General features: G+C 50.2%; 1 protein-coding gene across 1 annotated transcript; it reads right to left on the reverse strand.

Annotated features, from left to right (window-relative positions):
* Nucleotides 1–25,846: 25,846 nt before the first annotated feature.
* On the reverse strand, nt 25,847–40,834 carry ST3GAL5 (ST3 beta-galactoside alpha-2,3-sialyltransferase 5). The gene is made up of 6 exons (XM_054391583.1): nt 40,725–40,834; nt 38,089–38,203; nt 35,929–36,272; nt 34,804–34,990; nt 27,351–27,509; nt 25,847–26,110 (listed from the first exon to the last, which is right to left on the reverse strand). Exons 1-6 carry the CDS (start codon nt 40,832–40,834, stop codon nt 25,847–25,849), a joined length of 1,179 nt encoding a protein of 392 aa, XP_054247558.1.
* Nucleotides 40,835–60,948: the final 20,114 nt, after the last annotated feature.

A 60,948-nucleotide genomic window follows, 5' to 3' on the forward strand; every position in this document is an offset into this window, starting at 1 on the left:
AGAGTAAACTTCTGGCAAATAAAATTCTTTCATTTGCCTCACCAAGATGAATATCTTTACTTATGGAGCTTTTCCCCATCCAGATATCAATCTTACTCAAGCAAAAAAACTCTCCAGATGCAGTTCCTCCTGCTCCTGACTGACCAGAACGTCCTCCTCACCTCCATCTTCTGCTCTGAACCATCATGTGTAAATCAGCAGTAACCACTGCTCACAAAGAAAACTCTAGAGGAGCCAGACTGGGCAGATGTTCTGCTTTCAGGAGAAAGCGGGTGAGATACATGCAATGGATGCTGTGACTGGAGGGAGACTGCTTTCTAGCATCCTTGGAGGAAAAGGTCAGGACCAGCTACTGTCAGCTTGTTACTACCAAGCAAAAGATGGAAGCATAGGGAAATCTGAACCCCTCCTTCCAAAACTCTCTCCTCTATCATCACTTAACCTGACTCTTGGTGAATCAAAACCAGTAATTTCTCCTCAGTAATGGAATAACAAAGCCCCAGCCATCACTGGGCATTGCAGGGTGGCAGGAGCATGTCCTGTGCATGTGTCTGTCCTCTTTGCCAAGCACCCACAGTATCTCAATGCACCTGACGGTGACCAGATGGGCCTTGGCTTTGGAGAGCTCTTGGGCACCAGAATGACAACACTGGAGAAGGAGATGATCTGCTGCTGCAATGGGAGTCTGCTCAGGAGAGGAAAACCTCACCTACCAAACCTTCAATACTTGTGTCTCAATGCAAAGCTCTTGGAGGTCTCCCACCTAAACGCTAACCAGGCCTGTTGCTGTATGGCTTTGAGACCTCACAAGAACAGGAGCATGCTGAGCTCTTTGTGGCAAACTGGAAGACAGTCAACTTACAGAGATCCCCTCCTGGACTTTTACTAACATTGAATGTTTTATGTGAATTCTCCTGCTCAGTTGGTGCATAAAACATGCAGGCTTTATTGTTGTGCACTGGTGTATGAGTGTAATACTTTGTGGGGGTCTGTGACCAACAGGGAAATGAGGAGGCAGAGGTGGCTAGAGAAAGGAAAAAGCTATTATCTTCAGACACACATTTTAGGGTAGTGGTTTTCTCCTGGTGTCACCTCCCAAGATCTCCATCCAGAATCTACTCTCAGTTTATTTGTTCAAGCAAAAAATCTATGGGATTTCATCTGTGTTTCCCCAACTCAGCCTGTAATACTCCAAATAAATTATGCTAGAGAGAAATCCTCCCTAAGAAACGTCCAAGAGTTAGCATCCTGCATCCTCTTTAACCCACCCCTGTTCTACCAAAGACCCACACCAAGCTCAGGTTTTATGGGCTGAAGCCACAAGCACCATCAGCAGCTGGGGAAATGGAGACCAAGCCTTGATCCTGCCAGCTTCTGAGCAGCCTGGCCTCGTCCAGCAAAGCATTCAAGCATGAAGCCTACACTGCAACTTAACTGGCTCGAGATCCCCGGATAGAGGGCCATGGAGATCAGCAAACCAGCACTTGGCTTCCCCTGCGTGTCCATCTGTCCGTCTGGCTGTCACTGGCCTCTGCTGGGTAGTGCAGCAGCTCCAGGACCATGCATGCCCAGGACAGTTGCACAGGCCTGGCAGACAAATGGCTTGAGAGTCAGGCAGCAATGCTGAGTATGGAGGGGGGAAGGATGCCAACCTGCCCTCCCTCCCAGGTGAACTCCAACTCCCTGCCACCCCATAGCCAAGGTGACATCCCAACAGCAGCAGTGCAGTGCCACGACACCAATCAGCCCCTGGACGGGAGGTCACGGTTCCAGTGTTCTGGATCTGTGTTGGAAACAGTGTTGGTAAGACAGGGATGTTCTGGTTCCTGCTGACAAACAGTCAAGGCCTCCTCACACCACTCCAGGGATGTTCTGGTTCCTGCTCACAAACAGTCAAGGCCTCCTCACACCACCCCACCAGTGAGTAGGCTGGAGGTGAACAAGAAGTTGGAAGGGGACACAGCTGGGACAGCTGACCCCAACTGACCAAAGGGATGCCCCACGATGTCATGCTCAGCAGATAAAGCTGGGGAAAGAAGGAGGTGGATGTTTGTAGGGATGGATTTGTCTTCCCAAGTAACCATTATGGCAATGGAGCCCTGCTCACCCAGAGATGGCTGAGTATCTGCCTACACTGGGAAGTGGTGAAGGAGTTCCTTGTTTTGCTTTGCTCGTGCCTGTGGCTTTTGCTTCCCCTATCAAACTGTCCTTGCCTCAGCCCACAAGTTTTCTCACTGGTACCCTTCCAGTTCTGTCCCCTGTCCTACCATAGAGGAGTGAGTGAGTGGCTGTGTTAGGGCTAAGCTGCTGTCTGGGGCTGAACCATGACACCAGTGTAAAATCAATATTAGCTTGCCTTGAACCACAGTAAAAACTGACTGAAACAGTGCAGCTAGCAAGGGCATGAAAGCACTTGTATGCATGGCAGCGCTGGCACCACCACAAAGGCAAAGAGATGGCACAGGTGCACTTAGGACACATCTCAGTAACAAGTGCCAGAGGACAGTCAAGATAAGCACGAGGCAGTTCCAAAACACAGAGCATCCCCTCAGCAGACAAGGAGGATGGGTGACAAAATACAGGAAACAAGGTAAGTGGAATCAGGAGCAAAGAAACACATCGCCGCCATCCCCCCCCCCCCCTTTCCCTTCTGGGGATGGGGCAGTAGCCTAGAAACATCATGCAAGAACAAGGGAACATGGAGAAAAAAGAAAACAAGAAGTTTGGTTCTGACTTCCGCGGCGAGGGCAGCTGCAGAAAAGCCTCGGTAACCGCCAGCTGAGCTTTCTTTAATTCGAATTGCTTTAGGGGTTTCCTGGGCTTGCTTTGGGCTTTCTGACGACGGAAGGACCCCAAAGGGACAAGCAGCACCGGTGGGGGCTGTCTTCCAGTGCGCCTGCTCGGGAAGTGACGTTACTGGGGGGTGTTGCCCGGCAACCGCATGGAACTTAAACACCAATTGGCACGAGACCGCCATTTCAGCACAAGGGCAGCCGCGGAAAAGCTCGTCTGCTCACGGGAACGCGGTGAGTAGTGCCTGAGGGAGGGAGAAAGAAAAAAAAAAAAAAAAAGGCCCGGTTTCCCGAAGGAATTGAGCCCTCGTTATGACTCGGTCTCAGGCTGTCTGTAAAACTGTGGGTACCCAAACAGCCCACATATATGCATGCAAGTGTTCAGGCAACCATCTGCAGTGAGTGTTGGAGCCTGGCGCGAGAGATCGAGGGTAGCAGAGCCAATGCCTGCATTAGGTGTGAGCAGATCAATGATCTGCTTAACCAAGTGGTTGAGCTATAGGAAGAAGTAGAAAGACTAAGGACCATAAAGGAATGTGAAAGGGAGTTAGATCTGTGGTACCAGGCTCTGCAGACCCCATTAGCAGAGGGAAGCAACACAAGAAGCAGTGGGTATTGGATACAGGTGCCTGTCAGAAGAGGTAAGGTAAACCCCTTCCAGCCCCCCTCACCTCCTCAGGTGCCCTTGCACAACAGATATGGGGCACTAGAGGTTGAGGGTGAGGTGATCCTGGAAACAAAAGCAACACCATCTGGGGGGTCGACTAAAGCAAATCAGTCCCCCCCTCGCATCAGAACTTGTACAGAAAAGAAAAAGAGGAGGGTAATTGTGATTGGTGATTCCCTTCTGAAAGGAACAGAGGGCCCCAGATGTCAGCCGGATCCTTTCCACAGGGTAGTCTGCTGCCTCCCTGGAGCCCGGATCAGGGATGTTACCAGAAAGCTGCCCAACGTAGTACAGACCTCTGATTACTATCCCCTGCTAGTTATGTAGGTGGGAAGTGATGAGGTCAATACCAGAAGACTTACATCAATAAAAAGAGACTTCAAGGCACTGGGAAAAGTAGTAGAGGGATCGGGGGCACAGGTAATTTTTTCATCTCTACCCTTAGTTGCAGGCATGAATGCTGACAGGAACAGGAAAACATTCCTGATTAGTAAGTGGCTAAGAGGCTGGTGTCACCAACAAAATTTTGGATTCTTTGATCTTGGGGAACTCTATATGGTCCCAGGTCTGCTAGCAACAGATGGGGTACACCTGTTGCAGAGGGGGAGAAAGATCTTGGCACACAAGCTGGCAGGGCTTGTACAAAGGCTTTAAACTAGGCTTGAAGGGGGAAGGGAGTGAGCACAACAGTACTAGAGATGAACCAAAGGAGGCTGAGGGTGGTAAGCCACAGACAGGGGCAAAACCAGCAGCCCAGCTGAAGCGTATGTACACTAATGCACGCAGCATGGGTAACAAACAAGAGGAGCTGGAAGTCTTGGTACAGGAGGAAAACTATGATGTTGCCATTACAGAAACGTGGTGGGATGACGCTCACAACTGGAGTGCTGTAATCAAGGGCTACAGACTCTTCAGGAGAGGGAGGAGGGGTGGAGGAGTGGCCCTGTATATTAGGGAGACTCTGGACATCATGGAGGTTGAGACTAAGGATGATCAGGATGAGTCCCTATGGGTAAGAATTAGGGGGAAGGCCAACAAGCCTGACATCCTGGTTGGAGTCTGTCATAGACCACCTAATCAGGAAGAGGAGGTTGATTTAATTTTTTTCAAGCAGCTAGAGGCTGCCTCAAGATTGCTTCCACTTGTTCTTGTGGGTGACTTTAACCTGCCAGACATCTGCTGGGAATTGACCACTGCAGAGAAGAGGCAGTCTAGAAGGTTCCTGGAGTGTATGGAGGATAGCTTCTTATCCCAGCTGTTACACGAGCCTACCAGGGGTACAGCCCTGCTCAATTTGCTGTTTACAAATAGAGAAGGGCTGGTGGGAGATGTGGTGGTGGGAGACTGCCTGGGCTGCAGTGACCACGAAATAATTGAGTTTTCAATATATGGTGAAACCAGGAGGGGCAGCACCAAAACCTCCACCCTGGACTGCCGAGGGGCAGGCTTTGGCTTATTCAAGGAACTAACTCGGAAAGTTCCTTGGGAAACAGCCCTTAAAAACAAAGGGGTCCAGGAAGGCTTGACTTACTTCAAGAAAGAACTCCTGAAGGCACAGAACAGGCTGTGCCCATGTGCCAGAAGAGGAGCCGATGAGGGAGACAACCGGACTGGATGAGCAAGGAGCTTCTAAAGGAATTAAGGGAAAAAAAGAGGGTGTATCACCTTTGGAAAAAAGGGGAGGTATCCCAGGATGAGTTTAAGGACATTGCTAAGTCTTGTAGGAAAAAAATTGGAGAGGCAAAAGCCCATTTAGAACTTAGACTGGCCATGGCCATAAAAGAGAATAAAAAATATTTCTACAAATATATTAATGGCAAAAGAAGAGGCAAGGACAACCTCCACTCCTTATTGGATGTGGAGGGGAATATATTAACAAAAGATGAGGATAAGGCAGAGGTACTTAACACCTTCTTTGCCTCAGTCTTCAATAGTGGGACAGGCTGTCTGCAGGACAACTGGCCTCCTGAACTGGCAGATGGAATCGGGGCCAGTATAGTCCCCCTGTAATCCAGGAGGAAGCAGTCAGGGACCTCTGAGCCACTTGGATCCTCACAAGTCCATGGGGCCTGATGGGATCCATCCTAGGGTGCTGAGAGAGCTGGCAGATGAGCTGGCCAAGCCACTCTCCATCATTCATCAGCAGTCCTGGCTCACAGGTGAGGTCCCTGATGACTGGAGGCTGGCCAAGGTGATGCCCATCTACAAAAAGGGCCTGAAAGAGGAACCAGGAAATTCCAGACCTGTCAGCCTGACCTTGGTGCCAGGCAAGGTTATGGAACAGGTCATCCTGAGTACAATCACACAGAACCTGCAAGATGATCAAGGGATCAGGCCCAGCCAGCATGGATTCAGGAGGGGCAGGTCCTGCCTGACCAACCTGATCTGCTTTTATGATCAGGTTACTGTCTGGTGAATGCAGAGCAGGCTGTGGATGTAGTCTGCCTGGACTTCAGCAAAGCCTTTGACACTGTCTGCCACAAGAAGCTCCTGGCAAAGCTGGCAGCTCGTGGTTTGGACAGATTCACTCTGAAATGGGTCAAGAACTGGCTGGAGGGCCAGGCCCGGAGAGTGGTGGTGAATGGCGCCACATCCAGCTGGCAGCCAGGCACTAGTGGTGTCCCCCAGGGATCAGTGCTGGGCCCCATCCTATTCAATATCTTTATTGATGATCTGGAGGAGGGAATCGAGTCCATCATCAGTAAGTTTGCAGATGACACCAAGTTAGGAACAGATGTTGATCTGTTGGAGGGTAGAAGGGACCTGGACAGGCTGGATGGGTGGGCAGAGGCCAATGGGATGAAATTTAACAAGACTAAGTGCAAGGTTCTACACTTTGGCCACAACAACCCCAAGCAGTGCTACAGGCTGGGGACAGAGTGGCTGGAGAGCAGCCAGACAGAGAGGGACCTGGGGGTGCTGGTTGACAGTAGGCTGAACATGAGCCAGCAGTGTGCCAGGTGGCCAGGAAGGCCAATGGCATCCTGGCCTGTATCAGGAATAGTGTAGCCAACAGGTCAAGGGAGGTTATTCTTCCCCTGTACTCAGCCCTGGTCAGGCCACACCTTGAGTATTGTGATCAGTTCTGGGCTCCTCAATTTAAGAGAGATGTTGAGGTATTAGAACGTGTCCAGAGAAGGGCAACGAAGTTGGTGAGGGGTCTGGAACATAAACCCTATGAGGAGAGGCTGAGGGAGCTGGGGCTGTTTAGCCTGGAGAAGAGGAGGCTCAGGGCAGACCTCATTGCTGTCTACAACTACCTGAGGGGAGGTTGTAGGCAGGTGGGGGTTGGTCTCTTCTCCCAGGCCACAGCAGCAGAACAAGAGGACACAGTCTCAAGTGTGTCAGGGGAGGTATAGGCTGGATGGTAGGAGGAAGTTCTTCACAGAGAGGGTGATTGCCCATTGGGATGTGCTGCCCAGGGAGGTGGTGGAGTCGCCATCACTGGAGACGTTCAAGAGGAGACTGGATGAGGCACTTAGTGCCATGGTCTGGTTGATTGCTTAGGGCTGGGTGATAGGTTGGACTGGATGATCTTGGATGTCTCTTCCAACCTGGTTGATTCTATGACTTGCTCTCTTCAGCGTGGTCACCTTGGCCTATGTGGCCAGGAGCCACTGAGACTCCAGGCAGCAGCAATCCTTGCCCAGGGTTCCAGGCCTGTGTTTGTACAGCTCAGGGACAGCTGGAGCCCAGGACCTGTGCCTGCAGCCAGGCTGGCACTATGGGTTTGACCCACAGCAAGGGGCCTGCTGGCAACTCAGTAGCTTTGCTCTACAAATCAGAACTGATGGGCCCATCTTCTCCATCACACCAGCTCTCATTCTGCCACAGAGGGATGGAGGGGATGGATTAACTCACATGCAACACAGGGCTCTGCTGGAGAAGGACCACAGGCTCAGTGGTGCTTCCCAACATGCCTGCTTCTTTGGGTACCAAACAGCCCCACTCCACTGTGCCCAGGGCAAAGCAATCATCCCAGGATTGCTGGGAGCTGCACACTAGTCTATTGCCTGTGCTACCTGCAGACCCTTTCTGTCCCTTTTGGTGGTTATTTGTATCAGAGACTGTGAGGAACACAATTAGTGACAAAGCACCAAAATTGCATGGTGGACATCAGAGGTAGCTGTCACCAACCTTGAGGGGTGGGGAACCATGAGCTCTGCACACATGCCTTATTCTGCTCCTTCTTCAAGAGAGGTTTCAACTTCACACACTCTGAGAGGAGACTTGATTGCTCTCTACAGTTCCCTGAAGGGAGGCTGGAGTGAGGAGGGGGCAGCCTCTCCTCCTTGGTGGCAAGGGACAGGAGCAGAGGAGATGGTTCCAAGCTGCAGCAGGGGAGGCTCAGGCTGGCTCTCAGGAAGTCTTTCTACACTGGAAGGGTTCTCAGACATTAGCAGAGGCTGCCCAGGGCAGTGGTGCAGTCACCGCTGTGTCTGTTCCAGCAGCCTGTGGAGCTGGTGCTTAGGGCCATGGTTTGGTATTGAACCTGTGTGGTGAAGACACCATATGCCCAAAATTATGCCCCAAATACTGGAAATCTTGTCCCAGTATGTTTGGGCAAGTTCCCTCCTTCAAACTCTCGTTTCCGGAGTGGAGGACAAAGGCCCAGGTGCTAACTTGCCTTCTAAGCAGTAAACAACTACAAACACCCATTGCATGAGATGCTCATGCTTCTTCCTTTTAAGGGCATAATTCTAGCTTCACACTTTCTATAGGCTAAAGCAGGTTGTTGATGAGAATGCCCATGGGTCAAAATCCAGCCTCAAGAAACTTATAAGTATTACCCCACTTGTAAACAAGTTGCTCTCTCCTTTTGTTCCTCAGAACTTTGAACGCTCTCACTTTGCCTGAGCTTGTAAGCTCACAGGGCTTAAGCCATTGCCTCTAAGTCTTCTCACTCCCACATGCACACATACTAGCAGCCTCTGCAGTACAGAGAAGAAGCCAGCATCCTGGGAAGGCCGCTGTGCCTCAGTTTGCCCGAGGAAACTGCAAAGGAGATCCCTTCGCTGAAGCTACGAAAACCAGCATCAAAAGCCCAGTCCCAGTGGATTGGAAGAAGAGCATGCCGTGTCTTAAAGAGGACTGGACTCCCCAGGGTAAGCTTTAGCCCAGAGTGGGAGGGACTAGCCTAAGTCCAGCAGTCCAACATCTGCTACCGATATAAGCAGCAGACCAAGCAGCCACAACCTCACGTGTACTGACTCGCATAAGTAGGAACTGTGATCAGCCACCCTGTGTGACCCTGCCATTCATGGGAGACAAACGGAGCTGCCCGCTTCACTGTTCATAGCCCTGTGCCGCCAGGGCAATATAGAGTCAGGACTTCCCAAGAGAGAGTCCTGTCCTCTCTTTGGAGTTCAAGCCAAAGACTGTCTTGTAACCTTAAACGGGAAGCAGTCGCCGAGAAGAATCGGCATTGCCAGCTCACTTCGAGCCAAGCAAGGGGAAGTCGCCACTCTGCATAGCCACACCCCTTCCCCGAAGCCCTTCACCGCCGGGATTGGAGACGTCCAACTCCACCTACCAGGAACCGTCACCCTGCCCCACCATGCGGACCGACTCTGTGAGGGCTGACCCCCAAAGGACCCAGACCCACCTTGCAGGACCACTCCCCCAGGACAGACCCTGCCGGGCCAACCCTGTTCAGGGAGTCACACCGGTCCTGCCAGGCCCCGGCCGCTGCAGTTGCACCATGGGACCACCCTGCCAAGGGAAGCTGCTGATCAGCAGAAAGTCTCACCCCTTCCGCAGAGGCAGGAGGAGAAAGAAAGTCACCGTCCAGAGGGAAGCCCCCCTCCCCCACGCCCCGGCAGCCTGCCAGTGACTCAGCCACAGCTTCAGCCCTGGGAGCCTCCCCCGCCCGGAATGGACCAGCCCCAGGCAGGCAGCGAGCAGCCAGTGTAACCCAGCAGTTTACTTCACTACAAAGACACAGTGTATCTTTTCCTGTGTGCAACACTCGCTAACTTTCAGTTCCGAGCACCCGCACCTAGCCTCATGACATTCCAGCTTGAACTGCATCAGATGGTATTGTAAATATCCCTCTGTAAATAGTTAAAGCCACCAAGTGTCTTGTTGAGTCGCCATCTGGTGGACAAGCAGCAGAACTGCACCCTTCATTCCCTTAATTAGAAATTAATTCTGTAAATATTCTAATTGGGCCAAATCGTATATACTAAACCAGTTATGGGATGTATTTTCACAACCATGCACTATAATCTATATATATATATAAAATAGTGATTAATTAGTTATTAACAACTTAATAAAAATATTTTTCATAATTCATATTTCATAATTCATAGATTAATAACCTTTTCATCACACCCTACAGTGCTGGGTGGAGGGTTGGACTGGACGAGCTTGGAGGTCTCTTCCAACTGGATGTTTTCTGTGAATCCGTGACTCCTCTTGTCCTGTAAGAGGTTAAGAAGAGAAGATACCCTACATAATGCCAGCATCCAGCTTCTGCTGGCTTCTCCTTTGCTCTGAGAGCTGGGACAAGCACAGCGTTAGTCAGGAGCTTGCCTACAATCCTGCAGCTACTCAGCACACACTGCAAACGGTCAGCAAAGGAAACAAGGACTAGATCCATGCTTTCTCCAGCACACAGCCATGGGATGATTCAAGAAGCTATCAAGGAAGCAAATACTTGGGAATCTCACACATCTTCCTAAGCTCTGAGCACAAGAGAACAGCTGAGGCCTGAAAGCACTGCTCAGACCTACTCCAAAACTTGTTAGCACACTCCCATATGGATCTGGACTGGTGTGAACCCACAATCCCCTCCTCTGGAACTGTTCTGAATGTCTGGATTCAGCAATACTCTGCAGCAACATGTTCCAGAAAGTGATTGCACTCTCCATGAGAAAAATCATGATCAGATGCCCCTTGAATGAGGTGTGTGATTGGAAAAAAATGCACATAAAGCAGTGGAAGATCCTTGCTGTGGAGAGTGCAGCAATAATTAGCTCATCTTAGAAGGGAAATCCTCGATGCTGAGGCCAGGTCCTCAGCCTGAATTTTTCCTGAGCTCTGCTCCTCTAACCACAGAGACTAGGAAGCACTGTAATTGATAAAGTGAAACCCACCACTTTTTACCTCCTTATCTCTCCATTTCATCTGGAAGGAGGCTATCTCAGCACTGAGCTCCAGGACCTGAAGGCCACAGAGCTGGGCAGTGATCAATGGAAAGTCTGAGGGTGCAAAAATGCATTCACACAGGGAAATCTGGCATCAGCAGAGCAGCAAATGAGACAGAGAAATAGGTTTGCCCTCTCTGTGGGAGGAAAGCACAAGAGTTATCCCAGCAGCTTTTATGGACTAGTGTTGCAGCCAAACCTGGAATCTGCTGGCAGCTTTGAAGGACTTTAATGAGATTCCCTCAAAACGTGTGCTGAAGGAGCTTGTTCCATACACTGCACTTGTCCCTTTTGATTTATATCCCTCAAGCTCTGTCTGCTGAAACAAAAACAGAGCCAGCAGCAAGAGATATTTCCAGCAGAGTGGGACTGTCAGCAGGACTGCCTTTGTGAAAGGACCATGGAGGAGCAGCAGCACAGCAGCAAGAACACAAGAGACAGCATCTGATCACAGAACAGCTCAGGCTGGAAGGGACCTCAGAGATCACCTACTCCAACCCCTGCACTATGGGCAGGGATACCTCTCAACTAGACTTGGTTGCTGAAGACCTCATCCCACGTGGCCTTAAACACTGCCCAGGGAGGGGGCATGGTTCAACACTCCCATGTGTGAATTGTTACCACAAAGATGAATACTGGGAAACTGTGATAATTCCACCAGCTCAGATAATTCCTGGGCTTGGAGTTTTATTTTTGTACAAAAACTTGCAGCACATAGGTGCTGGTGACAAAATAATGCAGTGTTGTGACACACAACTCATTTAAACCTGCTGTGGAGCAAGTGCAACACACAAGACAACAGGTGGTGAGTGTGGTACTTCCATTCCCTTCCAGCCCAACCTAGTGATGAGGCTATGTTTGTGTTTCCTGACCCTACTACAATTCCTTGCCAGTCTCTAGCAAGGAAGACGTCAAATCTATCAGTTCCTTCTTCTGAGTATGAAGCTCTTCCCTGCAAAGACTTCCTGTTGTGATTTCAAGCATCATCTTCCCAAGGAAGAGCCAGAGCTGGTTGGCGAAAACAAGGTGGGAGATGACCTTACCTACCCAGGCATAGATTTTTCCACTGTTCATGAACTTGTAACACCTTTATCAGCTTGCCCCACTTGTGAAGCTTGTTGAAAATTGGCCACGAGCTGCTCGGGGGACCAGTGAGCAGAGGTCACACTGCGATCTTTGTTTCTTTGGTAGGTCTAAAGAAAAAAAGGAAGCGTTTGTCCTTTGACACACCAGGGACTTGCTCAAGATCAAAGGGAAGGAGAGGATACAGGCTACAGCAGTGACAAGGCCCTGAATGGCAGGTGGCAGTCATGTCCCGTCTTAGTGCCATCTTAGGCGGGCAGCCTGCCTGAAGGGACCGCAGCACACAGCAAGCTGCTCTCATGTATAAATGGAGACCCAAGCTGAAGAGCTCACAGAGATCCTGCAAATGCAAAATTGGACCTGCTGATAGACTGCAGAATCATAAAATCATTTGGGTTGCACGAGACCTTTAAGACCATCAAATCCAACTGCACTCCAACCCAGCACTGCCAGGTCACCATTAAACCATGTCCCTCAGCATCACGTGTACATAGCTTTTAAACAGCTCCAGTGATGGGGACTCCACCACTGCCCTGGGCAGCCTGTTCCAGGGCTTGACAAACCTTTTTGGGACCAAATGGTTCCTTGTGTCCAACCTAATTGACCCTGGTGCAATTCCTCTCTTATCACCTCACTCCACCCTCCTTCCAGGGATTTGGAGAAGGTCCCCCCTCAGCCTCTTTTTCTCTAGGCTGAACAACTCCAGGTCCCTCAGCTGCTCCTCACAAGACTCATGCTGTAGACCCTTCATCAGCTTTGTTGCCCTTCTCTGGACCTGCTCCAGCCCCTCAATGTCTTTCTTGCAGTGAGGGGTCCAGACCTAACCCCAATGTTCAAGCAGAGGCAGACAATCACTTCCCTGGTTCTGCAGGAACTGCTCTTGCTGATCCATGCCAGGATTCTGTTCACCTTCTCCACCAGTTTAAAACTTGGTGCTCTCCAAAGGCAGCTGGAGGTATTCCATGGTTCTCCTACAGGAACCCGTTGTCAGGCTGGCAGATCCTTCTGTGGTGATGTCTGTACAGGTACTGGTACAGGGGCCTCAGCACCCAGCTGTGTCCTTGGTTCTGTACAAGAAAACATCTGCACATCCTGTCTGTCCCCAGGGTGCTGGTGACATGAGGGCTGACAGCAGTCTGGGTCACACCATGGCCTTGGAGCTGCAGCAGCCATCCGCAGAGGTAACCAGGTACATGTGGACAGCACCTCACGCCTCCTGTGATGTTCCTTTTCCTTCTTTATTGCAGCCCTTCAATGAGATGATAAATTGACAATCATTCAGTTCTTGCCCAACAGCTGCTGCAGATGGGAAGCCAGAGCCAGAACAAAACCAATCCAGGTGTGTTTGTTTAGTCCCTGTGATTTGGAGCAGTATTCCTAACACCACTGGTTAAGCAGGGATATGTTTTTGGCTTACATTTTTAATGGGAGCTTTGCCATGGGAAACATCTCTGTCAGATGCACAGAATGTGTTTGATTTGGAGCTCTGCAGGTTGATGATTGCCAGCTGCTGGACTGAACATCAGGGTCTCTTCACAGGTACATGCAGGAGCCGTTGGAGTAACAGGTGTGATCGTTTTATGGCAGCTCTGTCTTCTGTGCACTGCAGAGAGAAATGACAGCAAAGGCCTGACCTGGGAAGTTCTCTGTGGAAGAATGTCTGGCCCACATGTGCTCAGGAATCAGCTTGGGGTTAACAAGGGTGAGACCTCCAAGCAATGTCAGCTGGAGCAAGAGCCCAAAAGATGTCATTGCACTGCCACAACCCATGGCAATCATCACCAGCAGCAAGCAAATCAGCCCAGTCAGGGAGGAGACTTAACTGCCACATGTGCTGGATCAGGGGCAGGCTGCAGCCCCTCAGAAGTCATAGCAGGCTGACAAGACTCGCTGAGGACAAGTGGGCAAGCCAAGAACAGACAGCATGGGGCCACACTTGCAGGGTCCTGAGCTGAGAGCTGGAACAGTGCAGCCCCTTCGGAGCCAGGAACTGGGCTGAGGGTCAGAGATAAGCAGAGCTTGGGAAAAAAAATTCTGAGATTCCAGGACTGTGGGTTAACCAGTTGTTTTAATTCTCCTTCTCTCTTCACTGATAAGGTGATCAAAAATCTTGGAGGAGAAAAAAAGCAAGCTCTTTCAAACACAAGGAAGGATTCTGCAGTGCTATGGGATGTGGCAGAAGCAGCTGCAGGCATTAGTGATAGATGAGCTCACACTGCTCTTCCCAGCAGTGCAAGTCTGAGCCTGCACAGAACCCACCCTCAGCATTGCTTGGGCAGCCTCACATGCAGTGGTGTCTGTGCTGCATGCAGACCCAAAGAGATGTTCTCTGTGCCATCCCACCCCATCTGCAGGGCAGGTTTCATGCAGAGCTCTTACAGATGCCACCAGTGCTGCAGGTGTGCAGAGCAGCTGAAGCAAAATGCCAGCTAAGCGTGCAGTGAGCCAGGGACCAAACCCTCACTACACAGGCTGCAGGCAGGCTTAGCAGGGAAGTGTTCTACTGGGCCCATTGCAAGCCTCAGCTCTATCTGGCTTCTCCAAGGTTTTCACATTATTTACACAGGAGGAGAAAGAAACTAAAGGAAGGTTCACAGAGTCAGCTTCCTGTAGCTTTTGAGCTTCTCCTTCATTTCTGCACAATGTAGAAGCTCTTTTGTCTCAAGATCTCCTCTCCTAAGCTAACATTTCCAATCACCACTCAAGAAGAGAGGGAAGTTCAAGCCCCTAAAGACACATCTCCAACTAAGTAACAACCTCTGCAAGCTGATAAAGTGCTTTTTCCAGGACTGTAAATTTTAAATCACTCCAGGAGATGCTTTTATTTTGGCTCAACACTTCCTTTTGAATTAAGAACTTGCAGTTGCCCCCTCTCTGTCCCCACACTCAGCTGCAGCCAAGGGGGAGTCTGTCCACAGTTTTATGATGGACTTTGCTTTTTCAGATGTCCTGTAAGGGGAGCTAAAAATGCTTCAGGAGGAAGGGTGAGTAACCACAAGGCCAGCATCAGTGTCTAATATCATGCAGCAAGCCAAAAGGGCAGAAAGAGTGAGGGTGGAAAGAACACTCCCTTCCTCCCTCTGGGGCAGCTAAATACATCCCCTGCCCACAGAGGGATCAGCTGCAGCTGAAACAGTCCTGCCTGGAGCTCATCCAACACAGTTTTCAAACTTTCCAGTGCTGGAAGGCTTCCCAGCACAATCCATGCCAATTCTTCCCTAATCTTATGTTAGAAAAAGCCCTGCTGAGCCTGATGCTGTCCCTGCCCGCCCTCCCCTCCCCCAAGAGACCTCTTCTCCACCCCACCCCCCCATGCTCTTTGTGGCCCTTAGATTTTGTCCTTGCCCCAAGACAGTGCAGAGGGAAGAAGGGAATCAGTCTGCCACTGACCCTCTGCATTGTCTTCTCCAGACTAGGTGGTCTTTGTTTGCTTATGCATCCTGGCACATCCCATGTGTTGGGAACCTCAGGACTCATAGGATGGTTTGGGTTGGAAAGGCTGAAGAGTATAATACTATCAGTTGTGCTCTTTTCATAAGCTGCATGTTACGGTGTTTCCAGGTGAAGACAAGATGAGAAGACTCTTACTGTGAAAGGCAAAAGCATTTATTGCTTATGTAACTAAGCAAAGCACTAAGCACAAGAAAAGCAAAAGCTGAAGCATAAGCCAAAGCCTAAAGCCCTCTACTGTGTTACACAGTCAACTTCTATACTTTTCTAATACAGAGCTGCCACGTCCCAATTGACTATCCTTTCACTGACATGGGTCCAAGCAAAGCATACAGTAGGTTAATACTGACAAACAAGCTTCTCAACATATCCAGTCAACTTCTGCCTAGTCTTTCTCTTCAGTTACAAGGTGTTTACATTCTTTCCAAAGCAAAGACAAAACATAGCCTTCTCAGAAGTTGTTTAAAGGTTGCTATCTTCCTAGAAGAGCCTGGAGCCCCAGGGCCACAAGGAGGGGCTGAGGGGAGCTGGGGGCGTTCAGGCTGGAGAACAGGAGGCTGAGGGAGACCTCATTGCTCTCTGCAGCTCCCTGAAGGGAGGTTGGAGTAAGGAGGGGGCAGCCTCTGCTCCTTGGTGGCAAGGGACAGGAGCAGAGGAGATGGTTCCAAGCTGCAGCAGGGGAGGCTCAGCCTGGCTCTCAGGAAATCTTTCTGCACTGAAAGGGTTCTCAGACATTGGCAGAGGCTGCCCAGGGCAGTGCTGCAGTCCCCATCCCTGGGGGTGTTCCAGCAGCCTGTGGATCTAGTGCTTAGGGACGTGGTTTGGTGCTGAGCCTGCAGTGCTGGGTGGAGGGTTGGCCTGGATGAGCTTGGGGACCTCTTCCAACTGGATGTTTTCTGTGATTCTAATGAAGGTACACCCCCAAAGTCACAGCACTACATCTGTGGGGACCTACCACATTTACACCATCTTGAGTGTTCTACCACATTGTGAAGTCTCCTCAGAGACTTGGTCCAAAGTCTGTTGAAGTCAATGAGCCCCTGCATGTTAATGAGCTTTGAATGAGATCCTAAATGACCTCTGGGACAACTACACAGCATAGAAATAAGAAATACTATTGCTTGCAGGTCTTCTCTTGAACAGTATTCACTCTGAGTGCCCAATGCAGGAGATGCATCCATGTCTGCTCAGCAGTACAGACTGATGGGCTCAGTCCTGATCTCATCCCAGCATCAGTAATCTGCTAAAACCATCTCACACAGAGATGCATTAGCACCAAGATGAGCTGCATCAGTAGCCAGCATCAAATGAACTCTAGCTCATGAATTACAAGCTCTAAAATCAGGAATAAACTTGAGCATGATTCCTGGTGTCCTGGGTTAAAGCCTGGGCTGCAGAGGATTTTACATGCATCAGCACTGTCCTGGCCATTATGGTTGCCTCGACTTTCCTATGCAGATAAATCTCAGATTGTCTCAATCCAGCAGATTCTGGCCACCCGCAAATCTCTAGGAATCATGAGCAGCAATCTGTGTGCTCATGGAGGCAGGAGCAGGAGGCATCAGTAATCCTGCATCCAGAGGTGTGAATTTGCATCATAAAACATACGTCCATGTGCTTTTTTTCCCACTTTCTCATGCTGGAAAGGGGTAAAATACAGAAGAAATGTCCTCAGATTATACCAAAGCCCAGCACTCTATGAATCCTAGTAGGACATCTTCTGCATCCACCTGTAGCCAGGGCTTCAAGCTGGCAGTCAAAGGCTAAGATAATTTCTACAAGGCTCATGGATGCAACCACCAAGCCAAGAGGCAATTGCTCTGTGCACAAAGAAGAGCTCATTCCTGGGCCCACAGAAGGGGAAGGACCCCCATGCTGGGCTATGCCTGCGGCATCTGCTACCCAGAAAGGCTCAGCAAGGTGGCAAGGAGCTGCTCCGTGACTCTGAGCCTTCAGCCACAGCTCCACCAGAAGAAAGAGCTTACAGGAGGAAGGAACCAGTTCCAGGTGATCAAGACTATGAGGTGGTTCTTCAGAAGCTGCACAAAGCAGGCTCAGAGAGGGAGGTGGGAAAAGTCTCAGTTATCTCCAAAATACTCAGCTGAATCCCAGAGATTTGAGGTGCTGGTATTTAGGAGACTGTTCTAAAGAGGCCTGATGAACTTCTGTGTTGGCAGGCAAGCTCCATGCTTCTGCCTTCACCAGCCCCAAACACAAAGCAAATTTTTCCTTCTGTGGTGCTGGTGCATGGAGCAGCAGTGTCACAGGTGAGCAGCAAAGTTCTCCAACCATACAACCTGCAAGCACACCGCAGCCCGCCCCTTGCAGGCCCTGGACTGGGTTGAGGATGCTGGACTGGGCTGAGAGCATGGGATAAATTCCCTTTGCCCAAATGCTCTGAAACACTAGAGCAGGAGGGCAGGGAGGAGATGAAAAACACAAACATCCTAAGTGACTAAGTGGCCTCTCCACCCATTTTCCATGCAACTGCCAGAGGAAGAAAAATAAAGAAGGGACAATCCTAAAAAACTCTGTGCAGGGTATGAAGACTCACATCTTTTTTTCCAGGTGCAGGTAGTTGATCCAGGCCTGGTAAGTTATCCTAGGGACCCAAGTGCCACCAGCATGAAAGGTGAATGCGGTGCTCTGCTCAGAGGACACACACTTGTGGCTGCGGGGGCACAGAGTGGGAACACAGTGAGGAGAATGGAGGCAGTAGAATGTGCTCCCTCCACCACACGTAGCATGTCCCACCTCTTCAGATGCCTTGGCCACAGATGTACCCTTGCTCCACACCTCGCTCTCAGAACATGCTGCACACCAACAGCCACCACCCACAGAATGATTTCTGTAGAGAAAGGAGATCATCATTGGATGAGTGACTGAACATCACACACAAACCCACTCCACAGCAGGGAGAAAGCCCCCTGATCCCATCCCCTGGTTGGCACTTCACACCCCTCCTTAGCTAATTGTTCTACGACACAAACTAGTGCTTCTGGCTCTTGTTTAGATGGCCCAGTTGAGGCTGATTTGTCCCAGGTGAGAGACACAGGTACAGAATCAGCAGCTCTCAGATACCCACACCTTGGTCCAGCTGTCACACCAGCAATAGAGACTTTGAGGCAAGGGGATTGAGAAATGTTATTAGACACTGACACCCACCTGGATGGAAGACAATGAATTTACAGACCAAGAGAACATTATCTGATTAAAAATCTGTTTAGCTCCAGGCCTGGGTGTAGGCTGACATTTGACATTCTTTTCTGCTCAGCCACGGGATAAAAACCCTTATCCTGAGCTACACTTGTGTCTTGGGCAAGAAAAATAATTCATTCCCATGCCTTTCACTGCAGGTTTGCCTTCCAGCACCCAGCCCGTAGCGTTTGCATTAGCAGTCCATCTTTCCTGATGGGACCCTTGGGAACACCGCATCGCAGCCACAGGCAGAGAAGGGGGTCCGGCTGCGCCGCTGGCCGCACAGCACAACGCTAGGTGGCGCTGCGCGCACGCAGCCGTCCCCGGGCCTGCCAGCGGGAAACTGCCGGGGCTAAGCTGCAGGAGAGCCCCGAGCTGCATTTCCTGATCACAGGGAACCTTCCCAGCGCTGAAGCATCCTTTTAGCCTCCACGGGATTCTCCCCAGCAGGTCTCTGTCTCTCTTGAACTGAAGAGCCCCAAACTCACAGCATTGCAGGTGTGGTCTCAACAGGGCAGAGCAGAGGGGCAGCAGAACCTCCCCAGCTCTGCTGGCCACACTTTTCTTGCTGCACCGCAGGATCCCACTGGCCCTCTTGGCCCCAGGGGCACATTGCTGTCCCATGAAGAACTTGCTGCCCACCAGCACTCCCAGGTCTTTCTCCATGGAGCTGCTTTCCAGCACGTCACCCCTAGTCTGCGCTGGTGCCTGGCGTTGTTCTTCCCCAGCTGCAGGACTCTGCCCTTGTCCTTATTGAACTTCATGAGGTTTCCCCCTGCCCAGCTCTCAGCCTGTCCAGATCTCGTTGGATAGCAGCACAACCCTCAGGTGGTCAGACACCCCTCCCAGTTTGGTATCATCAGCAAACCTGCTGAGCATCCTCTCTGTCCCCTCATCTAGGTCATTAAGATACTGAACAAAACTGGACCCAGCATTGATCCCTGAGGAACACCACTGGCCACAGGCCTCCAACTGGACTGTGCTGGCTGTTAACAGAGGGACAGCCACCTGGAGGAAAAAATAGGCTTAAAGATGAAGCCTGATAAAACCAGACAGGACAAATGGTGACAGGCTTCAGCCCCTCATGACCACACAGAGGAAAACCCCTTGGGTTTGAGCTAAGCCATGCTTTGCCTCCATAAACAGGAAAGGACTTGCTGAAATCCAACCCCACAGCTGCGACACTGACTGTGATCATGGTGATCTCCACACTCAGCTGCTGGAGCACACCAACCCTTCATTCAGAAGGCACAATCCCACCAATCACAGCAGCCTGCAAAGCTCATTCCCTAACAGAGCAGCACAGAGGGGTCAGAAAACTGCCCCAAAGCCACATCCTGATCTTTTCCTGCAGGTACAACAGTGCAAAGCCCTGAGAAATCACATGAGCTGCTCCTCATGAGCATCTGCTCTCCCCAGTAGAAAGAAGCTGGCCACAGATGTTTGCTGAGATAGTTCATGGTCATCTCTCCTACAGTTACATGGAAGGCACAGGCACACACTGCTGCAGGTCAGGCCTGGCTGCTGCTGGCCTGAGGCAGAGGCATTGCTAAGGCTGCCCTTGGACATCCTAATGAGAGCCATGAGGATTCCTGCATTCTCTAGCCCACTGCCAGGGTCCTGCTTTCATTCCTCCATGTCTGCTTTCCTCAGACCCCCTCCCCACCACATCCCTTATTTTCTTAAGTCCTTCTCTCAAGTTTCGCTGCCCCACAGTAAATGCCTTTGCATCCCTCAGGCACAAACAAGTGCCAACTGAGGTCAGCTTCAAGAAGAGGCCAGAGAGATTCTGCAGACCAATGCAGCACACTGGAGTTCATGAGGCGGCTGAGAAAACTCCTCATGCCTTAACCTCAGCCTCAGGTGGTGGCTGACATAGCTCAGACTTCTGCAAAGTGTGCCATGGGGTTGGGGTTGTTGGGGTTTTTTTATTTGTTTGTTCTTGTTGTTTTGGTTGGTTTGGGTTTTTTTAAGCTGAGATCTAGAAACAGGCTGAAGAAAGGGAGAAATTTGCAAGGAACCTTGTTCCTACTTCCAGACTTTGTGTATAACACATTCCTCATCCAGTGTGACTACAGCAGCAAGCAGAGCAAGTCCTTTGGTCTGCTTCATGGCTTTTAAGCCAACATTTTTGTCTTCAATGTGTCATTAATTCACCAAAGACCCTGAGGTAAGCCTCTGCTCAAAGCTGATTGTGCCACCTCTGTTTTGCCACCATCCCGAGATGCTTAGCAGGTGCATGACGGAACTGCTTGAGAGCGTCCATCCCAGAGCCACAGAGCTGCTGCAGGCAGTGGAACATCTCCCTGTGACACCAGAAGGAGGGAGCTGGGGCTTGGAGCAGAGGAGCCTGAGGGCTGCCCTCACTGCTGGGGTTAAAGATGTGCAGGGCTGGAGCCAGGCTCTGCTCAGGGATGGCCAAAGACAGCACAGGGGGCACTGGGGACAAGCTGGAGCAGAGGAGGTGCCCTGGGAACAGGAAGGAAAACTTTGTCCCTGTGAGGGTGCTGGAGGCCTGGAGCAGTCTGCCCAGAGAGGTTGTGGAGTCTCCTTCTCTGGAGACTTTCCAGCCTCACCTGGATGTGTTCTGTGTGCCCTGCCCTGGGTGACCCTGCTCTGGCATGGGGTTGGACTGGATGAGCTCTGGAGGTCCCTTCCAACTCCTCACGTTCTGTGATTCCTCTCAGGGCTGTCTTACATAATAAAGGCCCAAACTGGGGCTCAAAATTTCCTTGAGCTACAGAATAATTATTTTAGCTATATCAGGAAAGCAAAGACTGCTGAGAAGGAAGCTTGCAATGCTTACCACTGCACTACCTGCTTGCATTTCTGCTTTTACTTGTTCAGGAAGATGGAGGTGGGGGGGAAAGGGTTGCTTTGTGCACCTTGCCTGTTGTGTTCCTGGTGGCCCTTGGCAGCCCTTCCAAGGAGGAGCAGAAGCACACGAGGGCTGCTGAAGAATCCGTGCAAACTGTGAGTGCCGCCCTCCAAAGGCCAGGGCTCCTTGCTGCCCACAAGGAGGGAGCAGAAGTGGCTGCACTGAACAAGACAGCTTTGTTCCCCTCAAAGGCAGAAGTGGGAGCTTGGAAGGAAGTTGGTTTTGGCCTGCTCACAGGAGAGGCAGGCTGCAAAAATGAATGACCAGGCAGCTGCACCCAAAGGGAAGTAAGCTCTGGGGTAAAACCTCAGCCTCCAAGCGCGAGCAGCTGTAATTGCAGTTCAGGGGTTGGGAAATGCAAGCATTAACAGGTATGACAAGATCAGCCACAGACCACACAGAGCTGATGCACAAGTGCTTGGGCAAGAAGAAAAGGGTCAGTCAGCTGGAACAGGCAGGTAGCCAAAGAGATTAACAAACTCTAGGCCCTGCCTCTCCCCTGCCCTGCCTGAACACCCACTTGTGGTAATCCCTGGCCTTGCCCATCCATGCAAGCACAGCTGATTTAATGCCTGCCTCCTACCTTGACCAGCAGAGCAGCCGCTGATGGTGTCACAACCTTGCAACAGTCAAAAGTGATAAAGCTCCGAGCGCAGCTTGTGAGGAGCACACAGCAGGGCCCCACCAAACAATTCCTTGCCCTGCTGCAGGGAAGGCAGCTTGCTCTGGTCTTCTTGAAGGCAGCTTATATCTACAGGAGCAAGGACTAAAGGGAGAGCTTGAACAGAAGGATTCTCTCACAGCAGTATACAGGTCCCTCACCAGGCAGACACAGACCAGCCCACCGCTCTGAGTCCCTCGTACAACTGGTGGATGGGCACAGAATCACAGAACGCTAGGGGTTGGAAAGGACCTCCAGATATCAAGTCCAGCCCTCCTGCAAAGCAGAACCACCTGGAGCAGATCACACAGGAATGCATCCAGATGGGTCTGGAATCCCTCCAGAGAAGGAGCCTGCTCCAGGGCTCCAGCACCCTTACACCAAAGAATTTTCTCCTCATGCTGAGATGGAATTTCCTATCACTGGTATCACTGCAAAGAGCCTGGCCCCATCCTCCTGACAGACACCCCTCAGATATTTATAGACATTGATCAGATCCCCTCTCAGCCTTCTCCTCTCCAGGCCAAACAACCCCAGGGCTCTCAGCCTTTCCTTGTAAGAGAGATGCTCCAGTCCCTTCAGCATCCTCACAGCTCTCCTTTGGGACTCCCTGCAGCAGTTCCCTGTCCCTCTTGAACTGGGGAGCCCAGAACTGGACACAATGCTCCAGATGTGGTCTAACTAGGGCTGAGCAGAGGGGGAGGAGAACCTCCCTGGGTCTGCAGTAAGAGGTCAGTTTTAAGCCTCAACTTGACAGGGTGCTGGGCCAGCTCATTTCAACTCCACTACCACCCAGACAGATTGGTCCAGATGATCCTTGGGGTCCCTTCCGTGTGCTCATCTCATGACATACAGCCCTTTTGGCTGGGGACACACTGAAATGCAGGCTCAGCACTCAGGTTTCTGATCCATACCACTGGTGGGTACATGGGTGGGTGTGGGAGGCTGCTTCAGCTCCTCCTCACAGGTTTGATTCAGGGAAAACACAGAAAAGAGCCAGAGGCAGAGAACACAGGAGTCTGATTGCAGCAAGAAAAGCACCTCTGGTGTGCCTCTCAAAGGCAGTGAGCCATACAGGAAGGTGTCCTCAGGCACAAAATGAGAGGTCACCTACCTTCCAACGCCTCATGAGACAAGGGGCAAGGCAGATGCTGAACTGCTGGAGCATGTTGTGACCTGGACATACCTGCAGTTGTTTACAAACCTAACAACTCCTGGAGTTTTGGGAACTCTCAGGTCAGAGCTGTGCTGCTGCAGGAAGGTAAATGAGTTAGATGGCTGCAGAACAAAGGGGCTGCATCCCACAGCTCACTGTTGAACTCTCTCCAGCAGTTCCCTGTCCCTCTTGAACTGGAAAGCCCAGAACTGGACACAATACTCGAGATGTGGTCTCACCAGGGCTGAGCAGAGGGGAAGGAGAACCTCCCTGGGCCTGCTGGCCACACTCTTCTTAATGCACCCAAGTGCACCACTGGCCTTCTCTGCCCCCAGGGCACACTGCTTTTGTCCTTACCTACAGCAAGACTGAAGCACAGATCAGAAGCTGCAGCCTGCCTCTGCTGAAGGACACACAGCCTTGAGTTTGGGGCCAGTGCTATAACCCAGTCTGAAATATTCCCATCCACATCAACTTCTACAGCCTGGAAGCACATGCCATGGTCAGTACTGAGGTGCATCCTCAGAACTTTCAATTCAACCAGTCCCACACAGAAGCCTTGACAAAGGAGGCACGCAGAGACAGCATCAGTAGAAAGCAGTTTCAGCAGTTTATTGCTTTTTGCAGCCTGCACTTGGCTGCCACTTCAGGGACAGCTGAGTCTCTGCAGGCACCTCCAATGAGCACACTGCCAGAGGACAGACAGCCTTTTGTCACAGGCCAGAGAAGTGGTAAGAAAATCTAAAGCCACACCAGCTGGAGAATGAGACAACAGCAGATGCCTCATCTCCAAACAGCTCTTGGCATTTACATTAATCAACAGTTTTAAATCACTGAATGAAGCAGACTGGTGGGGGAGGGAGTGCTCTGAACCACATCTTGTGTGTCTTCAGGATGTCCTCCCAACACACCTCCTGAAGTCTTCCAACACATCACCAATATCCAATGAAATGAAGGGATTTTGCTTCCAGTTTAAATACCAGGAGGAAATAATTAGACATCTTCATATAAAGACTATCTGCACAGAACTCTTCACACAGTTCTAAATTAAACCACTACTACACTTACAGGCTAGAAATGTATTGCTAGTACAAAAATGTCTGGTTTCCATGACCAAAGAGTTGATGTTATTGCTACACACACAAAGTACCACAGACAAGAAGCTGATTTTCCACTTTTTCTCACTGCCCACAGCTGGTTCTCAAGGACAAGTGGGTTCATAAAACTCAAGAAAGACAAGGTCCACAATTGTCTTCAGTTTTGCTCCATGACCTGATGTTATTTTATTGCCTTTGAGAATCAGTCTGCTGCTCTCTAACACTTACCACTCACTGCAGCTTCTCTCCAGGGGAAAAAAAACAACATACCAAACCTCAATCACCCTCATCCTGCTTTCCCACATGGGTGTTTTGAGAAAACCACAACTCCATGCCTGTCTTCACCCATAACAAAGTAAGTGGGAACGTTCACCGTGTGGAGGGGTCATGGCAGGAACCTCTCTAGGCCAATCCTGGATTTACTGGCAAGCCTTCCTTCCCAAAGAAAGCATTTGTCACATGCAGTGAATTGAGTGCCACTGTTCAGTTAGACCTACTACCCTACCTGAGCAAAATAAACAATCAGAGCTGCTGACAGGTCTGCACAGCCCACTCCCTGTACAATCCACTGATTTCCAGTCACCGAACAATAAAGAGAAGCAGCCCTGTCTCAGTGTGCTGCTTGCAGCACTTCTCTGCCTTGCTACTACCTTCTCAAAGGGATTTTCTGCTTAATGTGCATACTCACCCTGGCTGGAAAGGTGAGCCAGGAAAGCCAACAACCCTGCCTCTGCCTTCAGTTACAGAGACAGCACTGGAGCTCATCTGGGTTCCCACCACTGTAAACTATTATGCTTACATTATCTGTAATTAACTACTAGAGGATCATAAAGTAACCCATGGGGATTTTGACCTGGTCACAGAGCCTGTTATTGCTAAGTGGAAGACTCAGCCCAGACAGCATTTGACAGAGGCAGTAATTCTCAAGTCCCTCCAGGAAAGCAAACCGGGCAGGCTTTGTACTTGTGCCACTTCTTGGGCTCTGCTGCCAATTAGCTAGTGAGAAACATTTAGGTGGGTCTTAAAAAGGTGGAAATGACAAATTATCTGGTTCAGGTGAAAGCTAAACCCTCTCACTGTGTCCTCGGGATACAGCAGGATTTTAACCCAATGCAATAATTGCTCCATGATTTTTCTATCAATCACAAAGTACTCACCCTTCAGGTGTTGCCCCAAAACTTGATTTGCCTTCACCTCCACTCCCACGTTCCTCCTCCACCCACAAAATATTCCTACAAACCCAAAAGAATATAAATATCTGAAGGGGGAAACAGTGCTCAGGTTACAAGGAGCACTTGAGCAGCCTCCACATTTCTTCTCATGGCATGCCTGGAGAGAAGTCACATAGCCAGAACTGGCTCAGCAGAGCCATGGTGCAGGGAACACCTCCTGTATGCTGCTGGACCAGTCAGGCTAGACCTGTGTGCCACAACAAAACTGCTGCTGCTCTCAGACAGCTTCAAACATCAGACTTTCAAGGGATCTCTTTCAACACCAAGTGGCATTCCCCCAGTTATCCACAAAGAGGTGCACAGTAAATTTGACAGCAAAATCAATGTACAAGTCCAACAAATGGAACTTGATGTGAAAGAAGGTGGCAGAGATTCCAGGTCCATTTCACAAAGGCCTTGAAGAACTGCTGAAGAGTGCAGAGGTTGTTCCAACAGGGCCTCTGGAGACTGACCCAGCCCAAGCCCTGGCACTTGCCTGTGGCTAGCTGGCAGTGCCGCAGAACTCGCAGTGGATGCCACCCGTCAGGTCCCTGACAACCCTCTCCTGGATGAGCCTCTGTAGCAGCTTGGTCTCTCTGGTCACGTTGTGCATGGTCTGTCCCTTCATGGCAGCCATGCAGAGGCTGTCGTAGTAGTGCAGGGGTGTGCTGGGCTGCTCCAGGGCATAGCCAAAGCCTGCCAAGCTCACTTCATCACAGAGGTGCGTGGCCAGCACAACAGCCGTGACTCCGATCGTAGGCACATTCTAGAGAGGGGGAGAAGGAAACTGCTGAGCTCAAACCTTCAGCTGTAGCACATTCTAGAAGGGGCAGAAGGAAGCTGCTGAACTCAAACATCCTCTTGGGGTAGCTTTTGGAAAAGCTTTACAAAGTTTAACAGTTTTGCCTCTTTCCTCTTCTCACTCAAAACTGCAATCAATTAAAACTAAAATCAGCTGCGACTAAAACTCAATTAAATGAGCAAGAAAAAGGCAAAGTTTCAGAGCCAAGCACTTACACAACTTGAATGTTTGCCTTTGACAAGGCTTCTGCCTGTCAGCACCACCTTCTGGTTCTGCCTGTCTGGGCTGCCCTATTACCATCAAATCTACAAGTGAACCACCACTCCAAGCACTCCAACAGCTGCTGACACAGCTCAGTTTGACCCTTGTTGATGTGTACCCTGATCCTGAGCAACAGGCTCTCCAGCAGTGCCCTTCGGAACGAGCCTTTTCACTCAGCCTGCAAAGAAGGCAGTTCTGCTGTGCTACAACTAAAAGACACAGAGCTTGACAGGTGACATCATGCAAATACATCCTTCCAACAGCTGTGCAGTGATGCCTCCATTGAATGCTATCAGACAAAGCATAAGGATGAAGACTGCTCAGTACTTTTCACCATTCAGGAGGGCTCTGGTGACATCCAGTTTCTCCAACCAACAATTTGGATAACAATAATGCAGTGCCTGACTCCAGTAGCAAGCCATCATTCCTTACTGCAGTAAAGCACAGAGGGAGCACACATCCACCAGCGGAGCACACTGGCACACAGTGATTCCAGTAGCTGGAAGGGTGCTCTGCACTAGCCTGCTCTCCATGCTCTCTGTTTTCCCTGCAGCTGAAGACTTACAGCTGACTGCTGGTTTGGCTTAGTGGGGCTGCTCTTCACACACTTAAGACACCAAATGTGTGTTTTAACGGCAGCCACAGGGATGTGTGAGTGTTCTGGAATGAGTTTGAGCCTCACTGCATGTGGATGCTGTGTGAAAAGGGCTGTTTCATGTCAGCGTGCACAAGCACCATACCTCTGAACAGAAGTGAAAAGCTGAGCTGAAACCCTGCTCTGATTCTGCAAGTCTCTGGAGAGCACAGTGGCTGCTCTATTACCTGAGACAACTCTGAAACTGCACAGAGAAACCATACTCAAGGAAAAACCCCCCAACTTTCCTCAGTTTCTTATTTTGCTCAACATTCTATAGTCTCCTTATCCTAAAAGGAAACTTCTTACCTTATCCCAACCCCATAACTTTGGTCGAGGCTCAGGGAACTGTAAAATGTCCAAAGCTGTCTCTCTGATAATGACTGGGTTCAGAATCCGAAACTGCTGTGAGGGAACAGGAATCTTCTCAGCAACCTCCTTCCAAAAGAAGAGTCGCACCCACAGAGGCTGAGAGGGAGAAAAAGGAGTTTAGAAAGGGAACTCTGAAACAGAAGTTACAGAATTCATCATTTAAAGCTGAGGTGATTCAGGAACACTAGTGTGCACCTCAAGTGACTGACCCAAAAGAGGAAAAACCTATTTCATAGAATCACAGAATGGTCTGGGTTGGAAGGGACCTCCAAAGCTCATCCAGTCCAACCCCCTGCAGTCATCAGGGACATCCTCCACTAGATCAGATTGCCCACAGCCCTGTCCAGCCTCACCTTGAATATCTCCAGGGATGTGGCCTCAACCACCTCCCTGGGCAACCTGTTCCAGTGTTCCACCACCCTCCTGGTGCAGAACTTGTTCCTCACATCCAATCTAAATCTGCTCTGCTCTGGTTTGAATCCATTGCCCCTGGTTCTGTCCCTGCAGCCCTTTGCAAACTCTGCAGCTTTCTTGTAGCCCATTCAGGTACTGGTAGGTTGCTATTAGTCTCCCTGGAGCCTTCTCTTCTCCAGGCTTAACAGCCCCGGCTCCCTCAGCCTGTCCTCACAGCAGAGCTGCTCCAATCCCCTGAGCATTTTCATGGCCGCCTCTGGACCTTCTCCATCAGGTCCATGTCCTTCCTGTACTGAGGAGTTACAAACAGATCAGCAGAGGGTAAAGTTGGGTTTGATTGCATTCTGTATTCAATCAGCCAACACATCCACCAGCACCTCCAGAATTCTTCCTCAGCACTACATCTGCAATACTTGAACAACAACAACAAAAAAAAAAGGCTGAGGGAGCTGGGGCTTAGAGCTGGGAGCAGAGGAGCCTGAGGGCTGTCCTCATTGCTGGGGATAAAGATGTGCTGGGCTGGAGCCAGGCTCTGCTCAGGGATGGCCAAAGACAGCACAAGGGGCACTGGGGACAAGCTGGAGCAGAGGAAGTGCCCTGGGAACAGGAGGGAAAACTTTGTCCCTGTGAGGGTGCTGGAGGCCTGGAGCAGGCTGCCTAGAGAGGTTGTGGAGTCTCCTTCTCTGGAGACTTCCAACCCCTCCTGGATGTGTTCCTGTGTGCCCTGCCCAGGGTGACCCTGCTCTGGCAGGGGGGTTGGACTGGATGAGCTCTGGAGGTCCCTTCCAACCCCTCATATTCTGTGATTCTGAAGCGAGCACTGGATTTAAAAACATTTTGATGAGGCTGTGAAGTCAGCAGCTGTTGTCTGACAGCAGCCACCCAGTGATACAAGTCCCACTTCAGAGGAGGATTTTCACAGGATTCAGCAAGCTAGATGCTGATCTCATGCTACTTGTGGGCATACAGATGCATGCTAACGGCAAACCCCACACTGAATCAGGCTCCTTTTACACTAAGCAATGATAAAACTGATACAGCTGCAACACACCTGGAGGTTTTGAACAGGTACAACTCTACAGCAGCTTCAGCTGACCACATTTCCAGGGTGCTGTGTTCCACTTACCCCCCTCACACACCCCGTGCTCTGGATCGCTTGACTGAAGTCCCGATGCGGGCACAGAGCTGACCAGCTGACAGGTCAGTGTTGAGAGAAGAGGTCATGTTTTCAGTTCCCACAATCACAGTGCTTGAGTTTGGAAAGGACATCTGGAGGTCAGGTGGCCCAGCCCCTTTCACTCAAGCAGGTCCATCCATGCCAGCTAGCTGCAGCTGTGTCCAAATGGCTTTTGAGTATCTCCATGGATGGAGACTCCACAACCTCCCTGGGCAACCTGTGCCAGGGCTGGGGCACCCTCACAGTAAGGAAGCATTTCCTGATGTCCAGAGGCTTATGCCCATTGCCTCTGGTCCTGTGGCTGGGCACCACTGAAGAGAGCCTGGCTCTGGCCTTTCCCCAACCCTCCCCTCAGCTGTTCATGCACATCACTACGCTTTCCCCCTGGGCCTTGACTTCTCCAGGCTTGGGAGTCCCATCTCACTCATAGGAGAGACTCCTACAGTCCCTTAAGCATCTTCGTAGCCTTTCACCATGCTGTGTCCATACCAAAATCAGTTCCCAAAACCAGCTGCCTGCACCAGAAGGAGAAAGAGGGTGGAATGAACCTGCAAAACCAGTAGCAGTGGTGTACACTGAGAGGAACAGGAAAACCCACACCATCAACAGTTGGCTTAAGAGATGGTGCCAGCAGCGGAATTTTGGCTTCTTTGGTCACGGGGCAACTCTTACTGCACCTGACCTGCTGTACCAAGTTGGGTTGAATTTATCTAGAAAGGGTAAGAGGGTGCTGGCACTGGGGTTGCAGGACTCATTGGGAGGGTTTTAAACTAGGTCTGAAGGGGGTGGGTGAGGAAACCAGTCTCCTTGGAGAGGAGGGAAGACCACACAAACTGGTGAAATCAGCAGCCCAGCTGAAGTGCATGTACACCAATGCACGCAGTATGGGCAACAAACAAGATGAACTGGAACTCTTGGTTCACCAGGAGAACTATGATGTAGTTGCCATTACAGAAACATGGTGGGATGATTCTCACAATTGGAGTACCGCACTGGGGGGTTATAAGCTCTTTAGGAGAGACAGGCAAGGGAGAAGAGGAGGAGGGGTGGCCCTGTATATTAGGGAATCTTTTGATGCCTCAGAACTTGAGGTTGCAGATGAAAGGGTTGAATGCTTGTGGGTTAAAATCAGAGGGAGGCCGCACAAAACTGACATCCTGGTTGGAGTCTGTTATAGACCACCCAACCAGGACGAGGAGGCCGATGAGATATTCTATAAGCAGCTGGAAGCTGTCTCAAGATCATCAGACCTTGTCCTTGTGGGGGACTTTAACCTACCAGACATCTGCTGGGAACTTAATTCAGCAGAGAGGAGACAGTCCAGAAGGTTCCTAGAGTGCATGGATGACAACTTCCTGATGCAGCTCTTAGGTGAACCTACCAGGGGTAAGGCTCTGCTTGATCTGCTGTTCTCAAATAGAGAAGGGCTGGTGGGAGATGTGATGGTTGGAGGCTGTCTAGGGTGCAGCGACCATGAGATAGTGGAGTTTTCAATATGCAGGGAGATAGGGAGGAGCAGTAACAGAACCCTCACTTTGGACTTTCGGAGGGCAAACTTCAGGTTGTTCAGGCAACTTATTCGGAAAGTTCCCTGGGTAACAGCCCTTAAGAAGAAAAGGGTCCAGGATGGTTGGACCTACTTCAAACAGGAGCTCTTAAAGGCACAGGAACTGGCAGTTCCCACATGCCGTAAGACGAGCCGGCAGGGAAGACGACCAGCCTGGATGAGCAAGCAGCTCCTGAAGGATTTAAGGGAAAAAAAGAGGGTTTATCGCCTTTGGAAAGGGGGGGAGGCAACTAGTGATATGTTTAAGGATGTTGTTAGATCATGTAGGAGAAAAATTAGAGAGGCAAAAGCACAGTTAGAAATTAAACTGGCCGCTTCTGTGAAGGACAACAAAAAGCATTTTTATAAATATATTAATGCTAAAAAGAGGGGCAAGAGGAGCCTCCACTCTTTATTGGATGTGGAGGGTAACATTGTAACTAAGGACGAGGAGAAGGCTGAGATTCTAAATACCTTCTTTGCCTCCATTTTCAACAGTAAGGCAGGAGGACTTCAGGATAACTGGCCTCCTGAGCTGGTTGATGGGGTCAAGGAGCAGTGTTGTACTCCTGAAATCCATGTGGAATTAGTTCGAGACTTGTTGAGTCACTTGGATATTCACAAGTCCATGGGACCTGATGGGATTCATCCTAGGGTGCTGAAAGAGCTGGCAGATGAGCTGGCCAAGCCTCTCTCCATCATTTTCCACCAGTCCTGGCTCACTGGAGAGGTCCCAGAAGACTGGAAACTGGCCAATGTGACACCCATCCACAAGAAGGGATGGACAGAAGAACCTGGGAACTACAGGCCAGGGAAAATCATGGAGCAGATTGTCTTGGGGGCAATCACTGCGCACCTGAAGGATGGCCAAGGAATCAGGCCCAGCCAACATGGATTTAGGAAGGGCAGGTCCTGCTTCACCAACCTGATCTCCTTCTATGATCAGGTGACCAGCCTGGTGGACGTGGGGCAGGCTGTGGATGTAGTCTACCTGGACTTCAGCAAGGCCTTTGACACCGTCCCCCACAGCAAACTCCTGGCCAAACTGGCAGCCTGTGGCTTGGACAGCAGCACTGGAACTGGCTGGAGGGCTGAGCCTAGAGAGTGGTGGTGAATGGTGCCCACATCCAGCTGGCAGCCTGTCACTAGTGGTGGCCCCCAGGGATCAGTGCTGGGCCCCATCCTGTTCAATATCTTTTTTGATGATCTGGATGAGGAGATTGAGTCCATCATCAGTAAATTTGCAGATGACACCAAGCTGGGAACAGGTGTCAATCTGTTAGAAGGTAGAAGGGCTCTGCAGAGGGACCTTGACAGGCTGGACAGATGGGCAGAGTCCAACAGGATGGCATTCAACAAATCCAAGTGCCGGGTGCTGCACTTTGGCCACAACAACCCCATGCAGAGCTACAGGCTGGGGTCAGAGTGGCTGGAGAGCAGCCAGGTGGAAAGGGACCTGAGGGTACTGATTGACAGTAGGCTGAACATAAGCCAGCAGTGTGCCCAGGTGGCCAAGAGAGCCAAAGGCATCCTGGCCTGCATCAGGCATAGTGTGTCCAGCAGGAGCAGGGAGGTCATTGTACCCCTGTACACAGCACTGGTTAGGCCACACCTTGAGTACTGTGTCCAGTTCTGGGCCCCTCAGTTTAGGAAAGATGTTGAATTGCTGGAGCATGTGCAGAGAAGGGCAACGAGGCTGGGGAGAGGCCTTGAGCACAAGCCCTATGAGGAGAGGCTGAGGGAGCTGGGACTGTTTAGCCTGGAGAAGAGGAGGCTCAGGGGAGACCTCATTGCTGTCTACAACTACCTGAAGGGAGGTTGTAGCCAGGAGGGGTTTGGTCTCTTCTCCCAGGCAACCAGCACCAGAACAAGAGGACACAGTCTCAAGCTGCACCAGGGGAGGTTTAGGCTGGAGGTGAGGAGAAAGTTCTTCACAGAGAGAGTGGTTGGCCATTGGAATGGGCTGCCCAGGGAGGTGGTGGAGTCACCATCCCTGGAGGTGTTCAAGAGGGGATTGGACGTCGCACTTGGTGCCATGGTTTAGATAGTCATGAGGTGCTGGGTGACAGGTTGGACTCGATGATCTTTGAGATCTCTTCCAACCTTCTTGATTCTATGATTCTATGAATCAGCAAGGGTGCTCCTGGTGCAAAGCACAAACCTGAGGCTGTGACTGCCAGAGGATGATGCAGGTACCAAAAAGCAATCATTTGTTTTATAGAATGGGTTGGTTTGGAAGGGACTTCCTAGATCATCCAGTTCCAACCCTCTGCCATGGGCAGGGACACCTCCCACCAGCCCAGCTTGCTCAAGGCCTCATCCAGCCTTGCCTTGAACACCTCCAGGGAGGAGGCAGCCACAACCTTCCTGGGCAACCTGTGCCAGTGTCTCACCACCCTCATTGCCAAGAATTTCTTCTTCATCTCCAGTCTCAATCTCTCCTCTCCCAGCTCAAAGCCATTGTCCCTTGTCCTGTCACTCCAAGCCCTTGTCCAAAGTCCCTCCCCAGCTCTCCTGGAGCTCCTTCAGGTATTGGAAGGCTGCTCTAAGGTCTCCCTGCAGCCTTCTCTTCTCCAGCCTGAACAGCCCCAGCTCTCCCAGCCTGTCCCCACAGGGGAGGTTCTCCAGACCCCTGATCATCTTGGTGGCCTCCTCTCGACCCTCTCCAGGTCCTTCTTGTGCTGGGGTCCCCAGAACTGGAGGCAGTGCTGCAGGTGGGGTCTGAGCAGAGCAGAGCAGAGGGCCAGAATCCCCTCCCTGTGCTGCTGCTCTCCCTGCTCTGGATGCAGCTCAGCACACAGCTGCCTGCTGGGCTGCCAGGGACCATTGCTGGCTCCTGGGGAGTTTGTCACCACCTGACACCCCCAAGACCTTCTCCTGCAGGCTGCTCTGGGGCCACTCCTCACCCAGCCTGGATTTGTGCTTGGGATTGCCCTGACCCAGGTGCAGGACCTTGCACTTGGTCTTATTGAACCTCATGATGTTGGCCTAGGGCCAGCTCTGTAGCCTGTCTAGGTCCCTCTGGATGGATCCCTTCCCTCCAGCCTGTCAGCCACACCACACAGCTTGGTGTCATCCACAGACTTGCTGAGGGTGTCTGACAGCTGTCACTGCCAAAAGGTGTTAAACAGCACTGGTCCCAGTACCACCCCCTGAAGGACACCACTGGTCTCCATTTGGACACTGAGCCACTGACTGTAGCTCTCCTAGTGCAGCTCTCCAGCCAGCTCATTCCATCCCCTCCAAACAGAATGAATACAGAAACCCATCCTTGACCTAGGCATTCTGCAAAACCAAACCCTGAAACACGAACAGCCAGACAGCTTGGAAAGTAAGTCAGGGATTCAACTCAAGTTAGAAAGCTGCAGGTCATCAAAACAACCACCGTGCTGCAGGGAAGGTCATGGACTGACCTTGTTTTCACCAGGGACAACACAACCAGGGAGCAGAAGTTCTTCAGTTTGCACAAATCCATGGAAAACCATACTCAGATAATTCAAAATAAAGCAATATCCCTGCAGACACTCTCTGGACTGAAGCAGTAGCTGGCAGCCATGGTCAGTATTAACCAGACTTCTCTAACAGCCCTAAAGCAGCAGGGACCAAACTGCACCAAAGCTGGGCAGGTTTTCTTCTGAACCTCTGTCCAGAAATCAGAGCGCTGTTTTCAGCCTGTGGTCAGAGAAACCTAACTACTGCTCTTCAACTTGTAGGGATAACCTGCCTGCCCACTGACAGAGCTGAAAAGCACCAACTTAAAGGCTTTGGAAAGACACAGGCCTTCAACCAGTTCCTTAGGAACATCTACACTTCTTTAAATGCTCAGTGAGAACTGAACAAGCTCTGAAGTTTGGAAGCACAGCTGGGATACTTTCAGTACCACTGACTGTAGCAGCACAGACCTGGGCTGGCAACATGGACTGACACCCAGAAACCTTGTTTCTACTTCAAGCCTTGTAGACTTGAACAAGTCACTTAAACCTGATGTGAAATTAATTCCACTCTAGTAAACCCCTACTATGGCATTTAGCTTGGTGAAACCACAAATATCTGTGGCACACAAAGTGCCACTGCCAGCATGGGGCTGCAGCACAAACGCTGGTACCAACTGTGACTAGGAGATGGAGCTAAAAAGCCATCAAAGATACAGAAAAGATCTTCAGGATATGAAAGCACAAAGGAGCAGCCCAGTCAGTTTCTGACACAGGAAAGCAAACAAAATCACAGGAACAGAGGGTTGGCTGGGTACATACCAGGGTTTCATTTTTCACCATTGCTTGCAGCCAGCTGAAATCAGCACTCTTGAAGAGCACGGCCACAAACAAGCTGGCAGGGGGGTACTCGAGTTCAGACAGGGGTGCTCCCTCGGGGTAGGTCAGCCGGATGGTGGTCTTGTTACCAACGTGGGCTGTGTAGCCTTGAACTGGGGCATCATTTAACCTGGCAACAAAGCACAATGCAGACAAACTGTATTCGGTCTTGGAAGCATCAGGCACTAGGCAAAGCACTTGTGCTGAGTTCACAGCAGGACACAGTGCAGTCTCAGCACCCCAGCAGCCCTCCTCCATGAGAGGAAGCCGATTCCACTTCTGCATTAACTGACACAAGCGCAAAACTGCAACTTCAAACAGCATGGCAGAGTTTCAGCATCATTGCTTGGTGCCACCTCGGAGAGGCTTGAAAGAGGAAGGGAAAACAAACCCCTGACAGCCAAGAAGCTGCTAGTTATTTCTCTCCATAAAAACACAGATGGGCACAGAGTGTGCCAGAGAGAGGCACCCAGATTATCCCTACAGTACACCCTGGGGGTTTGCATCCTTCCAGCTCACCCCAAGTTTCAGATGCTAGGACAAGAGCACCATCATCCAGCTCCATCAGTTCTGTAGGACAGCAGAGGTCCTGCAGACTTGGGGAGACCTCTCTGCAGCTCCCTGAAGGGAGGTTGGAGTGAGGAGGGGGCAGCCTCTGCTCCTTGGTGGCAAGGGACAGGAGCAGAGGAGATGGTTCCAAGCTGCAGCAGGGGAGGCTCAGGCTGGCTCTCAGGAAATCTTTCTGGACTGGAAGGGTTCTCAGATATTGGCAGAGGCTGCCCAGGGCAGTGCTGCAGTCCCCATTCCTGGGTCTGATCCAGCAGCCTGTGGAGCTGGTGCTTAGAGACAAGGTTTGGTGCTAACCCTAGGGATGGACTGGATGAGCTTGGAGGTCTCTTCCAACCAGCACTCCAAGTAAATTTCTCAAAACCACTTTCAGAAAGAGTCTTTTAATCTGCACACACATTGGAGATAATTTCCCCCTTAAAAATAAGGTCACCTCACTATAATAAAGTTGAAGTAACTGGAACTCACTAAAACCAAGTTGAAGCAATGGCAGATACCAACCTGATAACAACATCAAACTGATTCAGCAGGTGACCCAGCTCTGTCTGATGAAGAATTCCACCACTGCCAACAACAACACACCGCTTGCAGTGTTTGGCCTTCAACTCTTCCGGCAAACCATGCTCAGGTAAGAGCTCAAGGAGGTTTGTCAGTTTATCAGAATACTTGTGAAATCCAAAAGGAGGCCCATACTTAAACAAAGCTTCATCTTCACTGAGAGCTTTCCTCACAAAGGGAGCCAGGTCCACGCTGTATTTCTCTGCAAACAGCCTTCTCATCTCCCTCTTCACGTGAGCAGGCCGGCACTGCTCCTGCAGCATGGCACTGGTGAACTGCTGCGCTCTCTGCAACAGAACACAGGTGGTGGCACTCAGGAAAGCCAGCCCCAGGAACATGCAGAGCCCTCTCAGTGCTACCCTCCAGCTGAGCAGTGGCAGTTCAGCAAACACAGAGGTTTACAAGGCATCTGAAAGCTCTCACTCCAACACAGGCACTACCCAGTGCAGGCTGAAAACCTGCAATGGAATGTTCTCTCCACCCCATCTCCGCAGTCTGCAGAGGAGGCTTGCTAAAGAGTGCATTAGGCTGGTGAAAGTGACAAGAAAGCAAGGAGCTGTGACAGAGCACATATACTGTTACTTGCAAACAAACTACCCCCCCCCCAACATCCCTCTACCCATCTAACCCTGTAGCAAAGCAGAGCTCTGCTCCCTGCTCAGCTGCATGACCGAGTCCTGCCCACAGAAGGATATGATCAGAGATGCATCCCCTGGGTAGAGGTCTGGACCTGCTTACTGAGCAGCACCTCTCCCAGAGGGCTGCCAGTGGCTAAAACACAGCTTCAGAAACAACACAGGTGGGGGTGCTTCAAGGCCTTCTTGCAAAGACTGTGCCCCAAAATAAAAACCTAGAGATCCATACTGGAGAAAACAATCAGACTGCGTTAAAACTACACTGATTCGTCTAACTGGAAACAAAGCAACAAAGCCCAAACCTACTGAGGTATATTTGTGAGAGATCTGTAGTGGCAAGCTGGTGAATGGTGTAAGGAAAAGGCAAACAGCAAAGGCATTGCTTTTATCAATTCAAATAAACTCTTTTTGCGTGTTCTCTTCCCCAGCACAACTTGCTGATCTTTCCTGCCCCGAAATCAAAAAACCATGAGCAAACACAGGTCCAGAGAGTCAATATCTAAATCTAGTGCTAACTTGATTCTCCTTCTGTACTCTTCAGGAAAGGGAAGTTGTGCTGTTTTGTATCTTTTTCATTTTAAACAAGATTGTTCCACACCACTGCCTCTGCCACCATTACAAACATCACATGAAGTTCAACAAGCCCAAGTGCCAGGTCCTGCACTTGGGTGGTCACAACCACCCCATGCAGTTGTTAGGCTTCCTTGGCTTAAGGTGTTGTTGGCTTTTGCTGTTAGGAAGCAAGAGTTTGTTACTGAGAAAATAAATGTCAGATGAAAGGGAAAGCAAAGGGCTTCAGAGGGGGAATAGCATGCACTCAAGATGCACTTGCAGCTGTACCTTAGCACTGAGAGAACGACAGCCGTGGGACACCCAAGACAAGGACTGAGAGCAAGAGCAAAGTTAAGTAGTAAAGGCAGAGAACTGCCATCAAGAAAAGGCTTTATTGGTACCTGTTAGACCACCTTAAAAGCCACATGAAAAACTGCAGCTGAAGCAGTTGCTACTTTGAATAAATGAATGAAGGAAGAGCTGCCCCTTCCTGCACATCTGCCCTGTAATTCCAAACCCATCTGAGGAACTGAAGCAGGATGAGGAACTGGCTTAGAACCTTTGGTTTAATCTGCTTGGTTTGGGGCTTTTTAAGGTTTTTAAGCTACACTACTTTCCAGTTGCATCACTCTTCTGATCACCAGTGACACCTGCATTGCCACACCAGGATGGTCTCCGTTTCTAATGTTATTCTTAACAGTAACAGGTAGCTCTAATGATCCACTTTCTCTATGCCTTTCTGCTGCCACTCCACAAGAACAAAGCAACATAAGTTCCATAGCATGAAATGAAGCAAAACCACATTTTACCTCCTGTTAATTTCAGCATTCTAGCTCTGGGATATAGATCCTTACAACTCTTACGGTGTAAATTAATAACTTCTTTAAGCCAAGTGAAAAAAGCCAAGAGTACCAACCCTTACACGATCGAGGTCCACGTAGGGCAGCTTTGTTCTGTCACATTCTTCAGGGCCAAAATGTAACTTGAGGAAGTACAGGAAGCACCCTCCCACCACAGACAGTGCAACAAGGCTGAGGACAAACAGAAGGCTTTAGGGGTGGCACACAGGGGCAGGGGGGGGGCAGAAATCAGCTTTTTTCCCAGCAATCCATCAACTCTTTCTGTTGCTATTCTCAAACTAATCTAAGATGGTTGAAGAACTTCACGTGAACAACTGCACTGGCTTCAAAGCAAGGCAAACTCCTGCTTTGTGCACTGCAAACCCTTCCCAACCCTTCAGAGCTACCTGCAGAGGGCTGCAAACAGACAAGGAAATGGGCAGATGGGCATGTAGGCTCTCTGCCTGCATCACAGACTAAATGCATCTCTGATGGGCCACAGATTCCTCACAAAGAAACAAAAAGTGGCTTTTTTCCCTACTTTAAAAGGTAACTCAAGTTTGAAATCTGTATTTTCATGCAAGGGAAAAAAAGGATAGGACCTCAACTGCAAGATTTTGGGCCAACGGCCACTGCTTATAAACATAACATTCAATTCAGTGATAGGATGAGGGGCAATGGATGTGAACACAGTCACAGCAAATTCCACCTTAATAATGAGATAAACTTTGTCCCCGTGAGGGTGCTAGAGGCCTGGAGCAGGCTGACCAGAGAGGTTGTGGAGTCTCTTTCTCTGGAGACTTTCCAACCCCACCTGGATGTGTTCCCTGTGTGCCGTGCCCTGCCCTGGGTGACCCTGCTCTAGCAGGGGGTTGGACTGGATAAGCTCTGGAGGACGCTTCCAACCCCTCATGTTCTGTGATTCTGTGCACTCACTGGCAGGCCAGAAAGCAGAGTTTAGATGCTCAGGTTTATACTGAAATGTCCAATTATTGCCATCCCCAAAACATGCATAAGAGAGAAAATAACCAACTGGAAACTGAGTCAACACAGACTACCTGCAGACATACAACCTGCTCAGTGTTCAGTGCTCCTGGAAACTCTGCAGATGAAGTTAAGGCAGGTTTCAAATAGTTTTTAAAAAAACCCTGTACTAGGGTTGCAACACTGAGAGTTGCAATCCTGGCACTGAGCTTGCTGCACACAAGGTGACCACTGGAGAAGCAGCACTGTTCATGGAATGGTTTGGTTTGGAAGGGACTTCCAAGATCATCCAGTTCCAACCCCCTGCCATGGACAGGGACACCTCCCACCAGCCCAGCTTGCTCAAGGCCTCATCCAGCCTGGCCCTGAACACCTCCAGGGAGGAGGCAGCCACAACCTTCCTGGGCAACCTGTGCCAGTGTCTCACCACCCTCATTGCCAAGAATTTCTTCCTCATCTCCAGTCTCAATCTCTCCTCTCCCAGCTCAAAGCCATTGTCCCTTGTCCTGTCACTCCAAGCCCTTGTCCAAAGTCCCTCCCCAGCTCTCCTGGAGCTCCTTCAGGTACTGGAAGGCTGCTCTAAGGTCTCCCTGCAGCCTTCTCTTCTCCAGCCTGAACAGCCCCAGCTCTCCCAGCCTATCCCCACAGGGGAGGTTCTCCAGACCCCTGATCATCTTGGTGGCCTCCTCTCGACCCTCTCCAGGTCCTTCTTGTGCTGGGGTCCCCAGAGCTGGAGGCAGTGCTGCAGGTGGGTTCTGAGCAGAGCAGAGCAGAGGGGCAGAATCCCCTCCCTGTGCTGCTGCTCTCCCTGCTCTGGATGCAGCTCAGCACACAGCTGCCTGCTGGGCTGCCAGGGACCATTGCTGGCTCCTGGGGAGTTTGTCACCACCTGACACCTCCAAGGCCTTCTCCTGCAGGCTGCTCTGGAGCACTCCTCACCCAGCCTGCACTTGGTCTTGTACTTCATGAGGCTGGCTTGGGCTCACCTCTGCAGCCTGTCCTGGTCCCTCTGAATGGATCCCTTCCCTCCAGCCTGTCAGACACACCACACAGCAATTTTTATTGCATCTGACTGAACTAAATTCAATTTTACACTATCAGAGGGTATAAAACTTTCATCAGCAATATCAGCTGCAACCTCTGGAATCAGCTGCCTGGCAGAAGCCAGGGGATTCACAGCAGATGAATGAGGTCAGGTTTCTTCCACAAAGGTTCATCAGGCATTTCTAGATTCAGATGAGGCTGCACCATTCAGGTGCTCAAAACACCAGTGGATAGAATGGTTTGGCTTTTGAGTTTTCTAAGCTTTAAGACCTAAAATTTGCTGTGGCAGGGATGTATCACAGTATGGAGGGGTTTTGGTTTAAGCCATGGCTCTGGATGTACACCAGCACACATTCATTCCAGTTTGACCTCCAACTGAAAACAACCTGGCAAGGTTTTGTGAAGGAGCATTCCAGAGTCTTCATAAATATATTAACTTCATAAATATAACCTCCCCAGAACACCCACTGACCCCCACTGCCCTTCAGACTGTACAAACGCCTCAGCACCTAAGCTCCTTGAAGGGTTTGGGTGCCCCAGGGAAAGCTGTGTGCCAAGCACTCCATTCACTTCCTGTGGCAATCTCATGCCCTGGGGTTTTGCCTCCTTCCTGTTAAGTTTCTAGGATGGGGAAGTAGCAGCTAACCTCTGTGTTGCTGTGACAATGACACTTACTTGCGAGTACCTTTTAAAAACCAGCTTGGTCTTCTCATCTTCACATGCAGCCACCTCACACCATTGCACAGGAGGTGAAGGATCACTTTTCAGCTTCACAGTGTTATTGTCACTCAGCATTGCTGTGAATAAGAAAGAGAAAAAAAAAAAAAAACAACAAACATAACCTTTGCTGAACTAGAAGATGTTCCCAGAACATCCAGTGGCTGCTAGCTTCATTTGCTTCCCAGATGCTTGGTTATCCTGGCAGGAATACTGAATTACTCCTGACCTCCTCATGATCAAGGACAGACCTCAGATGCACAAGTCAGGACATGACTCTAAAAATATTACATGTTGCCAGGTTTAGGTCTATGCCTTCTAATGACTGCAATCACACCCACTGACTGTCAAACACCATTGCTTAGGAAATCTACACATTGTGCTCAGAGTGCTTCAGATCCCCGACCCAAAATGTCCAAGCACCATGCAGGTTCCAAGGATGATCCCAGCACACAGAACCTGTACTCTCAAAACTGGAGCCTACATTTCAAATCAACTCCCTGATCCCCCCAAGGTTAAGCAAACCTGTCTCATCATCAGTCTGAAGCTACTGCTGCCCTCCCCAGAAGCACCAACAGCACAGTCAGCAACTTCAACAGCAAGCAGCAAAGAGAGCATGCAGGAAATTCTGCCTGGCATGGAGCAGGACCAGGAGACACCTTCCACCAGCTGCAGCGGTGCAGGAGCGCTCAGAGGAGCAAAGGCAGCAGTGCCAAGCACCTCAGAGCATGCCACTCCCATAGCATTCCTCAGTTAAAAAACAAAAGAACAACCAAATCCCAACTCCGAATTTAGAGAGAACCATGGCAGCTCGGAAACCAAGCACCAAAGGCAAGCTCTGCCTACAACCCAGACAGCACTGCTTACATACAAACCCCACTGCCAAGCACAGAATCACAGAAACATTCAGGTTGGAAAAGACCCTCGGGATCACTGGTTCCAACCATTAAACCTACTCTACAAGTTCACCCCTAAACCATATCTCCAAGCACTACATCCAATCCATCTTTAAACATGTCCTGGGTGGTGACTCCATCACCTCCCTGGGCAGCCTGTGCCAGTGCCTGACCATTCTTTCTGGGAAAACATTTTTCCTACTGTCCAGTCTAAACGTGCCCTGCTGCAGCTTGAGGCCATCCCCTCTTGTTCTACCACTAATGACCTGTGAGAAGAGACCAGCACCAACCCCACCACAACCACATTTCAGGCACTTGCAGAGAGCCATGAGGCCTCCCCTCAGTCTCCTCTTCTCCACACTCCCCAGCTCCTTCAGTCGCTCCTCATCAGATTTATTCTCCAGGCCCTTCACAGCTTCCTTGCCCTCCTCTGCACTGGCTCCAGCACCTCCACATCTCTCTTGCACTGAGCAAGCATCGCTGCACCCTTTCAGAAGGCAGCAGCAGCCCTACACTTGTTTTGAGAGCCATAAATGCTGATGTCTCCATTTGCCTACAGAAGATGTCTGGTGGTTATGCTGTGTTGTTACAATCACATTCTGCACTGACATTCCCAGAGGTACTCACTGTGGTGCAGCGAGTGAGGGCTCAAGGGACTTCAATTTGCTGTTCATCTCTGTGTAAAGCTGCTGTGGAAGCCAACCTGTCCATCACAGGAACACACTCCACAGCCTGGGGGGTTACTGCCTTTTTTTCCTCATTGCTATTCTTAACTACACAAAATGCCCACACATGAAATGTTTCAGAAACAGTGACATCTTCAGGATGTCCGTCTGTGTGGGAATGCTAAAATCTAAAAGGCAGCATGTGTGAAGTTGAGCATGGCCACTGCCACCCCCTGACAGACTGTGTCTGGTCATGCAGAGCACCCAGGTTACCCCAGGACAAGGACGTGCAGCCCCCATTGTTTGAGTGCATTAACAGAGATGGGGACAGGTGCAGGCCAGCCTGGATACCAAAGGCCTCCTGGCTTGGATCAGCAGCAGGGTGGGCAGCAGGGACAGGAGGTGACCATCCCCCTGTGCTCAGCACTGGGGAGGCCACACCTCGAGTGCTGTGTTCAGCTCCGGGCCCTCACTGCAGGAAGGACATCAAGGAGCTGAAGCCTGTCCAGAGAAGGGCAACGAGGCTGGAGAAGGGCCTGGAGCCCCTGGGCTAGAGGAGGAGGCTGAGGGAGACCTCACTGCTCTCTGCAGCTCCCTGAAGGGAGGTTGGGGTGAGGAGGGGACAGCCTCTGCTCCTTGGTGGTAAGGGACAGGAGCAGAGGAGATGGTTCCAAGCTGCAGCAGGGGAGGCTCAGGCTGGCTCTCAGGCAATCTTTGTGCACTGGAAGGGTTCTCAGACATCGGCAGAAGCTGCCCAGGGTAGTGCTACAGTCCCCATCCCTGGGGGTGTTCCAGCAGCCTGTGGAGCTGGTGCTGAGGAACATGGTTTTGGTGCTGACCCTTCAGGAATGGACTGGATGAGCTTGGAGGCCTCTTCCAACCAGATGATTTCCATGATTCTCTCCATGATACCATGAGGCAGGCATGTACACCCTTTACCACCCCCCCATCAAGCACCTGGAACCATAACCCCACACAGGGGGTACTTCCACTTACCTCCTTCACCCCATCACCACAGGCACATTCCCTCCTTCCCAGTCACCAAGGAGCCAGGTAACAGCCTCCATGGCTGAGTTCAGCATTCTATGCCAGCAGCAGCTGTACCCAAATAACTGTTTGTGAAAGGGGGACAGAGCCACAGAGGAGCCACTCGCTTGGACAGCTGTTGTCAGACAGCAACTCTTCATGCAGAAGGTCCCCCAGATCTAGGAGAGCACCTGCACACAGGCTGTTATTCACCACTTGCCCTTACCCAAGCAGGGAAGCTACCCAAGGCAAGTCACTGCTGAAAGTCCAGCAGAACAAAAGGCATCATCTGGTCAGCAACTGAATCACAGAATCTTGTTGGTTGGTAGAGGCCTTCAAGATCATTCAGGCCAGCCTTCAACCTAGCACTGCAGGCTCAGCACCAAACCATGGCCCTCAGCACCAGCTCCACAGGCTGCTGGAACACCCCCAGGGATGGGGACTGCAGCACTACCCTGGGCAGCCTCTGCCAATGTCTGAGAACCCTTCCAGTGCAGAAAGATTTCCTGAGAGCCAGCCTGAACCTCCCCTGCTGCAGCTTGGAACCATCTCCTCTGCTCCTGTCCCTTACCACCAAGGAGCAGAGGCTGTCCCCTCCTCACTCCAACCTCCCCTCAGGGAGCTGCAGAAAGCAATGAGGTCTCCCTCAGCCTCCTCTTCTCCAGCCTGAACACCCCCAGCTCCCTCAGCCCCTCCTCTAGCCCAGGGGCTCCAGGCCCTTCTCCAACCTTCTTGCCCTTCTCTGGACAGGCTCCAGCCCCTCAATGTCCTTCCTGCAGTGAGGGCCCAGAGCTGAACACAGCACTCGAGGTGTGGCCTCCCCAGTACCAAGTGCTGTGTAGTATCTGTATAACATGATGTTGGGCAACACTGGAAGCTCCTAGAGGTTGAAAACTCCAAGCTAACTCTTCCTCTCACAGTACCAGCAGAAGCACCTTTTGAGTCATGCCTGATGAAGTCCACCTCAAGGTCTTGCTGCACAATGCAGCCTTTGAAGCTTGTGTAAGGAGATCAGGAAGATTGCAGTGCAAAGCCCACAGCAATTGAAACCAGCAAGTCCCACCCACACAAAGGGCTTGAGCAGGCAGTGAAAGAGAAGATAAAACTACTGCAAAGCCACCCAAACCCAGCTGCTCATTTCATGTCCCCTTCTCAAAATCAGATACACAAATTGCTGCAGAAACATACCTCCAACCCCAGGAAATTAAACCAAAATTTCCTCAGTTCTGAAGACTGGTTTCAGAAAACAAAGCCAAGAAGAGGCAGAGGTGGCATTTCCAGATGGAATACTCCCGAGCAAGGTGCTCCTTCCTAAGATGTTTGTACAGCAGTAGTAATGACTTCTGCAACCACTCCCTGATCCAAGGCTTTTCAAAACAACAACAAACTCCAGGCACATCCTGCAACTGTGCAAGGAGCTGATGTTGAGGTTGAGAGCAGCCCTGCAGAGAAGAATCTGGGGGTGCTGGTAGGTGAGAAGCTGGACAGGAGCCAGCAATGGGCACTGGCAGCACAGAAGGCCAATGGCAGCCTGGGCTGCATCCAAAGCAGGCCAGAGGTGGAGAGGTGATGCTGCCCTGCCGCTCTGCTCTGGGGAGACCTCACCTGCAGGGCTGTGCCCAGCTGTGGGACCCCAAACACAAAAGATATGGACCTGCTGGAGAGAGTCCAGAGGAGACCATGAAAATGATCAGAGGCCTGGAGAACCTCTGCTAGGGGGACAGAATGAGTTGGGGCTGTTCAGCCTGGAAAAGAGAAGGCTCCAGGGAGACCTCAGAGCTGCAGTTTCAATATCTGCAGGGGACCTGCAGGAAGGCTGGCAGGGGACTGTTCAGAAGGGCCTGCGGGGATAAGGCAAGGGGCAATGGTTTGAAAGTGGAGCAGGGCAGAGTTAGGTTGGACATCAGGAGGAAGTTGTGCACAGTGAGGCTGGGGAGACACTGGAACAGGCTGCCCAGGGAAGTGGTTGAGGCTCTGGTCCTGGAGATATTCAAGACACATTCAGCCTGAATGTGTCCCTGGGCAGCCTGCTCTAGCTGGAGGTGTCCCTGCTGCCTGCAGGGCTTGAACAAGATGCCCTTGGAGGGTCCCTTCCAGCCCAATGCAGTCTGTGACTCTGAATTAGAAGAGTCCATTCAAGAAAACTGCAACTAATTAGAGATTTCTTCCTGGGACACAGTTGGGGCAAAAAGATGACAAAAACGAAGTGACAACTACTACACCTAGTGCCTGGGATTACATGGGAGAGTTGTGCCCATGAAACAATTCCACATTTCAATCAATCCTCATCACTGACCACATAGGTGAGAGATTCAGTTTATGAAGGCTTTCAAGGCTGACATAATATTTGAGCAGTGTTAGTAATTTGTGTCATCTGATGGTGAACCTTACAGTCAAGATCAGTGTTGTTTGCTTCTGCAGTACTAGATACCCAGATCAAACATAAGGGCTGAGACTGAGAAAAGCAAGGGTCCTGAGGTGCAGGGTTTGGTGTTTGGTTGTGGTTTTTAACACAGAAAGAGCCATCAGTTAAGCAGAGCCTCTTGGAAGAAGAAACTTCAGAATGACAAATTTCTCTTCAAGGAAGTCATTAAAATAACCTCAGGGATCAGGATAAAACTCTCCCACTCCCACATTTTCAAAACCTGTTCAAGACTCCATAGAGTGTAACACAGTCTTCATTTGGGGAACTTTTAAGTAACAATTTATTGCCAATTAATGTAACTTCCAATCACAATTCTAAGGAAAACAATGTTAGCCATGAGCAAACATTTCTCCTTCAGTTCAAGCCAAACACTGCTCCTCCATCCCTCCTTGCCTCAACTGCTTTTATTTTTGCCACAGGCTACACAGAGCCCGTCCCAGCTCTTCTAGGGAGGTGACAGGCAGTGCAGGAGCTTGAGGACATCCACACAAGGCTTTCTCTCTGCAGCACCTCAGTGATTCTCACTGGGTTTCTTCTGCTCCTCTGTGCTTCTTACCAGCTGACCTGGCCTGGCATAGATGGCCCACAAGTCTGCCATGGGTGTCCCTCCTTTGGGACTCTCTCTCCCATGTCTCCTGATCAACCCTGGTATCTTCAGATCTTTTCTGCATTTTCAAACCGCATCACCTCTTTGTTGGAAGCAATAAACCATAGTGGAATACATTTTGAAACCAACCTCTATCCATATAAACCAAAACACCACCCATTTACTCTGTTAAAAAACAACAGTGACTCATCCCAACAATAAGCAGGAAGAAAAATGGTAACAGAAAACCAAAAGAACTGAAGCTTAGAGTTGTTAGTTGTGCAACCTGCTCTCCATGGAAGCCTCCACAGCTGCTAGTGCTGCACAGCCCAACTGCCACCTCAAACTGCAAGGGAATAGAGGCAATTTTATCCATTTGGAACACAGAGTATGTCTTAAATACAAAACCAATTTGGAACATATTTTCTTGTGACTTAAGGAATCTGATATTAAAAAAACCAAACCTGGAACTACCTGGGATCATCCACTAGCAAGAGACACTGCACAAACTGCACCACAGCACAGGGACTACCTCACTTTCCTAGAATCACAGAATGGTCTGGGTTGGAAGGGACCTCCACAGCTCACCTCATCCAACCCCCTCTGCAGTCAGCAGGGACATTCTTCACTAGATCAGATTACCTAGAGCCCTGTCCAGCCTCACCTTGAGTATCTGCAGGGATGAGGCCTCAACCACCTCCCTGGGCAACCTGCTCCAGTGTTCCACTACCTTCCTAGTGCAGAACTTGTTACTCACCAGACCATTCTGTGATTTTAATGAAGTCTGTGAATGAACAAAAGCATCTGACAGATGTGCCTGCTCTGCATGGTGCACGGTGGGGGCTTGGTTAATTTAATGAAGTCGTTAAAAAGAACTCATCCTTGCCAGCAGAAAGAAGGGGAGCCCATAACATGGTGACAAGCACCTACAGCAGGACCTTGATTACATCAGTGCACAATGCACTTCCAAAGGGAGCTGCGACTGGTCAGGCTTTTTCATCAGACAATGAAAGCAAAACCCACTCCTGTCTGTACAATCTGCAATTCATTTGCTCAAGATCTAGCTCTTCAGCAGATGAGACCCTAACACTGAATCCTGCGCAGGCGTGACTGGCACATAGCTAAATGAGGAGCAGGTGAGAATCTCTGTGCAGCTGGATGTTAGGAACAGGTTCTGCACCATGAGAGCAGTGGAACACTGGAACAGGTTGCCCAGGGAAGTGGCTGGGACCCCATCCATAGAGCTATTCAAGGTGAGGCTGGACAGAGCTCTAGGCAACCTGATCTAGTAGAAGATGTCCCTGCTGAGTGCAGAGGGGTTGGACTGGATGACCTTTGGAGGTCACTTCCAACTAGACCATTCTGTCTGTGACCTGCAAAGGCACCAGAAGGTTCTCAGGTGAAAACCTTGCCTGGAGCCATGACTGGCCAGCCAGAAGCAACAGCACCTTAGGAGCATCACCATTTTTCTCTCTGTATTCTCTTCTAATTGTTTAATGTCTTATTCCTAAAATCTCTTTTCAACATCCACCACCAATTACCATGGAATCACTAATAACCTTATGGAATTGTGTCTGTTTGCCCAGTCTTTTCCTTTGGGAAAGGATACACACAGCTATGCTGCAACTTGCTCTTAACCCTGGGTCATCTAGGCTAAAAGAAGTAAAAAACAAAGCTCCAGCTGAAATCCAGTCCAATTATCCCAGTGTGACACCATCACTTACTTTCAGCAGCACTCACAGGAAGCAGCTGAGATGTTAGCAGTGCCTTCTAAAAAAACCTTACAGGCAAAGAGCTCCTAGTGAGGTGCAAAGTGACAATTCCACTTTCAAACAAGAATCACCTTCTTGATTTCACCTCTGCCTTGGCTCCCTCTTCTATACTCAAGCTTTCCAAGCTTGTCTAAGTTTTGCTGGGAAATCTCTTTCAGGTGGCCTGAAGTGGGAAACAGCAAAAATCCATAATGCACAAACCCAGGAAATATCAGCAGGGAGTGCTTCAGTGCTTCAGATGGCAGTTGATGCTTCCTGACAGACAAACCACCTGAATTTTGAGTTTTTTTGAGCCACAGAAAGTCAGTGCTTGAGCCAAGCAGGAGGAAACAGGTGAGTGAAAGCACTGCTGTTGGTAGCAGTGTGGTACTAAAAACCGAAGTTTGTCTCTTGCAGAGGAAGCTTTTGAGCCCACTCAGCTTTATTTTTTTTTCTTTTTTTTTTTTATAGCAAATTCCTTTTCCCTTTCATGCTGTGTAAGAAACAGCAGCCTGTCTGCTGCTGAGAACAAGAGGTGCAGCTCAGCATCTGCTGAAGCCAGCAGACACACAGCAAGTACATAGGCAGCTGCTACTCAGAAACCCCTCCTAGGCACACCTTGCATGCTCCTTCTACAGCACATCCTCCTCCCCAGCCCCACTGACCTTGTGCTGAGGGAGAACTGGTCCAAGGAAGAACCACGCCAGCCAGGAGGAGGGAAGAGAGCACAGAGCATCAGCCCATCTCTAGCACAAGTGGAAAACATTTCTGAGCCCCCACAAGGAAGCCAAAACAAATTGGGTTTTTCCCCTTACACAGGATGGTTGAGGAATAAATCTTTCCTAAAAGAAATGGATGCAAAAGACTGGGCATGGCACTCATCTTTCCTGGGCCAACGAAACATGCCAGCAGAGTTACACAGTCAAGACGTTTCATATTACATCTGAATTATGCAGAACAGCACCAAACAACTGGTAATTATGGAGCAATGTTAATAGCACAGCAGCATTTTCACCACAGTATCATCTAACAGGACAAAAGATTATGGCAAAAATCACAAGTGAGCCTGCAGAAGCAGAAAAGGAGATGTTAGAAGCCTCCTATGAAGAACAGCCTTAAAGAGAAATTGCAATATAGCAGGGAGCATCACTGGAACCAGTTTCAGTGCTTAACTTCTGAATTCCAGACTACAGGACCTAACAGGCTGCAGAGAGAGCTGGTGGGACAGCTGAAGGAAGAACTGCTGCAGGGGAGAACAGAGAGCTCAGCCTGTCTAGCTCTGCAAAGCTGGTTGAGTGTTTCTCCTTAGATACACTAAACACAAACACCAAAGTGAAAAGCAAATAATTCAAAACAAAAGGACAACATCAGCACAGGAGATGTGGTCATAAATAAACATGGATTTGGAGCAAAAGATTCTTGAGCAGCAAAGAAATGCCTTTCCCATAGGAGTAATGGAAAATAACAACTTACACAAGGTCTAAGAAAGTCCTTTATGAGTGACCTCATGAGAGAGCTCCCTGCCACAGAGGAGACTCCTCCATGACCCAGAAGATCCATGGCCAAGCTACCAGTATGCAGCTGTAAAGCACTGGATGCACACACTGCAGATGCTTTAATCTCTCAAGTTCGAGCACATTTCAAAGTCGCTTGGAGTCTGAAAGCTGCTCCATCACCCAGCCTTGGCTGGGTCTCCACCAGCAGTTTGCCCTTTATCAAACCTCAAGCCTTCCCAAGTTCTTCAGGCTCTCTTATCTCAAGAAAACAACCTGCCTTCTGAATGTCCCAACTCTTGGCATGTTGCGCATCTGTCACCTTAACTGATGTGTGTAAACAAAATTAATCCTTTGTAGCCCATTTTCCTCAGTGACAAGAAGTTTCTGCTGTTGCACTCTCTTCCTACATCCTGCCCCTAGCTGCCTGTCAATCACTTGGCCAATGGAAGCAAGCCCTGCGGAAGGGAGGATGCTGCATCCCAAGAAGTTCCAGGAAAGCAGAGGCAGAGTGAGCTCTTCTCATCTGTGCAGAGGGTTGACAACCTGCAGGGAAACCACACCGCTCCCAACTGCATCCCTGCAGTCCCATCACGGGCTACCTTTGAAAATGTGCTTCCACTTTAGACATATGAAGAGCATTTAGCTCAATAAGTTTTCCTCAGGAAAGTAAGAACTGCGCATTTTATTCACCCTTTTCTCAGAATGAGTCAAAAATCAGCCATTTACCACAGGAAAGGTATTTACCTCCAGTAGCTTTCTGAACATTTCCCATTCATTTCCATAACCAAACACAGCTGCAAAATAAACATCTCTCCTCCCTCAGTCTTATATTATGATCTTATCTACTTTTTAAAAAAGGCATCTCAGCAAAAATAAAAACATATATCCTGAGTTAGTGTTTAAAAAAAATAAAAAGGGTTTCTCAGGAACCACAGGAGTCATTTCTCTTTTCACATCTCCATCACTCCCTAGCAGGAAAAGCCAAAATCACCCCCAAGCAGGCTGTAGCACCTCGCAGGCGAGCAGAAGCCATTCGTTTGCTTCAGAGGAACCACTCAAGGCAGTCCCAGCCGCATTCCTCACCCTCCCAGGAGGCCCCGAGGCAACCCTTTCATCGCCCCGGAGCCCTCCCCAACTCAGCATCTCCCGGGAGAGTCCTGAAGGGGCACATCCTGAACACCTCCGCCCCTCAGCGGAGCGGGCGGCGCGACTCGGTGCGGATGGGCACCGCGGCCGAATGAGGGAGCAGCGGCGCTGCGGCATATCGCTATCCCAGGACTCCATCGCTCCCTCCGACACCCCAAACTCCGCTGCGTCCGCACCGCAGCGGCTTCTCAGACCCTTCCCTGCAGCGACAAAAGGGCCCCGGGGCGCCGCGAAGGGAAAAGCCCCCTGGCACTGCTACGCACCCCCTCGGCACCCCGCACGCCCCCAGCAGCCCGACGCACCCCCTCAACGCCCCGCACCCGCAGTCCCGCGCCGCCGCAGCCTGCCCCGGTAACCCCTCCCCCCAACCCCGCTTTGCCCTCTCTCCAAACGGCCCCGAGCCGCAGGCTGCCTGCCGCGGGCCCCGCGAGGTCTCCTACCTGCGCCGGGCCGAGAGCGGGCGCCTCGCCTCCGCATCGAAGCGGGCAGAACGGCGCGGCCCCGCCGCAGGTAACGGCTCCGAGCAGCGGCGGGGGAGGGGGGCGGTGGCAGCGGCGGCGGGGCACGTGGCGGGCCGCAGCCAATGGGGGCCGAGCGCGGCGCCGCAGCGAGGCGGGGGGAGGGGGGCCTGCTGCGGGGGGCTTGTGCCGCGACCCCTGCGCGCCCCAGGCCTTGAAGCGGTGTTTTCCCAAAGGAACATTTCCCAGACCTTTCTTTCCTCAAGAATACGTGGATCTGTTTTTTTTCCCTTTCTTCCGACGAGTGGGGGTGCCCCCCCTCAGCTCGGCCGCCCCATCCGCCTCGCCACCGCTCATTGCTTCGCTGCCTCTGCAGCTCCGTCACACACACACACCCACGGCCAAAAACGCAGTTGGTTCCCAGATCGCAGCATCGCAGGAGCTCGGGTGCCTGGCGGCTCTCGGGAGCCTCCGCAAGTGCTCAGGACAGTGGCGGGGCGCTGGCGGGACTCGCGCGGTGCTGTCGCAAGCAGCGGTAACATATGCCCGGTTCCGAGGTGGCCCCGCGCTAAGGAGGAGGCGCAGCCTTGATCCCCTGGCCGCGGTAGAGCCCCAGCCGAACCACCACGAAGAAGGGATGAACAGCACTGAGCAGAGTGCAGGCCTGGGTGCTGGCTGCGGGACAATGCCGGGGCAGGAAGCAGCCTCGGTCCCTACTCGCACCAGGGACTTCAGAAACTTCTCGAGTTTTGGAATATCTGCCTGCTGCTGTGGTACCTGAAACCTGCCCTTTAACCTAGGTGGCTGCTGCAAGCGTTCACCAGCTGCAGCCGTGGGCTGCATAGAGCACAGCAGTGCTGCGGGGCACGGCGGGACCCAGCTGACCCCGCGCTGAGTTGCAGCACCCAGCCAGGGGATGTGGCTGGATCTGTCTGGCTCTGCTGTGCGAGAGCTGCCGAAGGGACACAGCCCCGGTTTCCTGACCGGTGTATGTGTTCCCTGGCTGACAGCGGCTGAGAAGCACGTGTCCAGAAGCAGAACGGTTTAGATTATTTCAGATTTGATGTCACATAAACGCAGACGGGCTTTTTATCAAGGACTTTCTGTCAATGTGTTGATCTTTACCTCACGGTTCTTGCTAAACTGTGTCTTTTGCTCTCTACCATGGATGCCTTATCTCTCCTGTGTTCTGCTGGCTGTGTGGTGGTTTCATTTGTAGTCAGGGCAGATCCTTGATAATTTTTTGTACAATTCAAGAGAAAATGTCAGAAACAAAAGATTTCCTTCTTTTCTTCAGCCACTGGCATAACTGAGGACAGAAGGTTTATTTAGGATCAGTCTTTAATGCTGGTTATCCATAATTGCAAGCATCCATTCATTAGTATGGACTTTCAGATCACGCCAGATGATGCAAATAAAGACCCCAACTGTACAGCCAGGCATGCACAAGGGTGTCACAGGGCCTGTCACATGGGGCTTGGCAAGCAGCCTTGAAGAAGAGCAGCTGCAGAAAAGATGCACTATATTCATTCCTGTAAAGACATGTGTAGTGATCTCGGTGAATCAGAAATTAAAACCTTAATAAATCTGAGGGGAAAACTTTGTTAAGGAAAAAATGGCATCTATGGGGAAGGCGGGGGGAGGAAAGGGGAAAGAAACATCAGAAAGCACTTCAGGACACTTCAGCTAGAGTGAAGAAGTGCTAGAAATAGATTCAAATCATTTTTTGCCTGCTAGAATTGCTGCTGAAGCTTTGAGGATGGCAGTGTTTTGATGACTGGATGTGGGAGCTGGCAGAGGTGTGGACTGTGCTGCTCCCAGCTCCTTGCTCTTGATACTGGCTTTGAGATGCCACCAGGTCTTCTGCACAGGGATCTGGCAGACTGATGCTCTAGGGCTTGGATGTATGCAGGGCCGTGTGCACAGGGCTCACACCACCAGGCAGTGCCAGAAAGGTGGGTGGGCAGAGAGGCAGCAGCTCATCAAACGTGCAAGAGTAATTCCCGTGATCTCTGAGATTTGTGCTGATGGACGTAGTGATTCTTGGAGATGTTTACACAAACAGTCTAGGCATGGAAAGTGATTTTTACGTGCACCTGGGCACTTCTTCACTGAATCAGTGGGAGTTAGGCAGCAGAATGCTTCTGAAGTCTTATAGCGTCTGACCTCAGTGTCTTTATTTCAAGAAGCCTGAGAACACTATCCCCTTAACACAGGAACCAGCTGACAAAATAAGATCATGGATTTGGGTCTGGCTTTAGATGTGTGCACATCTCTTATTTTCTAAGCTTTTTTTTATAGGATTGTCATTATTTTAACTGTGAGCTTGTGTCCAGCAGTTTCCATAAACTTCTCTCTAGGAGAACTGGGACCATGGGTGCCTTTCAGTTTTTGTCAGTGAAAAGGAGCAAGCCACTGCTGAATCAGAGACCTGAGAGATCTCAGCTCTCAGCAGAATTAGGCCCATATAAGAAAAATGTTTTCAGGATCAGTCATCAATTTCTGTGAAACAGTCTGAACCATGGACTGTGCCACTTGCCATGTCCCAGCTGTCCTGCTGGATGGGGCAAGGGAAGTCAACCTTTAAAACGATGCTCCAGGTAAGTAAATATCTCTCTCTTATTGCCAGTCTTCATTATTATTTCTGTGGCACAGTTCTAATGGTTTTATTAAGCCCTGTTATGTTTAATGTTTATTCTGGCTGATGGATGAATTACTAACAAGGACACTGCTGTTCCAAAGGAGGAAAGTTTAGGCAGTCCCACTGTAGTCCATACCAGAAGAATGTTCTCAACAGAGTGCTTTTGTAACTAGCTGTTTGTGCTAAGAGTACAGGCTGTTTTCCACAGCAGTTTTAAGGAGTGGCATTTCTCCTATGGTCATAGATGAATTGTGTACCTGGAGCAGTGTATCGAAGGACATAAGGCATCTGGAAGTAAGACCTGCCTAATTTGCATGGAGGACAAATGAAAAACTACATTTATCATCTTCATGTCCAATCCCACTCTCCTACCACGAAGATGACTTCTGTTACTGGCAATGAAAGATGCTTAGTACCAGCACACAGAACTCCAAATACACTCTAGAGACAGTGAAGGTCAAAGCAATGCAGACAGGACTCCACTGTAGAAACCCTCCCAGCCTGGACATGCTAGCAGAAGAGCAGCTCCTTGTGAATAATTGTGCAGCATGCACATAGCCCCATGCCATGAACAGTGTGGCAGACCACCACCTGCCTGTCTCCTATCAGATCGAGACATTTTTCATCTCAGTGGGAAGAAAGCCTCAGGTTTTGAAAGCTAAGAGGGAAAGTGCCAATCTCATTGTGTGTTATATTGCTGAGATGTAAAATGCAAAGCCAGGGCAAGGGATGTCGGTGGTGAGGGATGCTGTACTTGAAAGAAAGCTTAGAGCAGCTTCCAATTCCCAGCTAACTCTGTCTGTAAATAAGGTGGAGTTTCAGTGGGATGAAGTCCCAGAAATAAATAGGAAAAATGCAGTAGCAGGACTGCATCACCAATCTGGCTAACAGGGCAGGGAGATCAGAGTTTGCAGGGCATGAAACATGATCAAAAGTGACTTCAATAACAAAAATGTATGTTGGGTAAATCACAGAGTCACAGAACACATCCAGTTGGAAGAGATCTCCAAGCTCATCCAGTCCATTCGTTGACCTAGCACTGCAGGCTCAGCACCAAACCACATCCCTAAGCACCAGCTCCACAGGCTGTTGGAACAGACCCAGGGATGGGGACTGCAGCACTGCCCTGGGCAGCCTCTGTCAATGCCTGAGAACCCTTCCAGTGCAGAAAGATTTCCTGAGAGCCAGCCTGAGCCTCCCCTGCTGCAGCTTGGAACCATCTCCTCTGCTCCTGTCCCTTGCCACCAAGGAGCAGAGGCTGTCCCCTCCTCACTCCAGCCTCCCTTCAGGGAGCTGCAGAGAGCGATGAGGACTCCCTCAGCCTCCTCTTCTCCAGCCTCAACACTCCCAGCTCCCACAGCAGGGGCTCCAGCCCCTCAATATCCTTCCTGGAGTGAGGGCCCAGAGCTGAACACAGCACTTGAAGTGTGGCCTCCCCAGTGCTGAGGAGGTCACCTCCTGTCCCTGCTGCCCACTCTGGTTCTGATCCAAGCCAGGATGCCATTGGCTTTCTTGGCCCCTTGGGCACTGCTGGCTCATGGTCAGTGTCCTTCATGGTCAAACCCCCAAACATTCTCTAGCCCAGGCAATGGCTAAGCACCTGCAAATGTGCTAACCTGGACAGTTTCTGGGGTCCACATGGCCAAGGCAAGTGTATAGCACATGTGATTAACTTTGTAAGCACCCCTGAATGTGCAAGCCTGGACACTTCCTGGGGTCCAGATAAACATGTACCAGGTGGGATTAATCTTGTAGCACAGCTGTGAACTGTGGGTGCCCCTGGTAATGTTTGGATATGCCCCATGCCATAGGTCCAGTTATCAAGGTCCTGTTGTTACCAAAGGGCATTAATTGTCTTGGGACAGCATTTAAACCAGCCAAGGTCAGGCAACTTGCCTTGTGCTCACCCAGACATCAACAAGAGTTAAATGCTGCCTGAGTAGCAGCTGAGGGCCTGCTTACCACAAAGAGAAAAGAGCCAAGTGCTGTCCAAGTAGCAGCTGAAGGACCTGCTCTAGCAGACCAACAACTTCACCCAGACCTTGCACCTGGACCAAGGCAGAAAGGGGAAAAGCTCCAAGGAAACTGAATCCCAGAAGAGGCTACAACCCAGTGACTGGGCACAAGAGAGAGGCTCTTAGCCCTCTGTGAGCCAAGGGCAAGCTCCAGACCGTGAACTGGGCACAACAAGAGAGAGGCTCTTAGCCCTCTGTGAGCCAAGGGCAAGCTCCAGACCGTGAACTGGGCACAACAAGAGAGAGGCTCTTAGCCCTCTGTGAGCCAAGGACAAGCTCCAGACTGTGACTGGGCACAACAAGAGAGAGGCTCTTAGCCCTCTGTGAGCCAAGGACAAGCTCCAGACTGTGAACTGGGCACAAAAAGAGAGAGGCTTTAGCCCTCTCTGAGCCAAGGACTGCTCAAATCATAGCCACAGCATCTGGGAAGACACCAGACAGAGGAGCAAGTTGTGAGTACCCAGCTATCTGCCATGGAATCCCGTTGGTGGGAAACCACAGCTCACAGCACCTGTGTGTCCAGTTTGAATTGCTGTGTTGGAAATGTTAGATCTGTGCTTAAATCATTTAACTGCCTTTATATGTGCAGTGTAAAACCCACAACCAAATAACTGAACCTGTGAATACTTATTTTGTAAATAAGTTCTAGTAGTGTTTGAAGATACCACTCCCCAAGATATTAATTATAAAATACATCAAAATATACATTTTTATTACAGTCAGTAACTACCAACCAAGACCCCCAGGTTCCTCTCTGAGCTGCAGCTTTCCAACCACACATCCCCAAGTCTGTAGCTCCCCATGGGGTTGTTGTGACCCAGGTGGAGGACAATGTCACAGGAGGTGGTGGTTTGGTCCTAAACAGGGTCCTTATACTGCTGAGAAAGAAGCAGACTGTAGCAGTAACTGTAGAGTCGCTGGTTTCCACACTCATGTAGCACCAGGAAAAGGAAAATCAGCACTGTTCTGCTTCCTTCCCAAAACAAGAAGAGCAACATAAGGCAAGACACATCCTTCACTGCAAGGAACATCTAAACAGTTTGGTATTCACATGGGACTTGGAGACTGTTTAAGGCTAGTCTTCTGGAGGCAGAACCAAAGTACCAGGAAAAGATCATTTCTAAAAGGAAGATGGAAGCAAAAGCCTGGTAAGTGATATTGCTAGGTGGAGACTTCTTTCAACAAGAAGAAACTGTATCCAGATTAGAAAGAGAAAAGACTAACCTCTGGTGGCTTAGATACAAAACCACCACAAGTGGGCAGAAGGAGGTTTCAGGATGAATTTGCAAAAGATACATGAAATACTAGCAAGTGTTTCCTGAAACACAGCAGGAAGCCTGCCAGATTTTGACAGCTCTGTAAAGTGAAGATTAAGATGCAGAAGAAACATCTAGAGAAGATGCAAATGTTAAGAAAAACGCTACATGGATGTTTGCATTTCTGAATGGCATGGGTGAGGGTGGGTGAACTCCAGTACTGGGAAGCTTTTTTGAGGGAAAATGTGTCTTAGATTAAAATGTGAGAATAAAAGATGCAGGAACACATTAACAAAATGAGCAACAGTTACAGGCTGAGCCCAGATGGTGTAAACCCAGGAATTTTCAAGCAGCTCAGAGATGAAGTAATTGTCTCTCAACTTCTCACTCACAGCTGCTTCGGTGTCAGGAGGGTCTGGAAAGTTGCTTTTGTGGTACCAGATTTTTGAAAGGATTTCAGAAAAGATTTTGGAAGCTGTAGACACAGAAGGAGAAATTATGCTAAAGAACAGAAATGGCTTAATGGGCACATGGAGAAGATCATCAGGGGAAGTTGTCATGGCTTTTAAAAAGCAAATCATAGTTTCACAGATCTGTCAGCTTTCCTTGGACAAGTCAACAAGCTTATGGACCAAGGGAGACCAAATTAACCATCTGTGATGATTTCCAAAAGAACTCACTAAAATTCCTCCTCAAAGGAATTAAAACCATAGGCTGCTAATGGATGTGAAACATGGACTAAGAACAGATAGAAAGCATAGAAGCACAGAATGGTTTGATTTGGAAGGAATATCCAAACCTCATCCAGTCCAACCCCTCTGCACTCAGCAGGGACATCCTCCACTACTTCAGGTTTCCCAGAGCCCTGTCCAGCCTCACCTTGAATATCTCCAGGGATAGGGCCTCAACCACCTCCTTGGGCAACCTATTCCAGTGTTCCACCACCCTCACATCCAATCTAATATTGCTCTGCTCTCCTTTCAAACCATTGCCTCTCATCCTGTCACTTTGCAGACAGTCTCTCTGCAGCCTCCTTGTAGCCCCCTTCAGGCTCTGGGATGCTGCTATTAGGTCTCCCTGGAGCCTTCCCTTCTCCAGGCTAAACACCTTCAGCTCCCTCAGCCTGTCACAGAATCACAGAATTAACCGGGTTGGAGAAGACCTTCAAGATCATCAAGTCCAACCTATCACCCAACACCATCTAATCAACTAACCCATGGCACTAAGTGCCTCATCCAGTCTTATTTTAAACACTTCCAGGGGTGGTGACTCCACCACCTCCCTGGGCAGCACATCCCAATGGCCAATGGTAACAGTGTGAGAGCTGAAATCCCCGTCCCACACCAACAATAACCAGGCTAGCTCAGTCTGGAAGCAAATGCAAGCTGTATTTACAAGCAAAAATACAATCTATGATGGAATGCAATGAATCTGTACAAATAGACACTATTCACAAAAGTTACAAATATGTATAATCAACAACCAAGCTCCCTTTGCTTCCCCAAGGGGCCTCTCCCCCAGCCAGAAGGAATCCCCCCAGACCCCCCTGGCAGAAGGCAGAGAGTCAAGAAGCAGAGAGGCTGTTAGACTTAGCTTGTCAAGGTCAGTGTGTTATCTTCAGCCAGAAAAGAAGCAGACAGACAGAAGCTGAGCAAGCTGAGACTGCTCAACTCCCCAACCTTGTTTTGAGTAGAGATTCTTAAACATTTCCATCTCTCCAGTGGAAGTGTTTAGCATAATAATGATTTTGCTTTCTTACATCCAATAGTGATTTATTTACATTCTTTCCCTTTCTCTGCTCGAACTTTGTGAAGAAAAATTAAAAAGACAGTCTTAAAACCATCACATCAATCTCTCTTTCTGGGAAGAATTTCTTCCTCACATCAGCCCAAATCTCTCCTGGCACAGCTTGAGACTGTGTCCTCTCTTTCTGTCACTGTTGCCTGGGAGAAGAGACCAACCCCCACCTGCCTACAACCTCCCTTCAGGTAGTTGTAGACAGCAATGAGGTCTCCCCTGAGCCTCCTCTTCTCCAGGCTAAACAACCCCAGCTCCCTCAGCCTCTCCTCATAGGGCTTGTGCTCAAGACCCCTCCCCAGCCTTGTTGCCCTTCTCTGGACAAGTTCAAGAATCAAAATGTTCTTCTTAAATTGAGGAGCCCAGAACTGGACACAGCACTCAGGCTGTGGCCTAACCAAGGCTGAGCACAGGGCAGGATGACTTCCCTGCTCCTGCTGGCCACACTGTTGCTGATGCAGGCCAGGATGCCATTGGCCTTCTTGGCCACCTGGGCACACTGCTGGCTCATGTTCAGCTCCTGTCAACTAGTAACCCCAGGTCCCTTTCTGCCTGGCTGCTCTCCAGCCACTCTGTCCTCAGCCTGTAGCACTGCATGGGGTTCTTTTGGCCAATGTGTAGAACCCAGTACTTGTCCTCATAGCAGAGCTGATCCAACCCCCTGATCATTTTCATGGCCCTCCTCTGGACCCTCTCCATCAGATCCAGGTCCTTCCTGTGTTGAGGGCTCCATATCTGCACCCAGCCCTGCAGGTGAGCTCTCCCCAGAGCAGAGCAGAGGGGCAGGATCCTCTGTCTCCATCTCTGGCCACACTGCTTTGGATGCAGCCCAGGCTGCCCTTGGCCTTTTGGGCTGCAAGTGCCCATTGCTGGCTCCTGTCCAGCTTCTTACCCACCAGCATCCCCAAATGCAGGTGAATAGTGAGGTACAAAATGTGCTGATGACACCAAGCTGTCCAGTGTAGGGTCACCTGAGAAGAACTGTGAATGGCTTTTTGTAACTAACTGTGACAAAATGGCAGGTGACATTAAAACCAGATACATAGGAAAGGATCATATAGGAGAAAAAAAAATAATTCCTGACTATACTGAGGAACTTTGAGCTGACTGTAACTGCTGAAAAAAAAGGCCTTGGAGCTGTGAGAGGTCATTCTGTGAAAACATCAACTAAGGAGTGACTGAAGTGGAAATTGAGAACTGTTAACATTGTTAAAATTTATTAGGAAGAAGAAACCCAAGGAGAAAGAATCTTTATCCTATTGTACAAATCCCTGCTGCACTTACATCCTGAGTTCCCTGTGCAGTTCTGGTGTCCTTATCTCAGAGATAATGTGGTAGAACTGGGAAAGCTTTTAAAAAGTTCATAGAATTATCAGAAATTGTGGGAGGGCTTCCAGGTGGGGCATGGCTAACTCCACTGGGTCAGGCTGCAGCAAAGGGGAGATTATATCACAGTCTACATAAAATCTTTGGTGGCCCAAATAAAGAACAGAAGTCCAGATTATTCACTCACTCAGCAGGCAGGAGAATTGAGGTACCTCAAGTGGAAAGAGAACTTGGGAGACTCAGAACAGCCAAAAGGAGACAGTGCTTCATGCAGTCTGTAGTTAAGCTACAAAAGGTCTCTGCTTCAGGATTAAAAACTTTGCAGAGGCTTAAAAAGCAGCTGAGGAACCATCAAAGACTCTTGATCCAGCTCAGCAGGTTCCTCACTTGCAAGTTGCTGGATCAGGGAAGGTATTTTGGGGAAATACAGAACATGTTTGCCCTGTTCCTGTGCTCTTCCTACTCACTGCCAACCACTGCCAGAAACTGCTGGGCCACATGGAGCCTACACCTGACCCAGTGCTGGGTTTGATGTGCTTCAGATTGCTGTAACATAGTGAGTCTGATATCACCAAACCCTGCCCACCCACCTGCTGCACTCTGCCCAGACACGTTAGATCACTGTGGGAGGCCAGGCTGAGGGAGCTGGAGGGGTTCAGCCAGAGGAGGTTTAGGCTCGAGGTGAGGAGAAAGTTCTTCATGGAGAGA

Source organism: Indicator indicator, chromosome 23, assembly GCF_027791375.1.
Source record: "Indicator indicator isolate 239-I01 chromosome 23, UM_Iind_1.1, whole genome shotgun sequence".
Taxonomy (NCBI): Eukaryota; Metazoa; Chordata; class Aves; order Piciformes; family Indicatoridae; genus Indicator; species Indicator indicator.

What these genes read in the sequence shown, in the direction of transcription:
- ST3GAL5 (XM_054391583.1), bottom strand. Translation starts at nt 40,834, where the DNA reads ATGCTGAGTGACAATAACACTGTGAAGCTGAAAAGTGATCCTTCACCT. An exon ending in CAGTTTGATGTTGTTATCAG is followed by an intron (nt 34,991 to 35,928) that starts GTTGGTATCTGC and finishes CTTTGTTGCCAG; the next exon opens with GTTAAATGATGCCCCAGTTC. An exon ending in AGTTATGGGGTTGGGATAAG is followed by an intron (nt 26,111 to 27,350) that starts GTAAGAAGTTTC and finishes CCCCCTCTCTAG; the next exon opens with AATGTGCCTACGATCGGAGT.